Here is a 72,089-nt window from a genome sequence, read left to right as displayed (position 1 = left end):
TCGCGGATTCACCGAACAGAAGCGCGCAATTATCAAACTTATGTTCTAACAATCTCTGCCACCGTTATCGTGCAGTAAAAATTTATCACCCCTCAAATTTTGCGTAAAAATATCTGGTAATATCAGGCTTTCGTGTGAATCGGGATTCGGCAACTGAGGAATAATTTTTGCTCGAGATCGCTGTACCGTCCAAGCAAGGGCAGAAGTAGACGGAAGTTCGGCAGCCGCACCGACAGATACATTCGAAGTAACAGCAGCAACGACGGCACTCGTACTCTCATCCGACTGTATAGCTTGTTTCTTCATTTTTTTGATAGTTTTTCGCGCTTCACTTTTGCCGCCTCAGCGGCATGATTATGCTCCGTTTTATCTAATATTTTTCCTATAATATATCAAAATAGCTTTTGCAATCATAATACCACTACAAACAGCACAAAAAACACAATAAAATGTCACGTACCGGACTGTTCGCGAAATAGCTGATTAATCCCGACGATGGGAGCGGGATGAGAAGGACGCGCGTGGAAGGTGTTCACTAATTATTCACTTTATTTCTTGTGTAACTCAGACCACAGTCTGAGCCGTCTTTAATATGAGAAGAGATATATACAGTTTGACCTGAGAGTGGTGGGCAGTCTTTCGAATTTCACTAGGTTAGGTTAGGTGAAAGGATGTGGTCATCTAGTGATCATTCACTCGGAGACCTGAGGTCCATTGTGATACCCTATTTTTTAACCCTTGACCCGTCTTTATCACCTCGCGCTGAAACACTTCCAGTTCCGTGCGAAGCTCATTATATTGTCAATGCTCATCTCTGCTGCGTCTTCCGGTCCATCCAGAAATTCTTGTTCCATTGTCTGGAGGCGTCGGTTTCCTAGGGCTGGACACCAGCACATCAGATGCTCAATTGTTTCTTCTTCCTCGTTGCATTCTCTGCAGTAGCTGTCATCTGTGATTTTCCATTTCTGGAGGTTCACTCCGACCGCACAGTTTCCTGTGACAACTCCTGCTGCTATGCGAACCAGGTTCTTCTTGTGTTTCAATAGTTGCCCAGTCCTGTTGTTATCTATCTTGGGCCAGAGATTTCGGGCTATCCCGCAATCATTCCGGTTTTGCCAAATCTCTTTATGTTTCTCCAGTATAATTTCCTCTATGGCATCTTTCAGTGAACTGATCGGTGGTAGTGGGGAGTCTATTACCTCCGCACCGTTCCCTCCCGCCCCCAGCTTTGCCAGTCTGTCCGCATCTATGTTCCCTTCCACATTTTTGTGACCGGGAACCCAGCGCAGACCGACCTTGCCGCCGCGGAGCCAGGACAGTGCTTCTTGGCAACTCACTACCTTTGATCTCACTGTTTTTGATGCAATACTTCTGAGCGCAGCTTGACTGTCAGAGTAGATTGTGACATCCCTTACTGGTTTGTCACTCACCCAGATTAGCTTGGCTGCTTCCCTTATTGCACAGATTTCTGCCTGTATGGCGTGGCAACCATTCTTTAGTCTGTATGACTTCTGGATGTTGAGCGCCTCAGAGTAGATTCCAATGCCTGCACCCGTTTTGGTTATGGAGGCATCGGTGTAGACCGATGTCTCATGTTTATTTATTACCGAGTTATCCTCCCATTCTTCCTTAGAGGGAATGCGTATGTTAACACACCCCTCGAAGTTATGTTTGGCAACTAAGTAGTCCGTTGGACTATTCAGGTTTAGTCCTTTGTTACTGTTTAGTTTTCCGATCTCTTCCAGTATTCTTGAATGTCCGTAGTTGATCGGCTTCCAGAGATTTGACTCCCTGAGCCTTACGGCTCCTTTTGCTGCTTGGCCTTTAACGTACAACTCAAGTGGTTGTAGGTTCAGGATTGCCTCCAATGCAGCTTGTGCTGTATTATTCCTCACTCCTGTGATACCCAGCGCTGCAAGCCTTTGTACCTTGGTGAGGCTCTTTTTGTTTACCTCCTTGTTCATGGCTTCCCACCAGACTAATGCTCCGTATGTAATGATCGGTCTTATTACCGCAGTGTACATCCAATGTAAGATTTGCGGCATCAGGCCCCATTTCCTTCCAAACATTTTCCTACATGCATAGTAGGCAATCATTTCTTTCCTCATCCTTTCCTCCACGTTCCTTTTCCATGAGAGTTTGGAGTCTAGGATAATTCCGAGGTATTTAATTTCCTTTGAAAGTGTAAGTGCCCTCCCCTCCAGCTTTGGTGGTGTGAAATTGGGTATTTTATACTTTCTTGTGAATAGGATGAGCTCGGTCTTGCTCGGGTTTACCCCTAGGCCATTCTCTCCTGCCCACTTTGATAGTTCTTTTAGCGCAGATTCCATAATCTCACTGATTGTAGACAAGTATTTGCCTGTGATCAGTATGACTACGTCATCTGCATATGCTATCATTTTGATCCCTTTCTCTTTAAAGGTTGTTAGGATCTTGTTTATCACGATCAACCACAATAGCGGTGATATCACTCCTCCTTGCGGTGTGCCTCTTGTTGCCTTCTTGCTAGTAGAGCTGTTGCCTATTTCCGAGGTAATAACTCTGCTTTTCAGCATCCTTATCACCCACTCCGTGACCATATGCTCTACCCCTAGTGTTTCTAAAGCCTCTTTTATAGATTCAGTTTTGACGTTATTGAAAGCCCCCTCTATGTCCAGGAATGCAGCCTGTTGTGTGGCGTTTCATATTAACGCGCCACTGCGCGGCATGCCAGCCTCGGACATGCATCTGCGAGGAGCCTCGGATTGGCTCATGCGAATAGGTCTTACGAAAGGAGACCACGTGACTGCGCGGGCGCTTGCGTGCGCCTTTCTTCATGCCTGGAAGCCATTCCTGGTTCAGCTCTGTACTAGTTAGCACGCGGTCATACTTGGGAGAATAAATACTTTTATTATACTGTAGTATAGTGTATTTACTACTACGCCCACGCGGCACTGTGTTCCACCCCAAGAACACAACAAATTGGCGACAAGGATCAAGATTTCCGCACCGAGGAGGGCGGTTAAGTGTTGTGCAAGTAAAAAAGCACGTTGCGCGTTTGTGGCCGCCATTAGGCCTCAACGCAACAAGTAGTGACCGTGTTTCAACTGCAAGTAAGCAGATTACATAACTTTCGGGTTCTTGCCACACAGTCAGTGGCGAGATTACTCAATTCTGAATGGCCAATACCGCCTGCAATACTTCGAATATCGAGGCTTTCAATCCTCAAAATGGTCCATGGACGGAATGGCGGGAAAGACTGGAAGCGGCGATACAGATATACAACGTATCGGCTGAATACCAAACGGCGTATCTATTGCATCATTTAGGCGCCAGTGCTTACAGTGTCCTTAAATATGAAGTCATGCCTCAGAAACCAAGTGAGATGACTTACAAAAACCTAACAGAAACGTTAGAGAAATTCTACGAGCCGAAACCTCTCGAAATCGCTGAGAATTTCAAGCTCGCGAGCCGGAAACAGCAAGAGGGCGAATCCATTTTGGAATACGCTACAGCATTGAAGAAACTTTTGACGAACTGCAAACTGGGTGATCATACAGAAAAAACGCTCAGGAACTACTTCGTGTTCGGGCTCAGAAATAAGCGAACACTCAATCGTCTACTGGAGACACCAGACCTCACGCTGGAGAAGGCGATACAAGTTGCCACGACAGTGGAATTGTCAGAGAAGGGGACTGCGCAATTACAAGGCGAGAAAGCTACCTTGGCCATCAGTACGAGGAAGACATCGGGATTTACAGATAAGTTTAAAAAGCGCGGGAACGCAAATGCGAAAAATAGTGTTGCGAAAAATGGCGCGCGCGGGAAATTAATTACGTGTTATCGTTGCGGCGGCAGCCATTATGCGTCAGCATGTACGCTCGATAGAAACACGAAGTGCCATTCGTGTGGAAAAGCGGGACATTTAAAAAAATTGTGCAAATCGTCTCGTGAAAACAATACTAAGAATATTGAGGTGCTCGCGATCGAACAATTGCGTTTCAGAAAAAAATTCTTTGCTACGTTGAACGTCAATAATAAAGACGTGCGTTTCGAGGTCGATAGTGGATCGACCGTTACTTTAATGTCGTTGACCGACGCGAAAAGGTTATTCAAAGGTGAACGCGTATTTACAACCGATTTGAAACTTATGTCCTACACACGCACGCCTATTCCATTACGCGGTTACATAGAAGTTCGAGTCAAGAACGGTAATCGTATTCGAAAATTACATTTATACATTGTAGAAATAGAAAAAGAACCATTATTAGGTCGCGAGTGGTTATCGCAACTTAATCAGATCGAGGAGTTGAAAAATATTACGGAACAACTTCAGTCGATTGAACAAGTTACAGTTCCCAGCTAACACAATCTGTAATCGCAAACGTTGGCAACAAATTATGTTTGCCGAAAGGCCGCAAATGGGAAACATAATTTGGTATTGTCAATTCTGTTAGCACACTTCCGTCAATATGCAACAATCTTTGTCGGCAAAATATATGACAGAATAGCAGTTAACAGCAAGCAGATACCGAACATATTGACGGCAGATTGATGGCAAATGCTAAGCAGTTTTGCTATTGCAAACAGTGTCAGCAAACATCTCGCAAAAATACAACAATGTATGTTGACGACAGATGGCTCGGATAAGCGAGCAGGTCTGTTGAATGCATTGGCGACAGATTCATGACAAATATCAAGCAACTCTGCTATTACGAAAGTGTCAGCATCTGTCACGCAAGAATGCAACAGCATCTGTTATTCAAAAATGCTAAAATACGCCACAAATTGGCAGTCAACAGCGAGCAGGTTTATCGAACATGTTGACGACAGATTGGCGGCTGAAATGTAAAAAATCTGTCTAAACAACAAATTTGCGACAAAAATAGGAGTTAAAATTAATTTAATTATTTAATATGCATTATTTTGCAATGATGATGAAACTATGATTAATAATATTTAAGATAGAGATCTTTTTTTATATTTAATTATCTCTTATACACTCGAATAATGCAACACGATGACATTTATTATAACATGCGATTGACACACTTGACGGAGAATGGATGGAAGAAACAAAGATAATTTTTACTAAAATATACACTGAGGAGAACTTGTATTTATAGGTTTACAAACGTATTAGCATTTTATATATATATATATATATATATATATATATATATATTAATGACAATACGCAACTACAAACACTGTTAAACGAATTTAATAGTATTACAAGTCCGTCCATTGCGAAAATTACAGATATACAAGCAAGATTAAATGTTAAGCGAAATACAAATCCGGTATTCCATAAGCCGCGGCCCGTGCCTTTTCGTTTACGCAACCAGATTGAAGAAGAGCTTGAGACACTTACACAAAATGGGATTCTCGAGAAGGTGGACTTCTCCGAATGGGCCACACCCATCGTTCCAGTTATCAAAAAGAATGGAGCAATTCGCGTTTGCGGGGACTACAGTGTCACGCTTAACCCCAATTTAAATATAGATTCGCACCCTTTACCTACACCAGACGAGCTTCTCACGCAGATGGCGGAAGGAAAAGTTTTTTCTAAAATTGACCTTTTACAGGCCTACTTGCAACTCGAGGTTAGACAGCAGGATCGCGAACTGCTTACCTTGAATACACATAAGGGTCTTTACAGACCAACGCGTTTGATGTACGGAGTCGCGTCCGCTCCAGCCATATGGCAACGCATTATTGAAAATATTCTTAAAGATATTCCGGGAGTCGTCGTATTTTTAGACGATATTAGAGTCTCAGGTAAAGACGTACAAGACCATTTAAGTAAATTGCGCCAGGTTTTTACACGATTACAGAGATACAATATACGAATTAATGTAAAGAAAAGCGAATTTCTTACGGATCAAATCCAGTATTGCGGCTACGTAATAGACAAAAACGGTATTAATAAAGCTCCGGATAAAACAGATGCAATTTCCAACATGCCCCAACCTACAAATCTAACTGAACTTAGAAGCTTCTTGGGCATGATACGTTACTACGATAGGTTCGTTCCAAATCTAAGTGCTATTTTGCAACCGTTGAACAATCTTTTACAAAAGAACGTTAAATTCTATTGGTCGAAAGACTGTGAGAAAAGTTTCCAGGCAGCAAAACGAGCATTTACAAGCCCGAAATGCTTAGCTCATTTTGATCCCAGACTGCCTATAACTTTAGCCACCGACGCAAGTCCTTACGGAATAGGAGCAGTACTCTCGCATATTTATCCAGACGGTTCGGAAAGAGCCATTCAATACGCGTCTCAAACGCTTTCGAAAACTCAACGTTCATATTCGCAAATCGATAAAGAAGCGTTGGCAATAATTTTCGGTGTTAGGAAATTCCATCAGTACCTACAGGGTACGGAATTTACTCTTATTACAGACCATCGTCCACTTACACAGATATTTTCGCCGACAAAGGGTTTACCAATTTACACTGCTATGTGTATGCAGCACTACGCGTTAATATTACAAGGGGATTTCGTTATAAGATTAAATATAGGAAATCGGAATTACATTCAAATGCGGATTGCTTATCGAGACTTCCGATACCACGAAATACAGATGAAGTAGAGTGTGAAGCTGTGGACGAGTTTCAAGAAGCTACTTTCGATACGCTACCTATTACAGCGGCACAAGTTGCTGCAGCTACAAGAGAGGATAAAGAATTATCTAACTTGCTAAAATTCTTAATAACAGGCTTTAATTCTAACGCGAATTCTAAAAGTAATAAATATTACACGGTTCCTTACGAAGAATTTTCTTTATTACACGGTGTTATTTTTCGAGGGCACAGAGTTGTCATTCCGGTCGGGTTACAGAAAAAGATACTTTACGAATTGCACCTAGGTCATTTTGGCACAGTCAAAATGAAGCATCTCGCGAGAGGATACGTCTGGTGAAACAAGATTGACAATGACATAGAGAAATTAACGCAGAATTGTCATGAATGTAATTCGCACAGGAATAATCCACCTAAAGTTTCAAATCACGTATGGGAACCAGCCCAATTACCATTTGAAAGGGTACACGTTGATTTTGCAGGTCCATTTTTAGGACACAATTTTTTCATTCTGGTCGATGCGTACACAAAATGGCCGGAAATTTATATTGTCAAGGACATTACAGCGAAAACTACTATTGATGTATGCAGACAAATATTTTACACGTACGGGTTACCGAAATACATTGTATCCGATAACGGCACTGCGTTTACGTCGAAAGAATTTAGGAACTTTTTAGATTTACACGGTATCATTTCAAAATACACCGCACCGCATCACCCTGCGACAAATGGACAAGCCGAGCGCTATGTCCAGATTTTTAAAAATTCTTTGAAAAAGATGCAATCTACACATGCGAATGTGCATATCAATTTACAAAAATTACTCTTCTAGTACCGGAATACTCCTCACACTGCAACGGGAATAGCCCCAGCAGAGTTATTATTTTCGAAGAAAATACGTACTAAATTTGATTTGCTACGTCCGTCAAGTACAAAACATACAATTTAGTATGAACGTCCTTTTAAATTCACGATGGGAAAGAGAGTCAGTTGTCGCAATTACGTTGATAAAATTAAATGGCTGTTCGGTACGATAATTGAACAGTTAGGCGACTTACATTTTAAAATACGTTTAGACGACGGTCGTGTCTGGAAAAGGCACATCAATCAAATGCGTCCGATAGGCGACGATACGCCAAAGAGTAGTGTTGAAGATTCCTGTGATTTTTACGATACTAATCCGCCGAATGATTGTGATAACGCGAACAATAATACTAGTAGTACAAGCGGAAATGCGAGCGAAGGGACAATTGTAAATGCGAGTCCGTCCCAAGTGTCTACTTTGACTAATAGTTCTAGTCAAACGTTAGTCAATGCAAGCGGCAATACTACTCCTACATCGCCAAGTCCTTCCTACTCTACTCTTACAGCTCCTGGAAACGATTCCTCAATTTTCTCTACGCCTCAGGGATCCTGGTGTGCTTCTACTCCTAAACCGTCTTCTTCCACCAGCCTTCCTGGAACTTCAGGAGCGAAAGAAACAACACCCCAGAAAAAGGGAGCGTCACGTCCGCAACGACAAATTCGCACTCCAAAGTATTTACAAGATTATGAGACTAGTAAGTCTCGAATTTCTAAGTGAGGGGAGTGTTGTGTGGCGTTTCATATTAACGCGCCACTGCGCGGCATGCCAGCCTCGGACATGCATCTGCGAGGAGCCTCGGATTGGCTCATGCGAATAGGTCTTACAAAAGGAGACCACGTGACTGCGCGGGCGCTTGCGTGCGCCTTTCTTCATGCCTGGAAGCCATTCCTGGTTTAGCTCTGTACTAGTTAGCACGCGGTCATACTTGAGAGAATAAATACTTTTATTATACTGTACCCAGTGTATTTACTACTACGCCCACGCGGCACTGTGTTCCACCCCAAGAACACAACACAGCCAAAGTGTATTCCTTGTCTTTGAGGGATTTTTCAATTGTTCCGACAACCACGTGTAGTGCGCTTTCGACCGATTTGCCTCTTAGATAGGCATGTTGCATTTTGCACAGATTTTCTATGTTTGTGGTCTCTTTTATATGCATGTCTATCAGTCTCTTTAGTGTTTTCAACAGAAATGATGATAAAGTAATAGGCCTAAAATCTTTTGGCGTAGTGTGACTCGGTTTACCAGCCTTAGTTATAAACGCCACGCTTACCTCTCTCCATCTTCTCGGTATGTAGCCTAATGTAAGACATTCCACGAAGATTCTCTTTAGCATCCCAATAATGCTGTTCAAAGATTTTTGTAGCATAATGGGTAGTATCCCATCCGGACCCGCAGATTTGTATCGGCCAAAGGAATGCACCGCCCATAATACTCTCTCCTCTGTGACGATCATCTCCGCCCTCGTTTCTCTCTCCGCAGGGGTCATCAAATCCTCCCGCCTGTGGGAATCATCCTTTCTTACGTCATTGTAATCAATGTTCCCGCACCCAGGAAAGTGGGTGTTCATAAGAAGTTCCAGGGTCTCGTTGTTGGACTCAGTCCACGAGCCATCCGGTTTCATGATGTTACTTGGGATCGCTGGATCCTTTGATAACACCTTTCTGAACCTTGCGGCTTTGCTAGTATTCATAAGGGATTCACTGAACTCCTTGAACGATTCCCACTTTGCTTCTTTTATCTTATACTTAAACTCATTAAAGCTGGTCTTATATATATATCCCAGCTCTCTTTTGTCTTATCCCTTTTTGCATTGTTGTAGAGCTTCCTTGTTTCCGTCCTTAGTTGCCTAAGCTCCCCATTCCACCAGGGTTTGGTGGCCTTGTGTGAGCGGCTAACAGGGCAGGATTTTTTGAAAGCCCTTATTAATGCAACTTCTAGTTCATTAACTAAAGCTTCTATTCCCTCGATAGATGGGTACTTTAACATTTGGAACTCTGGTCCCCAATCCCCGTACCCCTCCACGAGTTTGCTAAACATTTCCCAGTTCGTTCTTTTGGGGTTCCTAAAGGGCTTGCTAGTTGGGGCCGTGCGGTTTATTCTAAATAAAATTCTCCTATGATCCGAGAAGGAACGTTTTAAAGAGACCCTCCAGTCCTCAACTATTAACCTCTCCTCGTCTGTGGTCAAGGTCAGATCTATCACCTCTTCCCTAACCTTGTTCACAAACGTCGGCATATTGCCTCTATTGCAAACGGTCAGGTTATTTGTAAGAATAAAATCCATTATTGACTCACCTCTCTCATTTATATCCTTGCTTCCCCATTGGATGTGATGTCCATTGGCATCGCATCCTATCACCAGTTGTCTTCCTTGCTTCCTGGCTCCCAGTACCAGGTTTTGAACGGCCTCTGGTAGTGGTTCAGCCTCATCGTATGGCATGTATGCAGAAGCCAGAAGAAGCTTCATGTTCCCCTGGCTCTCGCAGGTTGCCACGGTCAGGTCATTTGTGCTATATTGTGTTAGTAGTGTGAGTTTTAGGGATCTCTTTGCCACTATACACGCTCTTTTTTTACCTGCAGTCTGAGAATGTAGCAGGGTATACTCCTTGGTCCTTAGTCCTCGAACCCTGTCCTTTGCAAGCCAGGGCTCTTGGACCAGGGCTACATCCACATTCTCTTCAGTCATGAACAGCATCAAATCCTCCGTGGCCGCCTCGCAGTGATTCAGATTAATTTGAACCACCCGAAGCCCTGGCCGTCGCGCTGCTCTTGTCATTTGGAAGCCTCGCTTTCAGCGTACCCAAGCCGAATTTGATGCTTCCTTTTGACTTCCTAAAAGAGTCCATAGACTCGTCATCAATCGTGAAGACGAAATCCTTTCCCTTGCCATTTTGACTCTTAGCCGATGAGATAATCCTCCAGCTTTGAGTCTTCAGGCCTTTATTTTGCTTGCCCAAAATCTTCACCACGGTATCGTCTCTTTCCGGAACCGGAGGTGGGATCCATAGTGAGATTTTCTTCCTCAGCGGTAGTTGTGACATCTGGATGACCTCGAGTTGGGCCCCCTGCCAGAGTTCGCCGCGTGACTTTCTGTTGCTGCATCCAACAACCTTGACGCCCTTCTGCCAATCGGCCCCGTCGAAGTCGACCTCTTCGCAACTATCACCATCCAGCTCGGCTATGGCCAGCAGAACCCTCGTTTCCACCTCCATCCACCTTTCGGCCGTCATCCTGCCATCCGGATCAGAACGATCTATGATGGCAATCCGACAATCCTCGGGCGAATCGAAGCTTATCGAAGGCTTGACACTTTTTGCTTCGCTTTCCTCTCCGTCGCCCGATCGCACCCTCTTTACCGTTTTCCTTTCGGAAGGTGGCAAATTGGGTTTGTCCGGCTTTGGAGATTCCACCGTAGCGTTGGCCATCTGTATCTTTCTTGCCGGCTTAGTCCTTGCTACCTCTCTTTCTTCGGTGATTGTCTCCAATTTTTGTTGCTGTTGTTCGGCTTCAAATTTGGAGACCTTTTTCTTGTTTAGTTTGATGAGGTCCCTGTCCCTGGTGGTCAGTTCCTCATCTTTCTTGTTACTCATCTTTTTCAGAAATGACAGGGCATTTCTGTAGGCTTTCCTAGCCTTTTGAGCTGCCGTCGTCTCTTTCTTTTTGGATCTTGCTTTCTCTTGGCAAGCTATGTCGGCTTCTGAGTCAAGAAGATCCTTCTCGACGTCGGAGTCCATACAGTCAACACTGCCACCTTTAAGCGATTGCTCGTCATCGGTCGCCCTGTCGATCTGTACTTTCTCCAGCCGAGAAGAGATGCTCCTCGGACTCGCCCCGCCTGCAAAAATAGCAATCTCCATTTTTCAACTTGATGCTTGTAGAGTGGTTCCGACAGCCAAGTGTTCCACTGTCGGCTCCGAATCGAGTAATATTGAGCCCCCCCCAGAATCCGATCGGAGCTCAGCCACTTCCAAGGAAGTGGAAGGATTCCCCATTTCTGGGTTACCTCCTGGGGTATATCTATTTATATCATTCTCTTCCATTGTGGTTTCGGGTTTTTTGATTCCCTTGTCCGCGATCGCTTATTCCGCTCAGAGACAAGTCTCTGATTGTTATTCACGACTGTCCAGAGAGACCTCCCTGGACGTTCCACTATCCGCAACCTGTGGACGCGCCCGGTAGCATGGGAAAACTGCCCTTCACTTTTTTAAAAGTGTCCCGGGTCGAATTTCACTAAGCATAAGAAGTCTTTGTATAAGAAGTCTTTGTATATCGTTCGTGAGTGGGCGAGGCAGTTATATTAATTGCCCTCCTCGTGATGAGTAGCCCGTGAGCTTTGGGACACGTGGCGGTCGGCACTCGCGCACATGTGAGCCTGAGTCGTCGTGTTGATGTATCCTGAGTAGAGCTGGATGTGCGGTCGCTTTACATGTTAATGCAGTATCTCAGCAGCTGTAATCACTGCGGTGGGCACTTCAATGTGTATAATCACAATCAAGATGCACAGAGCACACATCGTGCGTCAGATCACTACGCGGCCATTTGCACAATTGCCTCGATTGCGAGAAAGACGTTGGCGGGCGAGAGCTACCGCGGTAATGCGGAGTCGATCTCCGATCGATGCTGCCATCTGAACGGGAGTAGATAAGCTAGGCCGGTTCTGGACCACATACCGAGGGCGAGGGGGGGGTGAGGGGCAGGGGGGAACCGCGGGCGGGGGGGGACCGCGGGCGGGGGGAGGGGAAACCGCGTTCTGGGCGAAGCGGGGGGAGGGGAGAGGGGGAACCGCGTTCTTGGGCGCCGCGGGGGAGGGGAAGGGGGAACCGCGCTTTTTCACGCGCCGCGGGGAAGGGGGAGGGGGAACTGCGTTCTTGGGCGCCGCGGGGCGAGGGGTCCGCGTATTCCAGCGCCGCGGGGCGAGGGGTCCGCGTTTTCCGGCGCCGCGGGGCGACCGCGTTTTCGCCGCGGAGCGGGGCGAGGGGGTCCGCGTTTCGCCACGCCGCGGAGTCCGCGTGACGTCACACGCTCCCGCTCACGTTGTCTCTCCATCGTAGATGTTTCCCCCGTCCCCCGGTTGCGCGCGTCTTCTCGTTCGCGAGGTCTCTCTCGCTCCCGTTCGCGTTATCTCTCCCTCGCACGTTCTCGCTCGCTCCCGGCCCCCGTTCGCGCGCGTCTTTTCATTCGCGCGGTCTCTCTTTCCCCCGTTCGCGTTCTCGTTCAGAAATTATACAAAAACTACAAATAGAAAAATTGCTTACCACCGCTTGATTTCAACCTAAAACCCCCGGCTCTTGAGTCACCTTCCGCACTGTGTGTGACACAACATTGATTGTCTTTTTATTGTTACACTTATTGTTACACTTATTGTTACACTTATTGTTAATCTCCTAGCAGTATAGGTTTCTTAATTTTAGATAATATACACTTAAAATATTTCTCCAGACACTTCCAATTCTTCATCGTTTGCTTCAACTTCCATATCATGTTCTTCAAACTGCAATTCTTCGAAATCCATTTTTTACTTTAATGATGAAACCGCGGTGTTGCACTAACGCGTCTAAATCAATTAGACGTTATATTCTCTACCGTCTTCTCGACCGTCTTCTATTCTTTTCCAATATATTTGATAATAGAGAAACATCCAGTTCGATTGGCGATCGACGATTCCGATTTCGCGACGGATGCTTCCCAAAAAAAATCTACAAACACATATATATGCGGCCTCTCTCTTCGCTTCATACAATATCTCTTTTAAACATTTCATGATCATCAAAATCCTGCCACATTAGTATTTTACGACATTCATAAAATTCGAGAAACTTCCGATGCGATCGGAGATCGGCGATTCCGATTTCCCGACGGATCTGATATCTCGTTACATCGACGGTCCGCGGATCCCCATTCCTCACGAACGGATCGTTGATTTTCACGATCGGTTTCCCTTCAGGATAGAACACTGGTTTGCAGAGTTTTGCGTACTTGCTCATATCGGTGGGTTTTGATATACAGCTTAAGATGGCGAACCAATTGTTGTATAAACCGCACTATCAAGTACGCCAACCGACTCTTACTTTTAGTTCTCGACTACTGAGCGTACATTCATATTCATCCTTCTACATCTCACAATTGTCACATCGTTTTTTATCATATCTAATTTCATCTCAGCATCCATACAATTGCACCTTCCGAAAAATCTGCGATGTGCAGTTTTGCACGTGTGCAATGATGTCACCGCGAGACACGTATGTTCTCGAAAACGATATCGCGCTATTGACTTTTGATGATTTGATCTGTAAAACTGTTATTGAACCGCGATCAAACAGCTATCAAATAGGTATTGAACCGCTATGAAACGGCTATCAAACAGGTATTGAACAGCTATCAAATAACTAAAACAGCTCTTGAACCGTTATCAAACTTTTTTTAAACAACTAAAAACAGCTTTTAAACAGCTATCAAACAACTAAAACAATTATCAGTATAACAGCGATCAGTATAACAGCGATTTGTATAACTGCGATCTGTATAACTGCGATCTGTATAACTGCGATCTGTATAACTGCTATTGAACCGCTATCAAACTTCTTTTAAACAACTAAAAACAGCTTTTAAACAGCTATCAAACAATTAAAACAGTTATCTGTATAACAGCGATCTGTATAACTGCTATTGAACCGCTATCAAACTTCTTTTAAACAACTAAAAACAGCTTTTAAACAGCTATCAAACAAAACAGTTATCTATATAACAACGATCTGTATAACTGCGATCTGTAGTACTGCTATGGAACCGTTATCAAACTTCTTTTAAACAACTAAAAACAGCTCTTGAACAGTTAAAACATCTATATTATACTACAAAGTATGTGGGAAAAGAAAATAAAACGTTTATATATACATATATAGTTTATTTAAAAAAAAAATCATAATTTTTTCTGGTGTCGCGACCACCAGTTAAATGTTTTTAATACAATACATTTTGTAATGCGCAATTCTTAACATGTTTTCCGCATCTTACAGTATTAGTAACATCTAGATTATTTAAAGATTCGATATTTTCGTAATCTGCATCCAAAGTCTCAATTTTTAGATGTCTTCTCGCTTTATTCTCAAGCAGATCCACCAGCCATTCTCGTTTCTGGCATCCCTTGACGTACACAAGAGTCGACGTCTCGTCGCCCCCTCCAAGTACGGCCGATGTAATTAGATGTTTCGCCATGCTGTAGGACACGTTTCCGTCCTCCCATCGTAGTCCATGGTAATTCACAATCAACCAGGAAGCGCATGATCTGTCGGATTTCATGAGGAGACTCCATGGCATGGGACATGTGAAAATGTAATGTGCCAAAACGGTCCCGTTTCTCAGAACCGCCACCTCTTTTACGACAAATTTCATCTCGACGGTAAATCCTTGCAGATCGATAAACGTCGGTACAATCATGTCGAAACGATGGAGCAATCTGTATCTTATCGCGGTACATCAGTGTCTCTTATATTGCAATATCTGCTGATATTGCAATTTACATGATTTTGAGCACTACGTTCGACAACGGACAGTATTCGATTACGCGATCGTGCAAGATGAGACAATAGGCGATAGTATTTGCCGGTACATTTTCTTTGCAGTCAAATTCTATTCGCACATCCACAGTGGCGCTCTTGACAGATTCGTTTTGTCGCGAGCAATCAATGACTACAAAAGGTCCTTTTGTCAGGAATGTAACCACGGTGCAAAGCATATCGAAGCAGTCTTATCAGTAATAAGCTTTACGAAAACGCGCACACATATTGAAAAGGACGGCGTATTGATTTTTGCCAAAATCCAGATTTATGTCATCGTACGGATAAAATTCAGAATTTATATAAAGTTTTACGTTAAACGTTTCACATTAAGTTAAACGTTTAATGATCGCGCGATGAGTGCGGCACGCGCATTCTTATCGAGAGTAACCGCTCTATAATTTTAAACCGCTGACGGTGGACAAGGGAACGGTAGACAGAAAAGATAATTTTAGATACAGTGATATGCATTTAGTATACATTTATTTCTCATGTAATGCATCGTGTATAATATTATTTGCAGCATACGCCAACAGTTCACACAATCAATAATTGAATTCTTATCATAAAATTCACGCAAGATTCTAACTGCATTACATTTATCGGTAATACAATTTTGGCGTAAAATTGTTATAAATTGTTTAAATTTTTCACTTACGCCATGAACATTTTGGCATAGTTGAAAATACACATTTTTAACGCAATGTTCTAGTTCGAACAGGAAGAGTACGGTTGACGGTTTCATGTACAAGCTGGTGCCGCACGACGTCAATTTTACAATATTTGCGTCACGTATTTTAACGAGTTCCAAACCTCGAAACGCTAGCGATGATGGTGCCGGCGACTGCACGAGTCGCTGAATACCTACACGTTTTTCGATGAATGTCACCTACATTGCATGAGGCAGAATTATCCGATTGCCTCGGTTATCGCCAATAAGTATATCCACAGAGGACATAGGTCCAGCGTTGATTCCAACATCCAAAAATTTATATGCGGTCGATGTCAAGGCAAATCTCTTTCCCAAAATACGAGGCGTGTAGCGGGATTTATCAAAACTGAAAAAATACAATTATGTTTATAAAAGTTTTTTTTTTGCACAAGTATATACGAAAATTAGCGGTACTTACTCATTGTGCTGTTTCTCGCACGTGACTCGATCACACGCTGAACAATATCGTGTGCAATGTTGAACATGATTGTGCATGCATGTATATACCCGATATCAAGTATTTGTATAATGCTGTATGAAACCAATAAATATAATTGAGTATGTTGTTAAATATGGGTTTGGAAGTGGATCTTCGATCTTAACGGACAAATAATCCATTTTACAAATGTTATTGTACACCCGAGACACCCTTGCACGGAGCATCTTTTCTGTCACGTTTGATATTACGTTTGTAACGTGGGTTGTATTTTCTATATATATTGACATTTCTTTTCAAAGTCAATTACGTAAAGCATGCCACAGATCAAAAGTTCGCATTGCGCGTCCCCTAATTTGTAAATAGTCTCCAGATCATTGCTTGTCCTCGGATTATATTTCCACCAACCATTTCGACCTTCGTAAAACCATTGGTACTCTTCCTCGGGATGTTCCGACTCTTTCTGAGGCTCCTCCACTTCCACCAGCTGTGGTCTCTCGAGAAAATCCGGTGGGATCTCTTGACGACACATCGGACATTGCTTGCTCTGATTAGCGACACCCGTTACGCACAGATAGCAGTATATACTTTTTTACTATACTTTTTTCCAATCGATGTACCGACGCGTAGACTTTCAAATCACAGAATGTAATTTTGACTCGCTTCATTCTTTCGTATATACTTTTTCTATCGCCTTTTCCTCTCATTCCAACTAGAGCATCGCGTATCGTTTCTTTTGTTTTAGTGCATGGTGTGCATACACTGCAAATTTTGCAATTTTGCATAAGTCAATGGAGCGATATTGTTTTCAAGAACATGTCGCGACATGTCTCGCGATGATTTCATCGAACACGTGCAAAACTGCAAATTTTGCAAATAGCGCCGATGTATGGCTGCTGCACTTATACAGATCAAATCACCGAAAGTCAATGGTATGATATCGTCTTCATGAACATACGTGTCTCGCAATGATTTCATCGAACACGTGCAAAACTGCAAATCGTACATTTTTCGATAAAAAATGTACGATGCATCATTAGTAAAATATAAAATGACGAATTTGGGGGATACGCTCAGTAGTCGAGAATTGGAAGTCGTGAGTACAACAAATTGTGTTAGAAAAAAGATCGTGTAATAACATGTGTTTTGTAGAAATACCGCGAGAAATTAAATTGAAGAGAACGGTGATAAACGTGCAATCAATAGACAATGCATGTTTCGCATGGTCAGTGGTGGCTGCTCTGCATCCAGCCCAAAGAAATGCAGAACAGGAATCGTCGTATCCACATTACACGTCGGTGCTAAATCTTACGGACATTGAGTTTCCAATGACGTTGAATCAAATTAAAAATTTTGAAAATCACAACGACATCTCTATCAACGTGTTTAGCATCGAGAAAAAAACATGGAACTTGCAATCCTGCCAATACGGGTTACTGATCGAAAGATGGACAGATATGTAAATCTGCTGTACGTGCATGACGATAACGTGGGACATTTTGCATGGATTAAAAACCTATCCCGCCTCGTGAGCTCGCAAATCAACAGGCACCGTGGTCGAAAATACTATTGCGATCGGTGAGTATACATCCTAATAAATAATAAAAATAATTTTTACCTAAAAGATATATAAAAAATTGCATTATTTACAGATGATTGCACTATTTCTACACGAGCGAGAAATTTGAAGCCCACACCGTCGACTGTCGGGAGATGAACGACTGCGCGATCAAGTTACCGAGCGATAACGACAAATGGTTGGCCTTTAAGAATCACAGCAGGCGTGCATAAGATCCAAACAACACAAAATGTACACCTTGTCCGAAACGAAAATAGCTCTAAGTCCGTACAACAATAAGCAATACATTATACCCGGTTCTACCGAGACGCCGCCATGGGGGCATTATAAAATGCCATCGTAAATATATATCGTAATTACATTTTGATATGTATGAAAATAAATGACTCATTTTTGTATGTATAATATGTTTTTATACTGTAATAAATTTTTACAATACATCATTCTTGTGTATCCATGAATTGTGTGAATTATCAAATCCTAACCACTTTACATAAACCTCATTCCCTCTTTTGCGCAAAACTTTTTCAACGTGATACACGTCGGGATTAGCAACGCGATGTAACTCGTATTCGTAGAAGCCGCCGGCAACGGGTTTTTCGCAGGAATCTTCCAACAGATACGTCACAGGATTAGTTTTCCGCACTTTGACGATTCTAAACACCTCCGTGGTCCAATTCGGCGTGTATCCTTTTTCGAAGATTGTCACGTTTGTGTTGTAAAATTCTTTCCCCTTGTCAGTCTGCAGACTTTTCGGACATCTGCCGCCGTCTCGCAGGAGCGTGTAATTCTTCCACCAGCCGCCGTTTCTCAGCTGATTGCTTCTTACCAGCCATGACGATGACGCGCAACTGACGCAGATATCAGATGTACGTTCTTATCTATTCGCGATGATTCGCAATTACATCTTGAATCATCTTTTGAAGTTCGTTTAGGGTAATTTGCATATTATTCTGGAATACAGCAATTTTTCTCTCCATTTCATCCTGTCGATCTTCCAAAATTTGCACGCTCTGCTGCACGTAGCGTTTGTTGGCTGCATCGCCATCATCTACGGGTGGCGCTATCCGTTGAATCTTGCGCGATTTCGCGTCAAAGTCGGTGGCGACCATGCAAAGAGCGTTATCTCGCACGTAATTTCTGATTAATCCTCTCCATTGATAGTACGGTTCCGCACCGGCCCTTCCGAGCGATATACCAAACTTGTTGATCGGCATTTCGATGTTGATTGAATGACTCGCTGTCGCGCCACTTAATTTATAATAAGTCCGGCCTCGCGAAGTTCCTCGATAATCGACAGAATTTCGTTATCGTGACCGGTGTGACCCGCTAGGCGCGAAGCTTCGAGCAATCGGAGACGATCTACAAGCTCGTTGGGATCGTCCCAATGAACATAGTCGATCTTGTTGTCGTTTAATGTCATGGCGCGCGGTATACCTTTTCCGGCTTTTTTACCCGAAATCGACTGAGCAATTATATGGTCGATCTTGTTGCCTGTCATGGCACGCGGTATACCTTTTCCAGCTTTTTTATCTGAAATCAACGGCCCGATTATATGTGTGTACTTGTATCCCCCATTGCCTTTTATTTGAGCGTGAGCATCATAATTGCGTTTATGAATACTCGTCATCAACAGAATGCTCTTGTACGTTTGCATATCGTTCTCCGTGTAGATATCGTCATCGGGATATTTCTTAAAGATTAATTCGAAAAGACCGCGTGTGCCATTGTATCGTATGCCGTAGATAATTATGTTGTCCGCATGGTTCACGTCAAAACGTTTATTACCGAGCATCATTCCATCCTTGGTGAATTTAACACCGTACGCGATGTCCATACCGTTTTCTTCATCGCCGCTCAGAACTGCCTCGATGTACTTTTGGCTCAATGGACCCAATTGATCTCGCAACGTTTCTTGACCCTCAGATGTTTGCAACTGCTGTCGAACGGACATCACGAGTGGGTCATTCGTGGTTTCAAAAACATTTTCGTTTGCGAGCACTGTGTGTTGTACGGAAGACGCAGAGGTTATCGGTGGTTCATTCAATGAACCTTTCGATCGTTTCGGTTTACGCGGTTGTAAAGTTTTTGTTATTTTGCTCAAATTAGATGGCACTTTTATCGATCGTTTTAACGTAACCGGAGTTGAAGCCATTACAGAGTCGTTAAACGAGACGTTTGGTCGTTGTCGTTTGAGCTTCGGTTCTTCGTCTTCCCACGCCGTTTCATTCTCAATCTTTGACACGTCAGATTTTTTGTCAGCTACGGTGTTTTCGACAATCTGCCTTAGAGGTTCGATGACGGGCTTAAAGTGTCTCTCCAACGCAATATCTTCTTCCATTTTACCAGTTTTCAAAGCGTGATATTTTTTGCGAATCGAATTGCTCGTTTTCGCAATATCTTTCACGATCCTCTCGCGCTCTCTAATCTTCTCGCTGCTGTCCATGTTGCGCTAACGTTGTTCAATCGACGCGTCGACAACAACTAACCACGTTTTGGTATCGCAAAATCGTTAAATCCTTTTCTGTATCAACCATTCGAAATCGCGCTGTCCTTGTCTATCACCACAAATCCGTACTTTTGTTGCCAACACGTATGACACAATTTACTGAAATAATCGTAAGACATATCTGTGTTTACGTGATTGCTGTATATGTGTTTCAGATTGGTACCATCCTGTTTAAACAGAATCAATAAATTTGCGTTGTCGCGTATAAGATGCTTCGGTATCTTCGCATACGTCTGACAAAGATAGAAAGAGTCAATGTCCGCGTGCCGGCCTATTGCAAAGTATTCTCTTATCGTATCCTGCTTGTCGCATGCCACGTCATCAAAGATAAAAATAGAATTCGGGAGCGCCTCGCTCGGCGGAATGACATCACTGTTATTCGAGAACGTAAAGTAGCCAATCTCTTCTATCGGTGTTAGTATATTCTCCAAATATTGATATTTCGGTTGTTGCAACGATTTCGAATATACATACACGTTCTCGAAACGTACACCGTACGGACTTTCCAGCAAGCTTATCAAAACGTTTGTCTTGCCGCAATTCGACGGACCGCAGATGATACCGCGTATAGAAATCGGTAGCATGCCTCCATGTTTGCGTACCTCTTTTGTTAACGGCATCCTATCGTCAAAGTTTGTCATTTTGATCGTCCGCGATTGTCGTACGAACCGCATTTTACCTCCCCTCCACAACGAATGAATAATAATATCGAGAAAGCTGGCTTATTTATAGAGACGCGTAGAGCTGAGATGCTCAGTCGTTAAAATGTTTTTGCTCGTGTCGGATAACAGCGATATTTACGATTTAACCGCCGAGCAGTTAAAGTATATACCAAAGGTCATTCTACTGCGACAGTTTTATAATCACATAGATTATTTGTGGGATAAGCTTCCCGAACATATCAAGACAGATTCGGAGGTTCAGCAATATCGGCGCTGTTTAATACATTATAATTTGCCGTGTCAGCAAACGCACATGGACGGTCCGCCGCCGTTGATAAAAAACTGCGGCGAATGCCGCCGAAGATAGGTCGAGGTCTGCTGAATCGCTCGATAAACGCGCTTCCGATCGAATTACATATCTCCGGCTATCAATTTTGCGGACCGGGAACTTGCTTAGAAACACTATTGGCAAGAGGTGATCGGGGTATCAATCCATTGGACGCGGCGTGTCGCGAGCACGACATAGCCTACTCGTGGCAGACAATATACTCGCTGCGGAAGCGCGAAAACGTGTCATCGCGAACGATTCGACTCTCGGAGAGAGAGCTGCGGTTACAGCCGTCTGGGCGGCCATGAAGGCTAAAACGAAACTCGGTATGGGTTTGAAAACGAAGAAAAAGATGAAGACCAAGCGAATACTTCCGGTAGCGAAACGCGGCGGTATCCTACCGATCTTGACGTTATTAGGGGTTCTCGGCTCGTTGGTCGGCGGAGCGGCAGGAGTCGCAAAGGCCGTGAATGACAACAAAGCCGCGCGACGTCAGCTGGAAGAGATGCAACGTCACAATCGCGCCATGGAAGGTCACGGACTTTATCTCGCTCCGTACAAACGCGGACGGGGAGTCTCAAGAAAAAAAAACGTCGAAGGGACGCTAAAAATTCCCAAGGGTGTAACTACCAATGTGCAATTGCAACAATTGGCAAAACGTATGCGCATTCCATATTTTAGAGGTGTTTTCATGCGCGACTCGTTACCGATCGGCGGCATACGTCGAAACGAGAGCGGTATCGTGAATTTGGATAATACTGATAGACCAGGTACTCACTGGGTGGCGTATGCAAAGAAGGGAGATCGTGCCATATATTTCGACAGTTTTGGCAATCTTCGACCACCGAGAGAATTGGCGCAGTATCTAGAGAACAATGTAATAGAGTACAATCGCACGCCTTATCAGCGATACGATCAGAGCAATTGCGGACAACTGTGTCTGCGTTTTCTACAGTCGGTTGACAATCAGTTTAAAGACCGGCGTTACGCTGTTTAATCTCAGTATTCATTCAAACATGTCACTGACATTTACGCTCACCGGCAAGAACAGCATCCTCGCGGTAAGCTACTTTCCCGCCGTGAATTTGAGCGATGGCGATTACGAGCTCGGTCTAACAGATTTTGAAACATATCACACGATACCGAATGTAAATTCGTCGAACAATAAATTCTACTATGACGACGACGACAAGGAGATTACCATTCCCGAAGGATCGTACAAACTGCGTGATATAGACATGTATCTGAAACGCGCTCTTTTATGGGACCCATCCAATAATGTCTCGACAAACGAAGATGACCCACACCCATTGATTATTATTCATGCTAATAGCAATACGATGAAGAGCGAGATCAAGTGCGCTTATCGGATAAATTTCAGAAAACCGAACAACATTGGATCGCTGCTAAGATTTTCAGCGAATCGCGTGCTGGAATCGCGACAATGGCACGAATCGGATGTTCCGCTAAATATCATCAACGTAAACATCATTCGCATAGAGTGTAACGTGACAGCGGGTGCGTACAGCAACGACAAGTACGTGCACACGATACACGAGTTTTCACCGAGCGTGCCACCAGGATATAAGATATCGGAAACGCCGGCACAGATCATTTACCTTCCGATCATCGTACGGAGCATTTCGGACTTGACGCTTCGCGTCGTGGATCAGGACGGTCGATTGATTGATTTTCGCGGAAAAGAGATCACCGTTAGACTGCATGTACGAAGACGACAGCGATAACGTGAGATGCTCGTACTGAACGAAGCTGAGCAGGTGCGACAGACGAGAAACAAAAAGACAATGCGATTGCCAAAGAAGAAACTCACTGCGTCGAACCTTGAATTTTTGAAATCATTGGGTTTCGTCGTACGAAATGGCTAATATCTTAAACATTGGAGGTGAACCGATCTTTGACGACAGCGTAGTCAAGATTGAGACACACACGTTAGGGCCGCTCGTCGAGGACGACGTAGCAAAACATAGCCAAGTACTGCCGGCGTACTCGGCCCCCAAAAGGGAGTTAACTTCCCGTTTAAAAGGACGTTAGGTAGAGTTAAGTAAGCGGTCGACAGCAAGCGCGAGGCGTTCGCCGTCGTAGGCAATCGTAGGAAGGTCCGACTTGTATCGCGACGATAAATCCGAAAGGGAAAGACGAGGCGGTAGATGACTGCTCCCGAGTACGAGTTCCGAGGTCTGACAAGGCGTGGGGATGGGACAGAATTTCGTAGACTAAAAGTAGTTGTTAGTTCTTAATTTTTCTTTGCGTTATGACGTCTTATTTTGTGTTCGTTCCACTGTGCCGAGGCCTGAGCTGGAGATCTCGATCGCGGAGCGCTCTTAGGCTAACCCCGGAGGGCGAGTGGCTGAGCGGGGCAACCGCGCCCGGTATGCTTCCTCTTAGGGTGGGGTGTTGTGACGTTGCGGCCCGCCGCTTCGTGGCAGCGCCCCGCCGCCGTCACAAGGCGCGGAAATTTGCGCCCAGGGACGAGCCAGAGGGGCGACGACGAGATCTCCAGAGGCCAAAAAGTCGATATCGTTTCCGCGTTTTGACTATTCTTTTATTTTCATGTGTAATTATAATGCGCGCGGCGCCTCACCCACACCACGGCGAATCTTCGAGGGAGTACCAATAACGAAAGGGGGGACCAAGGACCGAGGAGGGGTGGCGAGAGCGGAAACTACAGGGATCACGGGCGGCGAGAGCAACACGTCAGGCGTGCGGCGAAAGGGGCAGCGATGGACAAGGCCGCCGATAGCGGGGCCCCAGGTACCGGGGAAAACCCGGCCTCAGCAATCTGCCTCCACGGAATACCGGCCCGCGGGGTGACTGATGACCGCCCCGAAGGCAACCGGAGGCACACCGGCCAGAACAAAGTCCAGTCCGCTGCCCAGGGACAAATTGAAGAAGTCGCTACGAGTTGCGCGCCCCCGATGGATCCACCTTACGACGATCCTGCGTTAGAATATCGCGCGAACTTGCAAGCTCGCTCTCGATTGGTTGGCACGCCCCTACGGAAGGGGGTGCCGCATCGATTCCGTTATCGAGCGAATCTAGCGAGACACTCTCTGGTCGTCCGTCGGCGAGTGCAAACGTTTTCTTTAAAAGCTACGCGATAGCCGCCCCGAGTCGGGAAAATCTGTTGCGCTGCGGCGATCCTCCATACGAGGTGACGGCAAGGAGCCCTACGAGGAGACATCACACCGGTGAGGTTGCCCGCAGTAATTAATCGCGAAATGTAACGCCACGACGCCGCCCTCCGGTGCATGCTCTCGTCCGGGATAACGTTGTAATATCGCGATGCGTGCGGTCCCTTGAGACCGCGTATCGAATGGCGATCGACAGCGAGAGCGAAGGGCCTCGGGATGGTCTCGTGGCCGCGGAATTGAGATAAAGACGCGATTGCGAGCCCCTGGAGATCGCGATAGGCGTTAATGAGTCGATATCGCGAGTATATTGCGTTGTCCTCGCGACCTTGGTGTATGGCCGCATACGGGCCGGTAGTTCGTCAATTGCGGACCGTTTCTTCGCGTCGGGAAATTCTGGTGTTCGAGCGTCGGTGTTAGCGTATCGATCGGTGTTCGGATCTCGTTATTACGGGTTGATAATTGTGCTCTCGCGTTGAGAAACTTTGCGTCCGGTATTACTTGCGTTGCGTCCTATACTCGCGTTAAGAAATTACCGGCGTTCACACGCTTCGTGCGTTTAGATGTTAATTGCGTAGTTCTTCCTGGCGTTCCGTGGATATTAGATACGCACTTCGAGTCAACGGTAGTGTGGCCTTCTCCACACTTGGCGCCCAACATTATTAGCGATATCGCGACTTGCTTGGTTAAATGACTCGGCGCCTCCCCGTTGCGCCCGAGCCGAATATCTCGCGTTAAGTTAAGATACCATTGCGACAGAGTTTTCGTACGGTCCCGGACGTGGTTTCCACGCAATCCAAGCGTGACGTACCATTATTTCGCGACATTTTGTGTTGAACCTCACTCTCGTGAGTGATATTAAGCGTCTTATTATTATTCATATTATTCATATCATATTATTAATTGTTTGAGAATAGAACCTTCAGCGGGTTTATTAGAGACCCAATTAATACTCCGTGGGTGTCTCGCGTCCGCAGTAATATTAGTTCTGTTAAATGAATCTCGACACCCCGCCACCGGCTATTCTTGATTTATTTATCGAATTTATCTTGTGTTTGATCGAAGCCGGATGGATAAACGTTGTTATTTTCTCGACAACCAGTACTCAATAAATGTTATATTCTTTGTTATCTGACTGAGTATGCAATTAACGTGTCACCCCGCCGAGTATCGCGCCGCCCTTCATTAACCCCGCCCGTGATTAGGTCAAGCTAGCCGATTCCACGCACCTCCACACTTCGTCTTGCGTCTCGTTTAGGTTTTCGCGATTTCGTGGACGCGAAGGTACGCGTCTAACATTCGGAACATTTCGTGGAGTATCGGAGGTGCGAGGAAATCACTGGAGAGGCCAACCATCCCGCTCTCCTAAGTCCTTTTGATCCGGCTCACGTCCCGGAGCAGTCCGGGAGTGCAAAAAGTCGTGACAACAGATAACAGTTTTAGTTGTTTGATAGCTGTTTAAAAGCTGTTTTTAGTTGTTTAAAAGAAGTTTGATAGCGGTTCAATAGCAGTTATACAGATCGCAGTTATACAGATCGCAGTTATACAGATCGCTGTTATACTGATCGCTGTTATACTGATAATTGTTTTAGTTGTTTGATAGCTGTTTAAAAGCTGTTTTTAGTTGTTTAAAAAAAGTTTGATAGCGGTTCAAGAGCTGTTTTAGTTGTTTGATAGCTGTTCAATACCTGTTTGATAGCTGTTTCATAGCGGTTTAATACCTGTTTGATAGCTGTTTGATCGCGGTTCAATAACAGTTTTACAGATCAAATCATCGAAAGTCATTGGCGCGATATCGTTTTTGAGAACATATGTTTTTTGCGGTGACATCATTGCACACGTGCAAAATTGCACATCGCAGATTTTTCGGAAGGCGCAATTGTATGGATGCTGAGATGAAATTAGATATGATAAACAAACGATGTGACAATTGTGAGATGTAGAAGGATGAATTTGAAGGTACGCTCAGTAGTCGAGGACTGGAAGTAAGAGTCGGTTGGCATACTTGATAGTGTTCTTACGTGTTTGTCTTGTCGAAAAATTTCAAGTGTCGCGACTGTTTGCACTGTTTGCACTGTGTGATTTTAACAGTAGCATCGTGTATTGCGCCTTTTGAGGCATACAACGTTCTGTAAAAATGGATTTCGAAGAATTACAGTTTGAAGGATATGAAATGGAAGTTGAAGCAAACGTTGAAGAAATGGAAGTGAATGACGAGGAAGAAATAGAAGTTGATGACGAGGAAGAAATAGAAGTTGATGATGAAGCATTATTGTCGGACGATTCGTGTTATAATAGTGAATTGGCTGATGAGGATATTCCGGACGAAATTTTCAGAGTGTTAAATCAAGCAGAAGTGAATATGTTACACCCTCTGAAAAAGATGTGTTGCATATACTCTTATTTTACTCCAGGACATGTGAAGCTTTGTGCGTCATGCATTGTCAGAATACGCGGATTGTTCTCGATGTTATCCGCTGTTCGCAGACATGACACATGTCTGTATATCCTTATAGATGGTCTCTTTTGTTTATCTTGTAGAGACCCATTATATCTGATTTCACCATGTAATCTGTGTCCCATGTGTGTTTTTGTGTAAATTTTAACTGTGTAAATAGCCTGTGTAAATAGCCTGCAGTATTTTAATGTATACATATTATTGTGTAAATTAAGAGACAATGGCCTGAATTCTGAAGGTGACTGACTCAAGAGTTAGGGATTTCTGGTTCAAATCCTGCCGTGGTAAGCAAATTTTCTATGTATAATATAAATTTATTTAACGCGATCGTGAACGAGAAGACGCGCGCGAACGGGGGCCGGGAGCGAGCGCGCGAGGGAGAGATAACGCGAGCGGGAGCGTGTGACGTCACGCGGATTCCGCGGCGCGGCGAAACGCAGACCCCCTCGCCACGCTCCGCGGCGAAAACGCGGTCGCCCCGCGGCGCAGGAAAACGCGGACCCCTCGCCCCGCTCCGCGGCGAAAACGCGGTCGCCCCGCGGCGCGGCGAAACGCGGACCCCCTCGCCCCGCGGCGCCGAAAAAACGCGGACCCCCTCGCCACGCGGCGCCGGAAAACGCGGACCGCCTCGCCCCGCGGTGCCAGAAAACACGGCGCTTGAAAAACGCGGTTCTCCCCTCCCCCTCCCCTCGCGGCGCCCATGAACGCAGTTTCCCCCCCCCCACTCCGCGGCGCCCAAGAACGCGGTTCTCCCTCCCCCACCCCGCGGTTCCCCCCCCCGCCCGCGGTTCCCCCCAGCCCCTCACCACCCCTCGCCCTTGGTATGTGGTCCAGAACCGGCCTACCTTACCTACTGAGGAATGGGGATCCGCGGACCGTCGATGTAACGAGATATCAGATCCGTCGGGAAATCGGAATCGCCGATCTCCGATCGCATCGGAAGTTTCTCAAATTTTATGAATGTCGTAAAATACTAATGTGGCAGGATTTTGATGATCATGAAATGTTTAAAAGAGACATTGTATGAAGCGAAGAGAGAGGCCGCATATATATGTGTTTGTAGATTTTTTTTGGGAAGCATCCGTCGCGAAATCGGAATCGTCGATCGCCAATCGAACTGGATGTTTCTCTATTATCAAATATATTGGAAAAGAATAGAAGACGGTCGAGAAGACGGTAGAGAATATAACGTCTAATTGATTTAGACGCGTTAGTGCAACACCGCGGTTTCATCATTAAAGTAAAAAATGGATTTCGAAGAATTGCAGTTTGAAGAACATGATATGGAAGTTGAAGCAAACGATGAAGAATTGGAAGTGTCTGGAGAAATATTTTAAGTGTATATTATCTAAAATTAAGAAACCTATACTGCTAGGAGATTAACAATAAGTGTAACAATAAGTGTAACAATAAGTGTAACAATAAAAAGACAATCAATGTTGTGTCACACACAGTGCGGAAGGTGACTCAAGAGCCGGGGGTTTTAGGTTGAAATCAAGCGGTGGTAAGCAATTTTTCTATTTGTAGTTTTTGTATAATTTCTGAACGAGAACGCGAACGGGGGAAAGAGAGACCGCGCGAATAAAAAGACGCGCGCGAACGGGGGCCGGGAGCGAGCGAGAACGTGCGAGGGAGAGATAACGCGAACGGAAGCGAGAGAGACCTCGCGAACGAGAAGACGCGCGCAACCGGGGGACGGGGGAAACATCTACGATGGAGAGACAACGTGAGCGGGAGCGTGTGACGTCACGCGGACTCCGCGGCGTGGCGAAACGCGGACCCCCTCGCCCCGCTCCGCGGCGAAAACGCGGTCGCCCCGCGGCGCCGGAAAACGCGGACCCCTCGCCCCGCGGCGCTGGAATACGCGGACCCCTCGCCCCGCGGCGCCCAAGAACGCAGTTCCTCCTCCCCCTTCCCCGCGGCGCGTGAAAAAGCGCGGTTCCCTTTTCCCCTCCCCCGCGGCGCCCAAGAACGCGGTTCCCCCTCTCCCCTCCCCCCGCTTCGCCCAGAACGCGGTTTCCCCTCCCCCCGCCCGCGGTCCCCCCCCGCCCATGGTTCCCCCCTGCCCCTTACCCCCCCTCGCCCTCGGTATGTGGTCCAGAACCGGCCTAGCTTATCTACTAACGGGCGGCGCAACGGTGACGGAATCTCGAACACGGACCGTGTCTTTGAGCTCGTATGATTTCGCCCACGGCAATTACAGTTTTTATATTCTACGCAACGCCACGATAACGTTCGATGTAGTTTCACGAACGATGGAATACACAAAACCATTGTGTACGAGAAGAGAACTTCCCTTTTGACTTGTTACAAATTTCAGAGGCATAATTACAGCCGGACTGCTCTGACACACGATTGAATGCTTACTAATAAACAGCCAGAACATATCACAACACTTCGCAGCGCGACGCCAATACACGATGGAATATAATCCACTACAAGACTACGTGAAACCGAGCGTGACACAATATCCCTGTACAATCAATGGTAAACATAAAACTTTGAAATAAAATGTGTGGATAGCCCAATATTTTATATTTTGTGAGATATTTTGTCGAAAATATTGTGTTAAAGAAATATTTTGACGTGAGATATTTTTCCCGAGTTATTTTGTCGAAGATATTTTGTCGGAGATATTTAGTCGTGCTACCGAAGAAACCGGGGAAAAAAACCTCCGTCATATAAACCCAACAACGTCAAGTCCTCGGCAAATCCCGGAAGTCGACAAATGCCGACCGCTCCCAAGCAACCCACCCCCCCCCAGGGATCCGGGAGCGTCGCCAGAGATGACGCACCGGACCCAAGGAGGAGGGAAGCCCGCCACCGGCCGGCGCCCAACCGCCCCTCACCGAAACGCCGGTAACTCCAACCGCAACACCATCACCACCCATCCCAAAAACAGAAACGCTCGCCGACACTTAACCCTAATTACAAAAATTTTGCTATCGGTTGAACAGGCTCAATCATTATCCGCCAAGTTGTCATCCGGCAGCTGTCGTCTCCTTTCGTCTTCCTCCTTCTTTTAAAGAACCCTCTCGGCGAACGTCGAGAGCGCCCTCTATGCTTCTCTGGAGTCACAAATTTTAGCAACTACCGTCTCCAGCGACAAGTCCTGTCCCAAAACTGCCGTCATCTCTCCTCGCTCCACTCCCCAGAACGGGCACTGAGCCAATGTGTGCTCCGAATCGTCCTCCGGATCTCCGCAGTACCTGCACGTTGGAGTGTCTTCCTTCCCAATCCTAAAGAGGAACGTCTCGAAGCACCCATGACCCGTCAAAAACTGGGTCATTCTGTATGTAAGGAAACCCGTCCTTCTATCCAACCAGCTGTCAAAGTTGGGGGCAACTTCATCGCGAGTCTTCCTACCAGAAAGACCTCGGTCCCGGATATGTTCCGCCCACTCCCGTCGAAGTGTCAGTCGTTCGACCGCGCGTTCCTCCTTCGGCGAGTCCTTAGTGAATGTTCCCAATTCCTTGAGTTCCCTCAAATTCATATACACTCTTCTTAGATAATTTGCGTATAATTGGACTGGCGGGATCTTTGCCAATAGCGTAGCCGCCTCATAAGAGACATTACAACCGTGACAGGGAATAAAATTTTGCAACTTGTGCTGAATTGTGCTAGCCGAGCACAACAAAAAAACGGCTAGAAAAAAATCGAAAGTTGCAGTGGTTAATTATTAATTTTTAACCCCTGCAACTTTTGATTTTTTTCTAGCCGTTTTCTTGTTGTGCTCGACTAGCACAATTCAGTACAAGTCGCAAAATTTCATTCCCTGTTACGGTTCAAAAGTTATAGCGGTTTGAAAATTGTAATTCCTAAAAACTGCTTTCTTTAGATACTTGTGCTGCGTAAACTAACGATTTGCGGACATTTTGTCATTAGGAATCAAAGTTATTGTACTCACCGAGCTGACCGAGCACAACCCAACACAATTTTACAAAATTTAAAAATGTAAAGTTTTTTCTCCCTTATTTTCCCCCTCCCTTAGCTCATTATTTTCAACCCCTACAACTTTCTATGCATCTCCGGCCATTTCTTTGTTGTACTCATCTAGCGAAACTCAGCACAGCTTACAGAAGTTCGGTAAATGCGTTTTAAAAATAATTATTTGTTATTTTGTTTTTGAGATTTAATATCTTGTATCTGCCAAATAAAAAGAGATAACCAAAAAAATTGGGTTTATTTCGGGAAAAGTGCGGGGCTAGTATTGTAACGATGCACCCCCGAACATGCATCGTTCCGGTGCAAACACCTCGCCGAAGCCACCCCGCCGACCACCCGCGGGGTGAAGACCGGGCACAGTGTGCCCATATTTTTAATAAGTAATATTAGGAAGTCCGCGAACGGACTTAACGCGGCAACCGCCTCACCGCGCCGAGCGGTGCCGAAAGTGGCCGAACACCGCCGAGCGCGATCGCCGCGTCGGGACGCCGTAGCCACCGATCGTTCCGCCGCACCGTCCCGGCGCTCGCGATCGCCGTCGCTACCCCCACCACGCCGCGACGCCGCAGCGACGCCGCCGCGACGCGTATATAAGCCCGGCGTCGCTGGCACAGAGCGCGATTCCCGATCACCCGTCTTTCCGACGACACCGATCCTGAATTCCTGCACCAAGCCAGTCCGAACAGAAGGTAGAGCGCCTCTGGCATTCTCTGTCTTCGCCGAGTGTGTCTCGGCAAACGACCAGCTCCTCTCTATTAGCCAGAGCTTCCTGGATTCCTGCACTAAGCCAGTCCGAACGTAAGGTGAAGCGCCTCTGGCATTCTCCGTCTTCGCCGAGTGTGTCTCGGCTAAACGACCAGCTTTGCGCAGTCATCCGAATCACCCGAAGCCTGTCCGGACAAGAGGATAGAGCGCCTCCGGCATTCTCTGTCTTCGCCGAGTGTGTCTCGGCCGACGACCCGCTTCAACCGCGTTACCCACGCTTCGCGATCCATATCGCCGCCGCGCCTCGCGCTATTTTTCCGCGCTCCGGGCCACGCCGCCCGGGAAACCGGCACCACCCGGACCGATACCTACCACCACGCGATCCGGCCCCACGCGACGAACGAAAAGCGCCGGCTCCGCCCCGCACATACCGCGGGCTTTCCCGCGCCACCCGCGGCCGAACCAACGACGCCTCACACGCACGCCCAACCGTCGAAAACCGCGCGGACACACGCGAGCGAACCCCGCCTGAGCGGTACACGCGTGCCGACACCTTGCAAATGTCGCGAGGGTATATTGTGAAATAATAAACGTTACTATTGTCAGTTAACCGAGGCACGACTTCATTTCGCTAACCTCGCCACCCGTCTGCTTTTCCGCACCTCCTTCGAACCCAGACCCGCCGCGAGCTAGATCCGCGCTTCGAAGTCAGGTTGTTTTAGTATAATTTATTTTTTTTTTTTTTTTTTAATTGTTATCAAAGTTATCAATCTCGCATTTGCGGCACAAGTCAGCACAAATGCAGCACAATACGGCACAATAAAAAAAAACTGAAAATTCGAAAAGTGCGGGGCTATCAAAAATTTTGTATTAAAAATTTTATTTGGCAATAAGAGCCGAATTTGATGTACAGTCGAAAACAATTTTTATTATACAAAGTATTGTCATATATTAGTCGCGAAAGTTTCGACCCTTTTTGGAGTCATCCTCAGCGCATCTACATTTAAAATATACTTCGCGTTTAACACGGGTTTAACAACGTTTGCTAAAGACTTGCGATAACAACGAGACCCTCCTTATTCGGCATTCATGTCCGACGTTAACGTTTCCGGCGGTTTACCGCGTTTTCCAGCGCCGCGAAAGTCCGCGTTTCGGGCACCGCGGGGGAGGGGTCGGCCGCGTCGGTCCGCGTCACACGGCGCGCTCCCGCTCGCGTCAGCTCTCTCCCGTTCGCGCGCGTCTTCTCGTTCGCGCGTTCTCTCTCCCGCTCGCATCATCTATCTCCATTCACCTCTTCTTACCTGTCCTCTCTCACTTGCATCATCATATCTCACTTGCCGTCTCCACCATTCGCCTATCTATTCGCGTATTATTTGTCTCCCGCTCGCGGTCATTCCTCTTCGTAGCTCGTATTCATGTCCTCTCTCAACAGTATCTTAATTCTCGAATAATTCTCATTAATTTATTTAAATAAACCTGAGGACAATATCGCAGCGTAATTCTAATGACATGGAATAGGAGAAACGGTAAACGAAAAGGAAAAATAATTTAAATTTTTTACCATATTATATACATTTATTTGTCATGTAGCGCATTATACACAATAATATCTAAAGCGTAGGCCAACAGTTCGCAATCAATAATCGAATTTTCATCATAAAATTCACGCAAGATATGTGCCGCATTACATCTGTCGATGATACATTTCCGCCGTAAAGTTGTTACAAACTGTTTGAATTTTTACTTACGCCGTGAACATTTTGACATAGTTGAAAATACACGTTCTCGACGCAATGTTCTAGTTCGAACAGAAAGAGTACTGTTGACGGTTTCATGTACAAGCTGGTGCCGCATGACGTCAATTTTACAATATCTGCGTCACGTATTTTAACAAGCTCCAGATCGCGAAACGTTAGCGATGATGGTGCCGATGACTGCACAAGTCGCTGTATATCTGCATGTTTTTCGATGAATGTCACCCACGTTGCATGTGGCAGAATTATCCGATTGCCTCGGTTATCGCCAATAAGTATATCCACAGAGGACAAAGGTCCCACGCTGATTCCGACATCCAAAAATTTATACGCTGTTGACGTCAAGGCAAATCTTCTTCCCAAAATACGCGGCGTGTAGCGGGGTTTATCAAATCTGAAAAAATACAATTATATGTTCATAAAAGTTTTTTTGCACAAGTATATATGAAAATTAGCGGTACTTACTCATTGTGCTGTTTCTCACACGTTTCGTCTTGAATCGGAACGTAGTAGTTCGCACCGTGAGTGTTCATCGTATCTGGAGGCTGTTTATTGCAAACTTACTCGAACCGTATCGAACTCTCGACTGCGCTCTAGAATCCTCGTAGACCATTTATACATACCCAAAACTGCAAATTTTGCAAAAATAGCGAAAATGTACGGCTGCTGCATGGTGACCACCACCACAATCCACATATACGTTAAATGTGATATCTTTGTCAAGAACATTCGTGATGAGATCACCTCATCGGGCATCAAATATGATTTTTTTCAAGAGCATACGTGTCTCACGATGATTTCATCGAACACATGCAAAACTGCAAATATTGCAATTTCGGATAAGCCAATGGAGCGTTATTGTTTTTAAAAACATGTCGCGACGTGTCTCGCGATGATTTCATCGAACACGTGCAAAACTGCAAAATTTGCAATTTTGCATAATTCAATGGAGCGTTATTGTTTTGAAGAACATGTCGCGACATGTCTCGCAATGATTTCATCGAACACGTGCAAAACTGCAAATTTTGCAAATAGCGTCGATGTACGGCTGCTGAGATGAAATTAGATACGATAAGCAAACGATGCATCATTAGTAAAATATAAAATGACAGATCTAGAGAATACGCTCAATAGTCGAGAACTGGAAGTCGCGAGTGCAACAAATGGCGTTAGCAAGAGAATCGTGCAATAACATGGAGCAAGAGTTGTTGGAGCAATCCACCCTGTTAAATTCGAGGGAAGACTTCGCCGCGTGGGAGCAACGATGTGACGAGTTTATCGAATCATTGGAAGAACAAAGCCGAATTAAGCGGCCACGAGTATCAATCGATCAGTCATCGATCGGTCTCAAACAGTCATTGGTCGCATGTATCGCAAGACTCGAAGGTTTGAAAGACTGGGTACGTCAACGTTTCGTACATGTGGGTGCGGGATACAGTGCGAGTGAGACAGGACTCAGATGGCGTGAGATAGATCCAGCTTTTGAAAGCCGTATATTGACTGGTGCGGTGATAAATTCCAAACACATCGACCCTCGTCAATTTCTTATAAATGCGAGAAAAATTGTACTCAGTCATGTGCGGAACGTCGTGCAGCGATATGACAATGTAAAAATTAACACAGTGTTTAATGCTGAATTTGTTGCGGGTGACAAACGCGCGAATAAAAGTATATTGCAACGAGAAACTATGAACTCTTTCGCGAGTCCGATCTGCATGAATGGTACAAGAGACACGTCATCGAGCCTATTTTAGCAAAGCTGGAGGAATTCCAGGAACGTGATAGCGGATGGACGTTGTCGCGTATACTCAATTTAATGGTAAACGTGAACAAATATATTCCATTGCACGCGGGTGTTTTGTGGAAATACCGCAAGAAATTAAAATAAAGAATGCGGTAATAAACGTGCAATCAAGAGACAATGCATGTTTCGCATGGTCAGTGATGGCTGCTCTGTATCCAGCCAAGAGACATACAGAACGGGAATCGTCGTACCCTCATTACACGTCGGTGCTAAATCTTGCGGACATTGAGTTTCCAATGACGTTGAATCAAATTAAACGGTTTGAAAATCACAACAACATCTCCATCAACGTGTACAACATCGAGAAAAAAAACAAAAAACTTGCTATCTTGCCAATACGGGTTACTGATCGTAAGATGGACAGACATGTAAATCTCTTGTACGTGCATGACGACAACGTGGGACATTTTGCGTGGATCAAGAACCTATCCCGCCTCGTGAGCTCGCAAATCAACAAGCACAATGGTCGGAAATACTTTTGCGATTGGTAAGTACCTATAGTTCTTTTAATAATATATAGAACATTTTGTGTATAAAAATTTATAATATTTGCGTTTATTTTTGCAGATGTTTGCACTACTTCAGCTCCAACGAAAAATTGGCTGCCCACACCGTCGACTGTCAGGAGATGAATGACTGCGCGATCAAGTTACCGAGCGATAACGACAAGTGGTTGGCCTTTAAAAATCACAACAGGAAGGAACGAGTTCCGTTTGTCGTATACGCCGACCTGGAATGTACCCTGGAGAAGATGGAAGCGGATCCGGAAACGTCCAGGTACACATATCAACATCATCGCGTGTTTAGCATAGGGTACTACGTGCGTTGCTCGTACGACGAGTCGTTATCTATGTATCGGTTTCGTCGCGATAAGGATTGCGTCGCGTGGTTCGCCGAGGAGCTAAGACGTTTAGCTCACGACGTAAAGACTATTTTGTCCACTAATGTACCCATGGTGGATTTTACGCAAGACGAGTGGGAAAAATTTAACAGCGCGACGCACTGTCACGTGTGCGAAAAACCGTTCGAGCCAGACGACGTGCGAGTACGCGATCATTGTCACCTGACCGGTCGATACAGAGGTCCCGCGCATTCGAATTGCAACTTAAATTACAAAGATTCACATTGCATACCCGTAGTTTTTCACAATTTATCGGGCTACGACGCGCATTTTATTATCACAGAAATAGCTACAGCATACGAAGGACGTGTAAACTTACTCCCGATCACAAAAGAAAAATATATTTCGTTTACAAAAAACGTTCAAAGCACCGAAGATAAAGATAAGAAAACGTGCGTCAAATTGCGATTTATTGATTCGTATAAGTTTCTCACCTCTAGTCTCGACAAATTGGCATCTTATCTCAGCAAGGATAAACTGCAAATATTGCAACGCGAATTTTGTGAATTATCCGCAGAAAATTTTGATTTGCTGACACGAAAAGGCATATTTCCATATGAATACATTGACTGCGTCGAAAAATTGGAGGACTCGTGTTTACCACCGCGCGACTCATTTTACAGTTCATTGACAGGTGACACCGTATCCGAGAGCGATTACGCGCACGCCGTCGACGTCTGGCAGCGGTTCTCCATTCGAACGCTCGGTGATTACAGCGATTTATATCTCAAGACCGATGTCTTGCTGTTGGCCGACATCTTTGAAAATTTTCGCGATAGTTGCGTCGCGAGTTATGGACTCGATCCGGCGTATTATTATACTTTACCGGGTTTTACGTGGGATGTTATGTTGAAGCACACGCGTATAAATTTCGAATTGCTCACCGACATTGACATGGTCATATTTATCGAACGCGGTATACGCGGCGGTTTGAGTCAATGTTCAAACAGATACGCACTGGCCAACAACAAGTACATGCAATCGTACGATCCATCGAAACCGTCGTCGTACCTCATGTATTTTGATGTAAATAACTTATACGGCTGGGCAATGTGTCAACCATTGCCATACGCAGATTTTAAATGGGTCGACAACGTAACCGATTTTAATGTTATGGATGTCGCGTTGGATTCCTCGATAGGCTACATACTCGAAGTCGACTTGGAGTATCCGCAACATCTTCACGACGCGCACACTGACCTACCGTTCTGTCCGACGCGCGATAAACCACCCGGCAAGCGGCAGGACAAGCTCCTCGCAACATTATACGATAAGAAACGTTATGTAATACATTATCGCAACCTGCAGCAGTGTACTCGTCACGGTCTCCGTATATCAAAAATTCACCGTATACTGAAATTCGCGCAATCTCCATGGCTTCGCGATTATATAGAACTTAATACGAAATTTAGGACATTGGCCAAGAATGATTTCGAAAAAAATTTATACAAATTGATGAACAATGCAGTGTTTGGCAAAACCATGGAGAATGTGCGCAATCACGTTGACGTGCGCCTCGTGACTCAATGGGAGGGTAGATACGGCGCGGAGGCAATGATTGCAAAACCAAATTTTCATAGCCGAAGCGTCTTTTCGGAGAATTTAGTAGCAATAGAAATGCGAAAACTCGAGGTGAAGTTCGACAAACCAATCTACGTGGGTATGTGCATCCTCGATATATCCAAGACATGTTTGTACGAATTTCATCACGAGTACATGTTACCATTGTATCGCGACAAGTGTAAAGTCACGTACACCGATACTGACAGTCTTATTTATCACATCGAGTGCGACGATGTGTATGATATCATGAAGCGTCGCATTCATTATAGATTTGACACTAGCGATTATGCGATTGATAATACGTACGGTATCCCACTCGTCAATAAAAAAGTTCCGGGCTTAATGAAAGACGAAAATAACGGTGCGATAATGACCGAATTCATCGGGCTTAGAGCAAAGATGTACGCCTTGCGAGTGGACGGTAAGAAAGATACGAAAAAGGTTAAAGGTGTTAAGAGTAACGTCGTAGCCAGGTCCATAACGTTCGACGATTACACGCGGTGTCTGCGCGACGAAATTGAAATGACGCGACAGCAAACCTGCATAAGATCCAAAAAACACGAGGTATACACCGTGTCTGAAACGAAAATAGCTCTAAGTCCGTACGACGATAAGCGATACATTATACCCGGTTCTACCGAAACGCTGCCATGGGAACATTAAAAAACTTATAATAAAAATTTAAAAAAATTTAAAAACAAAAATTTATAAAAAATTTAAAAACAAAAACTTATAATAAAAAATTTAAAAACAAAAACTTAGAAAAAATAAATTTAATTAAAAAAATTAAAAACAAAACAATTTAAATAAAAATTAGAAACAAAAAATTAAACAATAAAAAAATTGTTTAAAAAAAAAAACTCCCGACTGCTGCCTAACTAGGTTAAATTAAATGCAGAAAATAAAAATTAAAAAAATTTAATAACTGCAATTTAAAAAAAGTAAAAACAAAATTTAAAATTGTTAAAAACAAGAACTTATATAAAAAAATTTAAAAACAATAACTTATACAAAAATTTAACCAAAAACAGGTTTATTTGGTAATAAAAATGTATAATACACATATAATAATAAGTATAAAATACAAAATTAAAAACTTCTAAAAATTTAAAATAATATTAATTATAAAATATTTATATATTATATATTTATATAATAATTAACATATATTATTAATACAATTGACACACTACTAGGAAATATTATCTAATAACAAATATGATTGAAAATATATACAAATACTTGATTACTTACTACAATTTATTCTTCTTATTATTATATTAAGCATTACAGATATAATTATTAATTGCATATTTTAAAAGAGCAGTCGGGAGACGCCACGCCAAATTTTATACTTAATATTTCAACATATATTTTTGCTTCTCTTTTTTTGTACGCAGTTAAACAACTTAAATATAGAATTTTCTTTGACATCTAAAACGTGATTGAGAAACACTTGGCGTGGCGTCTCACGACTGCTCTTTTAAAATATGCAATTAATAATTATATCTGTAATGCTTAATATAATAATAAGAAGAATAAATTGTAGTAAGTAATCAAGTATTTGTATATATTTTCAATCATATTTGTTATTAGATAATATTTCCTAATAGTGTGTCAATTGTATTAATAATATATGGTAATTATTATATAAATATATAATATATAAATATTTAATAATTAATATTATTTTAAATTTTTAGAAGTTTTTAATTTTGTATTTTATACTTATTATTATATGTGTATTATATATACATTTTTATTACCAAATAAACCTGTTTTTGGTTAAATTTTTGTATAAGTTATTGTTTTTAAATTTTTTTATATAAGTTCTTGTTTTTAACAATTTTAAATTTTGTTTTTACCTTTTTTAAATTGCAGTTATTAAATTTTTTTCATTTTTATTTTCTGCATTTAATTTAACCTAGTTAGGCAACAGTCGGAAGGTTTTTTTTTAAACAATTTTTTTATTGTTTAATTTTTTGTTTCTAATTTTTATTTAAATTGTTTTGTTTTTAATTTTTTTAATTAAATTTATTTATTCTAAGTTTTTGTTTTTAAATTTTTATATTATAAGTTTGTTTTTAAATTTTTTTATAAATTTTTGTTTTTAAATTTTTTTAAATTTTTATTATTAGTTTTTGTTTTTAATTTTTTTTCTAAGTTTTTAAATTTTTTTTAATTTTTTGTTTTTGTTTTTGGAGTAAATTTGTTTTTGTATAATTTTTTGTTTTTAAATTTTTATATAAATTTTTGTTTTTAATTTTGTTTTTAAATTTTATTTTAAATTTTAGTTATTAAATTTATTTTTTTTATAAGTGTTTTTATTTATTAATTTTTATTTTCTGCATTTAATTTAACCTGGTTAGGCAGCAGTCGAGTCTTTTTTTTTTTAAACAATTTGTTTGTTAATTTGTTTTCTGCCTTTTTATTAAATTTTTTAAGTTTTTAATTTTTAGTTTTTTAAGTTTGTTTTTTACTAATTAATTTTTAGGTTTTTATTTATTTTATATTATTATAATTTTTGTTTACTCATCTTTTTGCTGTTGTTGCGAGATTTTAATTATTTATTTATTATATACTTTTAAAAGCAATACATATATTTCTATGCTATGCAGAAACATATATTTTATAATATACATATAAATAGTTAAAAATATAGATACTATAGGCATAATCTAAATCTTATACACAATAGTATGAGATTAATTATGACTTACGTAATTTTCTCTATCTTTTTAACATTTTTAATGATTTTTATTTATATATACAGGGTGCCCCAGAATTCTTGGTACTTTTCTCACATATAGATAGAGCGAGCCAAACTGAGTCGAAAAGTCATGTACCATTTTGCAATTTTCGCAATAGTTAACGAGTTATTAATGATTAAAAATCGACGTATTAGCCCGCCCTCCGCCAAATCCAAGCGCGCGGCGAGATGCGGCCGCCCTGCGGTCGGCGCGCGGGCAGTTGTTTACTACAAGCGGCGCGTAACGCCGGGCCCCTGTCCTATAAGCGATGATTATGGCATGCCGTTTTACTTTTTAATAGCAAACATTTTTAGTATACAAATAAAAACTAATTCTCCAATTTACAATAAAAAGAAAAATGGTTTAGAAACATTATTATTATGTCTAGGCATAAAAATAATTAATTAAAATTATGTCTAGACATAATTTTAATTCGTCAAAGTAAAATTTAACGAAAATTGGATGGCACACCGTTTTACTTTTCAATAGCATAAATAATATTGTACTCGATATAAAAGTTTCGAAAAATAATTGTCTAAGAAAAATTGCGATTTTTATTAATGAATTAAAATTATGTCTAGACATAATAAAAATTGGACGAATTAAAATTATGTCTACACATAATAAAAATTCGGTATTATTTTTATGTCAAGACATAATTTTAATTTATCTAATTTTTATTATGTCTAGACATAATTTTAATTCGTCCAATTTTTATTATGTCTAGACATAATTTTAATTCATCCAATTAAAATTATGTCATAACATAATAAAAATTGATAAGGCGAGCCGTTTTACTTTTTAATAACATAATAAATATTCCATTCAATACAAAAGATAGAATAATAATTGTCTTAAGAAAAATCGCGATTCTTATTAATGAATTAAAATTATGTCAAGACATAATAAAAATTGGCTGAATTAAAATTATGTGTACACATAATTTTAATTCATTTTTATTATGTCTAGACATAATAAAAATGGGATGAATTAAAATTATGTCTAGACATAATTTTAATTCATGAATAAGAATTGCAATTTTTCTCAGACAATTATTTTTTGAAACGTTTATATCAAGTAAAATATTATTTATGCTACTGAAAAATAAAACGGCGTTTCACAGCGTTTTATAAAGAAATATAGCATTATTCTTATGTTAAGACATAATTATAATGCATTTTTATTATGTCTTAACATAATTAAATCTTTCACTTTGCAAAATTTTGAAAAATTGAATGCAATTTCGTAGGAACACATTGAAGGCGTGCATTATTTAAAATGTACAGAATAAATCGCATTTTTAAATTTTGTAATTTACATGCTTCCACAATTTAAGCGTGTCAATTTTTATTATGACATCAGTTATTTAAATTTAGAAGCATTTTATTTTTGCGTTACATTATGAAAGTAAATCACTTTATAAAACCATTCTTAGTAAAGGAAAAAATTTATTCACCTTATTTTTATAAAAGACTATTTCCGTATTACCCACTTTTCTTATTTAAAGCTTAAGAAGGTTTAGATAAATAGTATTTCTTTAAAATATTATCATGTTGAGTCAATAATGCGGTAAACTAAATTTATGTTTCGACACAATAATTTACCGAATAAAAATTCTGTCCAAATATAAAAATAATTTAGAATTTGTATTACGCATCCTGACATTATTTAATTTACTAAATTAAAATTATGCTCAAATACAACGCACAACGTGTATAAAAATAAAACCAGATTTTTATTATAGCAGGACATAATTTTTAATCCTACAATTATTATTATGTCAAGACATAATTAAAATTCAGAATTAAAATTATGTCAAGGCATAATTTTAATTCAACGAATAAAAATTTTATCTAAATACATAAATGTTTAGATGATCAAACTTTGAATTTTAATTATACCCACATAATTTTAATTCATCCAATTTTTATTAGAAAGAATAAAAATTGTATGAATTAAAATTATGTCTTGACATAATAAAAATTGTATGAATTAAAATTATGTCTAGACATAATAAAAATTGGATGAATTAAAATTATGTCTGACATAAAAATAAATCCGCATTTTTATTATGTGTACACATAATTTTAATTCATACAATTTTTTCATACAATTTTTATTATAATTCCGCATTTTTATTATGTGTACACATAATTTTAATTCATACAATTTTTATTATGTGTACACATAATTTTAATTCATACAATTTTTATTATGTCTAGACATAATAAAAATTGGCTGAATAAAAATTATGTGTACACATAATTTTAATTCATTTTTATTATGTCAAGACATAATTTTAATTCATTTTTATTATGTCAAGACATAATAAAAATGAATTAAAATTATGTCTTGACATAATAAAAATGCGGAATTATTTTTATGTCAGACATAATTTTAATTCATCCAATTTTTATTATGTGTACACATAATTTTAATTCATTTTTATTATGTCTTGACATAATAAAAATGAATTAAAATTATGTCTTGACATAATAAAAATGAATTAAAATTATGTGTACACATAATTTTAATTCAGCCAATTTTTATTATGTCAAGACATAATAAAAATGAATTAAAATTATGTGTACACATAATGAAAATGCGGAATTATTTTTATGTCAGACATAATTTTAATTCATCCAATTTTTATTATGTGTACACATAATTTTAATTCATTTTTATTATGTCTTGACATAATAAAAATGAATTAAAATTATGTCTTGACATAATAAAAATGAATTAAAATTATGTGTACACATAATTTTAATTCAGCCAATTTTTATTATGTCTAGACATAATTTTAATTCTGCCGCTAGGGAATTTTTAAGTCCATTCTTATGAATCAAGCTTGAATTCGATGTCTAGGTATCCCAGGTTGCCGATGACGAGGTCCAGATAGCGCGCTCCGTAGTTTTCGGTGTCTAGGTGTATTGATACCTTGAATTCGATGTCCACGTGTCCCAGGTTGCCGATGACGAGGTCCAGATAGCGCGCTCCGTAGTTTTCGGTGTCTAGGTGTATTGATACCTTGAATTCGATGTCCACGTGTCCCAGGTTGCCGATGACAAGGTCCACATAGTGCGCTCCGTAGTTTTCGGTGTCTACGTGTATTAATACCTTGAATTCGATGTCCACGTGTCCCAGGTTGCCGATGACGAGGTCCAGATAGCGCGCTCCGTAGTTTTCGGTGTCTAGGTGTATTAATACCTTGAATTCGATGTCCACGTGTCCCAGGTTGCCGATGACGAGGTCCAGATAGCGCGCTCTGTAGTTTTCGGTGTCTAGGTGTTAATTCGACATGTTGGCCGGTCGAAATTACGAATTCGTTTTTCCCAAATTTTAGCCAAAATAATTAACAAACCTCATTAAAATTAGACATCAAATTCAACGTATTATTACACTTGGACACCGAAAACTACGGAGCGCACTATGTGGACTTTGTCATCGGCAACCTGTGACACGTGGACATCGAATTCAAGGTATTAATACACGTAGACACCGAAAACTACGGAGCGCACTATGTGGACCTCGTCATCGGCAACCTGGGACACGTGGACATCGAATTCAACGTACGATAACACCTGGATACCGAAAACTATGAAGCGCACTATCTGGACCTCGTCATCGGCAACCTGGGACACGTGGACATCGAATTCAAGGTATCAATACACCTAGACACCGAAAACTACGGAGCGCGCTATCTGGACCTCGTCATCGGCAACCTGGGACACGTGGACATCGAATTCAAGGTATTAATACACCTAGACACCGAAAACTACGGAGCGCGCTATCTGGACCTCGTCATCGACAACCTGGGACACGTGGACATCGAATTCAAGGTATTAATACACGTAGACACCGAAAACTACGGAGCGCACTATGTGGACCTCGTCGTCGGCAACCTGGGACACCTAGACATTAAATTCAACGTACGATTACACCTGGACACCAAAAACTATGGAGCGCGCTATCTGGACCTCGTCATCGACAACCTGGGACACGTGGACATCGAATTCAAGGTATTAATACACGTAGACACCGAAAACTACGGAGCGCGCTATCTGGACCTCGTCATCGGCAACCTGGGACACGTGGACATCGAATTCAAGGTATTAATACACCTAGACACCGAAAACTACGGAGCGCGCTATCTGGACCTCGTCATCGGCAACCTGGGACACGTAGACATCGAATTCAACGTACGATAACACCTGGATACCGAAAACTATGAAGCGCACTATCTGGACCTCGTCATCGGCAACCTGGGATACCTAGACATCGAATTCAACGTACGATAACACCTGGATACCGAAAACTATGAAGCGCACTATCTGGACCTCGTCATCGGCAACCTGGGATACCTAGACATCGAATTCAAGCTTGATTCATAAGAATGGACTTAAAAATTCCCTAGCGGCAGAATTAAAATTATGTCTAGACATAATAAAAATTGGCTGAATTAAAATTATGTGTACACATAATTTTAATTCATTTTTATTATGTCAAGACATAATTTTAATTCATTTTTATTATGTCAAGACATAATAAAAATGAATTAAAATTATGTGTACACATAATAAAAATTGGATGAATTAAAATTATGTCTGACATAAAAATAATTCCGCATTTTTATTATGTGTACACATAATTTTAATTCATTTTTATTATGTCTTGACATAATAAAAATTGGCTGAATTAAAATTATGTGTACACATAATTTTAATTCATTTTTATTATGTCAAGACATAATTTTAATTCATTTTTATTATGTCAAGACATAATAAAAATGAATTAAAATTATGTGTACACATAATAAAAATTGGATGAATTAAAATTATGTCTGACATAAAAATAATTCCGCATTTTTATTATGTCAAGACATAATTTTAATTCATTTTTATTATATGTCTTGACATAATAAAAATGAATTAAAATCATGTCTTGACATAATAAAAATGAATTAAAATTATGTGTACACATAATTTTAATTCAGCCAATTTTTATTATGTCTAGACATAATAAAAATTGTATGAATTAAAATTATGTGTACACATAATAAAAATTGTATGAATTAAAATTATGTGTACACATAATAAAAATGCGGAATTATAATAAAAATTGGCTGAATTAAAATTATGTGTAGACATAATAAAAATTGTATGAATTAAAATTATGTGTACACATAATAAAAATGCGGATTTATTTTTATGTCAGACATAATTTTAATTCATCTAATTTTTATTATGTCTAGACATAATTTTAATTCAAAATTTAAAAGAAATATGTGTTTAAACATCATTTTCATTCGGTGCATTAAAATTATGTCATAACATAATTTTAATTCTCAATTTTTAATTATGTCTAGACATAATAAAAATTAGATGAATTAAAATTATGTCTAGACATAATAAAAATGAATTAAAATTATGTGTACACATAATTTTAATTCATCCAATTTTTATTATGTCTTGACATAATCTTCTTGCAAGACCTTTCATATCATTGCTGTGCATGTGTCGTGTCGATAAAGATCGTCAAGTCTTCTCAGCCAGAGAGTATTCATTATGTACGCATGGCTCTGTATTCCATGTTTTTCAGACCAAATGGTGAGTTTCCTAAGGGATCTTTTTAATATCTCAACATTAATTAAACAAATTTACAGATATGGATCAATTGGTCTATGTTTCTGATACTTTGAATCAGTAAACTCACCATACGGTACGGAGAACGTGTAACTTAACTTCTGTAACTACTGCTGAAGATGGCTCAAAGCTGAGCCGAAACGTACGGATCGATGTAATGTATCAAAACGACGAATAAATCAGTTATTTCTGATATTACGCACTGTGATTTGCGTCTGATCCTCATAGCCTTGACTTCTCCTATCAAAATAATTAGCAAATTGAATTTTTGTTTTAATTTTGTATTCTTAACTGAAGAACTGAATAATTAGAATGTAGAATATTATTTATTTTAAGTAATATTATTAAGAAAACATTTTTTGTAAAGATCATCGTTACTTAAAAGAAGAGAAAACTGAGTAATTGGTTTTCTTAGCACTAAAGTGATATTTTTTACGTGTGCGTATACGGCACGCCATTTTACTATTTAATATTGTTGGCGAAATTCTTGGCCGGGCGTAACGGGCCGAACTCCGGTTCGCCAATTGGAGCAAGGCAGGCCGGGTCGACCCCGACAGGGATCAGGAATGCGGAAAATGATGAGACACTCGATTACTCCTTCGATGATGCACAGCACAATTTTATTTTCGATCTATGCAGTTAGCCGGTGGCCTTTACAATTGGAGGCGCGGCTAGAAGTTGCGCCGGGCGCGTGGTTAACGCGTGTGAATACGCACTGCTTCGAGCGCTCGTGGGGCGCAAAGATGTCACGCGGAGACGCGCACATACGTTAGCGCTCACCTCTCGTTATGCGAGGGCGAAAATGCGGACGCTCAGTGGCGTAAATGTTCGTCGCCACACCGTGATAGCGGAAGCGATTGCGCGCAAACGGCGCGGTTGCGAGTGCCGTCGAACCGTGGCACGATGCACTGGCGGCCTACTAATTGCGGCGCAGACACACGACGGGGCGTAACTCCGCGTGAAGTCGAGTAAAGCTTGACTCAGGACGGAGCAACTCAAGCTGGAGTACCGCACGAGTTCTTCGAGTCGCTTCTACTGAGGACCGGCGTTCTCGCGGGCTAGTTTCCGAAGCATTTGGTGACGCGACAATGAATTTGGCCAATCGGCGCGTTTCGCAGGATCACGGGATCCTCGCGTGTCCGGATCGATCGCGCTACGTGAGAGACCGAGCGGTCAGGGATGACGCGGGGGGAGCGGCGCGAAGTCGCCTCGTTCAGGGGGCGGCTCAGGGATGGCGGTACCGGCATCGATCGCGGTTATTGATTGCGGTGCTTGCAATCCTGAACAAATATCATTATAAAAATTTTATCAAATTAAATCGATACTTAAAGAAAAGAAATTATTATTATGTCTAGACATACTTATAATTTATCGAATTATTATTAAGCTATAATTGAAAATGCAGAATTACAATTATGTCTAGACCAAATATTAATTCTGAATTTATTTTACGTTATGACATAAAAAATTTTTGGGAATTAAAATTATGTACATAATTGTAATTCCCGAATTTTACTTATGTACGCAATTTTAATACTTGAATTTCTATTATGTACAACACAATCGTAATTCTGGAATTACTTTTTTTCTTTTAGTAAGTAACGGGGTTCTTTAAGAAAGAATATTTTCTTGATAATAATCTTAAAATGTATTCATTACAAATTTTAGAAAAAGTCTTTATTATGTACTGGAAAAAAGAATTTATACTCCTTCAAAAAACATTATACTATTTTATCAAAAAAAAGTCAAAATAATAAGCAAATCAAATTTTTGTTTTAATTTTATATTTTTAATTGAATAGTTAAACAATTAGAATTTAGAATATTATTTGTTTTAAGTAAAGAGAGTGATGAGTGTATTTTAAGATTATTATAAAAATGAAATATTCTTTGCGAAGATGCGACCGTTAAAAGAAGGGAAATGGAGTAATTGGTTTTCTTAGCACTGGAATGATATTTTTTGAGCACTTCGAACAGTTCTTGCATTAAAATATTTTTATAAACTGGATTAAACCTACTGGGGACACTACTTAAAAAAAAAATGCGCCATGCTATCTACCGCAAGGTGGTGTGGAAATGATAGCGCTCTATCATTTTCTTGCCACAGAAAAAAAAATTATTTTTTGGCTCGCGATCTTATATCGCGATTGCTATTCATGCACAATTCACGCGCAAAAAATATCATTCCAGTACTAAGAAAACCAATTACTCCATTTCCCTTCTTTTAACGGTCATCTTCGCAAAGAATATTTTATTTTTATAATAATCTTAAAATACACTCATCACTCTCTTTACTTAAAACAAATAATATTCTAAATTCTAATTGTTTAACTATTCAATTAAAAATATAAAATTAAAACAAAAATTTGATTTGCTTATTATTTTGACTTTTCTTTGATAAAATTTTATTATGTTCTTTGAAGGAGTATAAATCCTTTTTTCGAGTACATAATAAAGACTCTTTCTAAAATTTGTACATTTTAAGACTATTATCAAGAAAATATTCTTGCTTAAAAACAACCGTTACTTACTAAAAAAAAAAAAGTAAATTGAGTAATCGCTTTTTTAAGCAGTAGAATTGATATTTTCCTGTGTATGCATGTGCACACATATGTACATACGTACGCACAAAAAAAATTTCTATGTTGTTAGAAAATTTTATTTCTATTTAAAAAAGGCGAGAAACTATCATCGCTTATAGGACAGGGGCCCGGCGTTACGCGCCGCTTGTAGTAAACAACTGCCCGCGCGCCGACCGCGGGGCGGCCGCATCTCGCCGCGCGCTTGGATTTGGCGGAGGGCGGGCTAATACGTCGATTTTTAATCATTAATAACTCGTTAACTATTGCGAAAATTGCAAAATGGTACATGACTTTTCGACTCAGTTTGGCTCGCTCTATCTATATGTGAGAAAAGTACCAAGAATTCTGGGGCACCCTGTATAATAAATTTACAATTATATATAACCATATATATATAGGGTATTAGGTAATAATAAGCGGACCACTTCTCGTGGACAGGAAGAGCGATTTAAACTGAATCAAATTAAACGTCTTTTGTCGTACTGTAAGTTTCTCAATAATTAATGAGAAATTAATTAATAAAGATAAGAGAATTAATCAGTGTGCATCCACACGATTTGCCGAGAAGGAGCAGTTTACGTTATGTGCATAGCGAAATATTATGAAAGAGGAGTGCTTTATAAACAATAATGACAATGAGTTTCACTTATGTATAGTTAATAATTTTTGTTATAAACATTAGCGTTCCTCCCAATGTCTCGTCGCGGCCTAATAGCAACGTAAACATTTGACTGCTCCTTCTCGTCGAATCGCACAAACGCATCTTGATTCGCGTGTCTTTAATGATTATTTTATTATTAATTATTGAAATACTTACAAAACAGTAAGACTTCGATTCAGTTTTACCCGCTCTAGCTGCCCATCACGAGCAGTGATCCGCTTAATTATTACTTGACACCCTGTATGTATACACACATATAAGATACCTGATACCACATGGTATTTCCGAGGAAATGACTCAATAAACAAACTTGTATTAGGCAGTGTATTACTGTTTATCACACTATTTAATATATTTTTATTTAATTTTGTAAAGATTAAACTTGTATAAACAAACTTAACCTCTAACTACCGGCCAAATATGACATGTGAGCAATAGAGCAGCCAGCGCGCGCGATAACATCGTGCACGCCGCGCGATATCCAATGAGCGTGCTGCGATGAATAGAAAAGCTATACGTTCTTCCGAAGTCCATAGAGGCAACTAAAATCTCACTAAAATTCCCCATGTGGATGCATGTCATTGGTTAATCAATTTCCTCTGTAACTCAGTCGATAGCCAATAAGAGAACATATAAATGTAATATATCGTTTTTTCGCTTTTTTATTAACACAACGATTAATGATAATTATACGCTATAAACCCTGCTTGATCAATAAGAAACTTATATACGGAAGCACATATCAAAGTATGTTGTAGTTATCGAGAACTAAGGTAACAAAGATTCGGCCTCCGTGAAACGCATACTCTTTTGTCTTCGCCAACCGAAGGTTGGCAGCAGTCGGGAGAAAAAAAGTGAAAGAAAAGGATACATTATATAAAACCAGAAACTTTTTACTTAGAGATTTGAAATCTCTGAGTACAAGATTTTAAGATAAAACTGTAAACTTGAACTCGTTTATATGACAACGAAAAAAAAAACAGCAATAATAGCAATATCATTGCTCATAACAATAATAAAAAATGTATTTAAATATATTTATTAAAAGAACTAAATTTCTGATGACAATAATTTTTAGAAGGTAATCTTTTCAAAATTAAAGGAACAGAAATGTATATTTCGAATTCCTTCTTACGAATTATTTAAACGTACCTCTACGCTATATATTTGTTGAAATAAGTGGAGGTGTAACTTACCATCTGAATCGATCGAAATATTGAAATTGTGTGCCGATTAGAATACAACTTTTAGAACAATTAGCTATGGTTAACACATGTTTACCACCATGTGGCTCTTTGGAAGATTCTTCAATACGAGGTTTAAGGAGAACAGTCTAACTGTCCTGGGAAATCTCTGAGAACTGACAGGTCTAACGTATCATAATAAGTATGTATCAATATATGTAAACAAGATATCTAACTAGATAGCTAAATGTGTAGGTAAGAACGAGAATACATAACACAGTGTTGACAGTAGTTCTCGTTCTGATCAAAGTACTGCGCGGTATTCTTTTGTTAGTCAGATAAGAGAGAGAGAAAGAGAGAGAGAGAGAGAGAGAGAGAGAGAGAGAGAGAGAGAGAGAGAGATTATGTTAAAATATAAGATGTTTAAATGTTCTATTTTTGCAAATATAGAGGTATCAAAAATGTAAAAACAATGAAAACGTTGAACATAATTATATTTGTAATACAATTTTAAAGTGATTTGGAAATATAATTGAAACTGAAATTTTGTGTGGTTAATGTGGATAGTGAAATCGAAAGTCCATTAAATTTACGACTCTCGACGTTTGTCAATAGTTTGACATTATAGGCTGCGTTTCAAAATTCATTGTACTAAACTGCCAGTACTGAAAATCTATAACACATGTGACGTAAACTATAGATTTTCAGTAATTGCAGTAAATATCGAAATACAGCCATAATATATCGGTGCGATATATCTTTTCTTCATATAAAAATCACAACTTCAGTGCGTAATCAATTGTTTGATTTTTCTTTTAAAAAATACCAATTTTCGTTTTAAGTGTTTGTAAGAACATATCTCTCAGAAAAACGACTACATGGAACGCAGAATTCTCTGCTAGTTTTAACTTATAAAAAAAGGGAAAATATAAATATATTACAGTAATCGAGAGAAATGTATAGATAAAGAGTGAATCTTGTTGATGACAATCGAGAAAAACAAATTTTTTGATATGAAAGTAATATGCATTTAATTGATTATAAATTAATGTGCTTCAATGACAGAATAACTGCTTTGAGGTACAAATTATTTCTAGCAACTCACCTTATACAGCAAAATTATGCTCCTAATTATAAGTTATAAGCAATGCGACAATTACCTGTGCACTAGGGTGTGTCATTTTGGGGCAACTTTTTTTTTCATTTTACGAATAGCATATATACTTTCAGGAAGGTAAAAAAAGATACCTGTTAAAATTTTAGCCCTTAATATTATTATTAACAGGTCGCTCATCGCAATTTTTTATTTTTTAAGTAATTTAAATCGACCTGACTGGCAATATATATAACGTCTTTCCGATATGAACATTAAAAACTATTTAAAATTAAAAATTAAAAACTATTTAATTTAGAAATTACATCAACGGACCAAAATTATGGTCAAAATTAATAATGTCTCGATATTGATCTGAAAAAAGTGCTGTGTGAATCCGACAAACCAAGTTGGCTCACAGTTTTTCAATGTTCATATCGGAAAGACGTTATATATATTGCCAGTCAGGTCGATTTAAATTACTTTAATTGTTATTCTATATACTGGCGAAAAGAAATTTATTATTTTTTATTTTTTATTTAGTAAGATAGAAAAAAATTTTATAACTATCTAACAAACAGTAATACAGCATTGCGCCACATAGATTTTCTGTAGTAAATTTACCGCTCTACAAAAAAGATCTTATCATTTTTTCATAAATTCAACCGTTCAAAAGATATTCAAAGTTAAAGTTTGATAAATTTTATAAAACTTGTTTTTGCTTCTTATGAATTTTGTATCATATCGACTATAAAAAATTATGAAATAATCAATACACATTTTTGTAGAAAATTTAACGATCTACAAAAAAGGTCTCTTGTATTTTTTCCATAAATATAACTATTTATGTAAATATTTATCGTGAGCGGACCTGAAACACATCGCATAGGTTCTGGTTCCCATTCAACATTTGCTTTACATCTCACGTTCGTTCCTTGTCCGGACAGTAGATGTTGATTAGTTTCAGGTCGATAACTGTTTGCACATGACAATGCCCCCTAAGGGCATTAGTGCATACTGTGGCAAATGGCAATAGATGGCATATTAACGTCATAAAACGTAACATGGTTACGACGATGCATTCGATGTTGAAACTCCAACGTGTGAAAACAAGTAAGTTTTGTATAATTTATAGTGCTTTATATTTTTTTTATATCTTTTTTGCGAATTGTATTATTTTGAAAGTAATCTCATTATTTTTTAGATAGCATTTCGTTGGAGCGTCGCGCGGTTCGTATACTAGGCAGACGATACGCATTGACAGCAACAGCTTATAAATATTTGGATATTGGGATCAACGTGGGACCTATGTCCTTTGTGGATATACATATCGGCAATAACCGAGGCAATCGGATAATTCTGCTTCATGCAACGTGGGTGACGTTCATCGAAAGACGTGCGGATATTCAGCAACTCGTGCAGTCACCATCGCATGCAGGACCATCATCGCTAGCGTTTCGAGATCTGGAACTCGTTAAAATACGTGACGCAAATATTGTAAAATTGGCCTCGTGCGACACCAGCTTGTACATGAAACCGTCAACCGTACTCTTCTTGTTCGAACTAGAACATTGCGTCGAGAATGTGTATTTTCAACTATGCCAAAATGTTCATGGCGTAAGTAAAAATTTAAACAATTTGTAATCATTTTACGTCAAAATTGTATCACCGATAAATGTAATGCAGTTAGAATCTTGCGTGAATTTTATGATAAGAATTCAATTATTGATTGTGAACTGTTGGCGTATGCTGCAGATAATATTGTACACGATGCATTACATGAGAAATAAATGTATATATATATATATTAAAATGCATATCACTGTATCTAAAATTATCTTTCCTTCTCCCAATTATTTATTATAATGAAAAGAAACGCGAGCGAGAGACTGCGCGCGAGAGAGAGAACGCGAACGAGAGAGACGATTCTTTTCGAGAGAGACTGCGCGCGAGAGAGAACGCAAACGTGGGACGGAAGCGAGAGAGACCGCGCGCGAGAGAGAACGCGAACGAGAGGACGGTCCTTTTCGAGAGAGACTGCGCGCGAGAGAGAACGCGAACGTGGGACGGGAGCGAGAGAGAACGCGCGCGAGAGAGCACGCAAACGAGAAGACGGTCCTTTTTCGAGAGGAAGACGAAGAAAAGAAGGAAAAAAATAAATAACGCGCAACGTCATAATCGAATGGCGCCGCATAGAACGTGATCCAGTGAACCTGTGACCCACATGTTCACAAAAAGAAAAAAAAGACCTCAATAAATTGCTCTAAAAACACATGTCTGAAGAGACTCCCAGGCCAACTTTTTTTTCCGGCGTTTTTCATTGTTTCTCTTTTTTAACCCCGTATATTTCTGACAGAAGAAATAAAGAGAAGAGACCGCGACGGTTAAGTCATAAAATTTTTGGTCGAGTACCTACGTCGTCGGGCCATCGACGCTCGCTTTTGAAGTGTGAAATGACATCTGTTTATAAATACTATCCCCCCTGAGATCCTCGCCTAGAACTCTTATTGATATCACTACTCACGACGGAAAAAAAGTGGCATTCTGACTGCAGTCGCAGAGCAGTGCACGCGTTAGACGAGTCCGTATTTTTTGTGATTTTTAAAATTATTTTGTGATGCCTCCGTACGATCTTCCTCTGTATAACGCGAAATACGTAAAAATCAGTGAAATTTTAAACGATTCTAATTTTAACGATTTTGATTTCGACGACTTTGCGGGTGATCAGGAGGAGAGGCCCGCTGCTCTCCCGCGTCTCCCGCGTTTCCCGCGTATCCCGCGGACGCTCGGTGTTGGACGCGGCCGGCTTTTCCCCCGCGGGCGGCCTGTGCTAAACGTTAGTATCGCGGAATTTTTTAATTCCGATATTGATATTGACAATTTAGAGGATAGTGATAGTAGTGATAGTGATAGTGAAATTGAAGAAGAGAGGTCCGCTGCTCCCCCGCGTCAGCCACCCGCGCCCCCGCTCCCAACAGCTCAGGTGGGCACGCCACCCGGGATTTCACGCGGGCGAGCGCTGAGGAACGCTCTCGGCCTCCCGGCTCTCGGACGCGGGCGGGCGCAATCTTACGCCGATTCCCTCGCGCAGGGTCGCGCGTATCGTCCAACACCCGAGGACGAGAGATTGGCGGACGAGCTGGTGTTCGACGTGGTTGAAATTGTGCACATCGCGGGTTCTCCTCTTCCTCCCGTCAACCGCCCTGGCCGCCAAAATCCACGGGAGGCACTAGCGGCAGCATTGAGACGGATGTCGGTGGGCCGCGGCCATGGAGCCTCCCCTCGTCGAGATTAAGGTATTTTTTTTCTTTTTTTTTACCTAAAAAATTGAAAATGTAAGAGCGAGAGAGAGACCGCGCGCGAGGAAAAGATAACGCGAACGGGGGGATGGGAGCGAGAGAGACAGCGGCTCTTCCTAGAAAAAAACATGGAAGAGGACTCCGCAACGGTTAAATCGTCATCGGTGTGATCATTGCGGAGTCAAGTGTCTAACTCGCTGTTTTATTTATATTCGCCAATAAAAATTCCAGCAGCCGAACGGCGCTTTTGTAATACCCCCGCGCTGATAAAGTGACGACACCCCCCCCCTCCTCCCCCCTCGGCGGTAACCCTTGTCAATACGATATGTTTATTAATATTTAATAAACATGTCCCGACACGCTCGCCGACCCCCCCCGGTCCCCCTCACCATCGAGTCGTCCTCCCCCCTCCCCCTTCCTCCTCACCAACGAGTGGCTCCCCCCTCGCTCCCCCTCGCCCTCGAGCCCTCCCCCCCGCCCCGCTCCCCCCTCGGAGCTCCGGGGCAGGTCTCTACTTTCGCGATACCGCAAAAGCGGTCAGTCGTTGCCGATACGTTGTCGAAGGTGAAACAACGTTAGCGTTACAGAGAAAGATCGACACTCTGCTTTGTTTTTTTCCCCCCACGATGGCTGCGATCGACGGGAGCGAGACGATTCGTGAGCGCGAGAAGATCGTAAAAGATATTGCGAAAACGAGTAATTCGATTCACAAAAAACTTCGTGCTTTGAAGACCGATAAGATCGAGAAGGACATTGAGTTGGACACGCACTTTAAACCCCTCATCGGGCCGCTGAAAAAGATCGTCGACAACTCGAGCTTGACCGCGGTGAAAAAAGAGGAGCCGACGGAAAGCGACGCTGACGCGAAAATCCGGGGAGGAGGAGAAGGATGCTACACCGAAAAGAAAAAAGAAACAATTAGACTCCTGGTCGGATCTGTCATCGACACCGTGTAAATCTGATCAATCGAAACGACCGATAACCTCTACACCGATAACCTCTACACCGACGCGAATCATGCAACATACAAGTCCCGAATTTCTTGAAATCGCGAATGTTTTCGAAACCACGGACGACTCGGTCAGGACGACCGTGCATAATTGATTGCAAACGTCGGAGGGTCGAAAATGGTTTATAGAATCGTTGGAAGATCACTTGGGTCCACTGAGCCGAATTTACATCGCAGAGGTTTTGGGCGCCTGTCTAACAATAGACATAGCGTACGGCGTTTATCTCGGTAATAATAAATTGATGCTCGGTAATAAAAGTTTTGACGTGGACAAAGCGGATAACATTTATATCGACGGCGTACGATACGCCGGCACACCCGGTATTTACGAGTTGATCTTCAAGAAAATACCCGATGACACAATTTACACGGAGGACGATAAGCAAAAGTACAGGAGCATACTAGTAGCTAAAGAATATATACTTTTGGCCTCAGGTACAAATCCGGGGGTCGGGGGGGCGCGTTCCCCGCGGGGGGAACGCCATAAGAGATGGGCGAGGGGGGTCCGGGAGGAGCAGCTGGTGGGGGGGGGCGAGAAGTGGGGGAAATTTACTTCTGTACTCGGGTACTCTGGAGGAGGTCGGGGAAAGGGGGGTACCGCGTTACCGACGGTGCGCGAGGAGGGAGCGTCGTCGATCGCGCCGAGGCGCGTACTGTCGCGTCGCCCGCTTTTCTCTGTCCTAACGGGCCGGACGTGGTTTTCCGGCCCCCCCCGTTTCCCAAACGGCAAAAATCGCGAGTCGTCCTCCCGCGAGGGGGAGCGTCGATCCCGCTCGAAAATCAAACGTATTTTCTTTTTTTGAAAGAAGAGCGAACGTGTTCAAGGTCGTTCTATTTTTTAGACGTGTCGCGTGGGGCGGAGGGTGAGCGTGTGAAAACACGTTCGAACGTGTTCAAGGTCGTTGTTTTCGCGGGATCTCGATTACCTTTCTTTGTTCTTCATCGTTTCGGTTCGAAGGTTGTTTCAATCCGTCTCTTTGCGCATCGCGGATGACGCAATCGCGGTGATCGTGTGGTAAGCGGAGTCGGGGATCGCATCGAGATATGTTAGGTACAGATCTGGAAGGAGGGGAAAAGAAAGTGAGAGAACACGCAGATGAGATTTCCGCGCGAGCGGTACTTATTTATTGCGACAAAATAAAAAATACATATGTCAATGTGTGTTTACATTTTTGTGTGTATATATTATATATTTTGTAAATATGCGTCGTGACATTAGGATTTGAAACAGAGCGCAGCGATCTCACAGTCGACGATGTTGCTGGGATCGAAAAATTCACTCTTCCGTATCGCATGCTTGACCGAAGTTCCCGTCTTACACGCGTTGTGGGTTATCTCCCGATAGCGCGAATATTTCGCGTCCACCTCCTCGGTTGCAGCGCCCAACGCTGAGACAACACAATCGACGCAAAATTGTAAATCGTATAGCGAGTGCACGGTGGTGATCGACATCACCAGACGAGCCGCGTTGGGTAGCTCCATACGCAAGATCGATAGGTTGTTTATCAATCCGAATCGCAGCGTCAGGTCTCCGATCGATATCGGCGAGGGGGAGCGGGTTCCGGGCTCGACGAGGTTGGATCGCAGACTCTCCAATACGTCGCGTTTGCGCTCGATCAGTCCTTTCCACATATCGAGCGTCAGACAGATCTCCTTGCCTTGCTTGTCTCCCAGGGCGATATCCACGTACGAAGGCGATGGTATACCGTACCGCAGCGACTTAATCGTGACACCAATGGTTAAGTATTTGTAGCCAGTCGTCGTCAGCGGATAACGCGTCGTCAGGATGCGCACCGGAGCCACGACGATGATTTCGCAAATAACGTCGTTGGGGGGTGAGAGCTGGGAACGCGACGTCCGACGATGATAATTATGATCATGATGACGATCGTCCGTCGATTCTATCCTTCGTCTTTTACCGTTTTCGTTCACCTCCGAATCCGTCTCGGGCGCGCGAGGAGAAAGATCCCTCGGCGCGGGTCGATCGGTCAGCGTCGAGAACATTTCGCACTACGCGCTATGTCGTTTGTTTTCCAATTTTTTTCCCGACGCGTCGTATTCGGCTGACGATGCGATACTGATGCTTTGGGTGCGACATATCGCGGTATAAGTACAAAAGTTTCGTGACGTTAAATCGTTGACGCGCACGAATCGATCGAGAAGATCGCGCAATTGTTTCAACAAATCGTCCTTAGGGCAGACGATATTCAGTATCCGCAGATCGAATTTTCCAGCCGCCGTGACGGTCTTCGTACATTCGTTGAATCTGTAGTACTGCGTCCGAGTGGTGAAATACAGATTGCCGTCGATGTATCGGAAGATCGACGTCACGCCGATCGGTATTCCGGGAGGGGGCGCCTCGAGAGGCGTAAATCTGACAACTCTGTGATGGTGACATTCGTTTATCTCGCCCACCGAGTCGCCGTTGAACAGCACGAAGAAACGTCCTCTGTGGGTGTTCACCGCTCCGTTGATCTTTGTCTTTACGGGAAATCCGAGTTCCTGCAGGGTTTTTGGCCAATTTGGCCGCAGAGTAAGTTCCGGATATTGAACCAAGTACACCAAATTATCCGCGAACACCACGACATCGCCGGACGGCGATTGATAGGCGGCGGTCACGCGCGTGTAATTGTCGTGAAAAAAGCTCATGTGATTCGACAGGGCCAGAGGTCCGTTGTACGTCCTACCGTCCAGAGCGAACGACCAAACGTAATGCCTGTACGAGATGAACATTCGATTTTCCACGATCAATATTGCGTTCACGCGATCAAGGGCGCACAGATCCGGCGACGGCGGTGGCGGCGGTGGCGGCGGTGGCGCCGGCGTCTGCGGGGGATCGTTTGCCAATTTCTCGCCGTACAAATGTTGAATGTCGACGATGTCGTATCTGTCGAGCTTGACCGGGTACTGCTTGTCGGGCGTGAACGCAAACATCACCGAAGCCCTGCGCTTGTTGTGCAGCAATCCGAGAGTGACCGATTTCGTGCGTCAGCGTGTAATGAAGGGAGAACTTATCCGAGGGATTCCTACTGACGAAAATGTGCCACAGCTCGTCTCCGTCGACGTGCACTTCGGAGACGAAACCCGGCTTCTCGTCCATCGGGAGAGACGCGTGGGCGAGCACGCCGCCGGGGCCGTCGAATTTGTCCGTGCAATTTGGGCCGTTCACCTCGACGTTCATGTTACCGTGATGCAGGCGTCGCCAAAATATCACAATGTCAGGATTCAATCTGGAGCGTTCGAACGTCAATGCCGAATGCTGCGACCACACGTCGAACGCGGCCTGCGCCATGTTCAACTCGCTCTCGGTGGCTAGGTAAAAATCCCACGTCAGGTGCGTCTTCGGCCATTTCGATAGACTCGCTCTCGTTCCGTGCCTGAGGATATCTCGGAAACCGCATCGCGATTTACCCATCATCTCCAGCGTTTTGTCGTTGAGCGTTCCATCGCCGGGCAGATCGTAGTACTTCTGAAAATCTTCGATGGCTCTGCGAAGAACGTCGTATCGTCTCTGAGCCGGAACCGCGTCCACATCTTTGGTCAGGTATCCGTATTTCTGCAGATAATCGAACGCGAGCTCGTAATTTTCCTCGGTGACATTGACGCATCTCACGGTGATGAGACACGCGGTCAACGCGATTACGCGCGCGAGCCACATCGTCGAGAGCGAGAGAGAGACGGTGTAATCGCGATGACGGCGCGTTGCGGTTTGAGCGCGATCGCGACGAGCGGACCGGACGCGCGATGTTTTTTCGCGAGGACGCTCGTTGTCGATAGCGCGGACAGGTGGCGGCGGGGGTCCCGGGTGGGAAGAAAATGCGTCAAATCCGGCGGACGAGTCGGTTTGACGAAACGCGTGTTTTTCCTCGATGCAAAAATCCTATCTTTATCGTAGATTACTCGCACCGCAATGTCCTCCTTTTGTCGATGCGCTATCTGGGGCCCAATTCTGTACACGTTTACCGATGGTCGTCGGTGTCGTTAATAGCGTCGAGCGACACGTATCGATAAAAGCTATTCTGTACGCGTCCTAACGACGAACGCGTTTCGACGACCGTCGGTCATGCGTCGGTCATGACCGACAATGTCGTTTATGACCGACAACTTTTATCGAGGTACCCCGGGTAGGACGAAAACGTTCTACCGACAACTTTTGAACCGTCTGATTGGTCAGCGAAAGAAGTAATAGTTTATAGGTTATCAAGAAAAGTGTCTCGCCTCGTGTCAAGTGTAATAGTTTATAGGTTATCAAGAAAAGTGTCTCGCCTCGTGTCAAGTGTATGTATGTACATACGCGCTAGAGACGTAAGGATACACGGTATGTACACATATATTATTATTTTTAATTGGGGATCACAAATCTGAAAATAATATAACAAATTTTATTTACAACATAAAAATGGAACAAATTATATTATATTAATGTACACATATATCAATTATTTTACAACAGTATTTTGTGCACGATTGTTACAATTATCTAATATATATTTTTTTTTATGTCTTGCAGCACCAGGTATTTATACTGCAGTTTGCCTAACGAAGGGCGTGCTGAAAGGCCAGCGAATACCAACAAAAATTGTCAAGAGAAACGATAGTGTCTCGTGCCAAGTGCTCGCACTACAGACGTAAGGATACACGGTATGTACACAATAACAGTATTTTCCGACATTGTGATATCTTGGCGACGCCTGCATCACGGTAACATGAACGTCGAGGTGAACGGCCCAAATTGCACGAACAAATTCGACGGCCCCGGCGGCGTGCTCGCCCACGCGTCTCTCCCGATGGACGAGAGGCCGGGTTTATTCTCCGAGGTGCACGTCGACGGAGACGAGCAGTGGCACATTTTTGTCAGTAGGAATCCCTCGGATAAGTTCTCCCTTCATTACACGCTGACGCACGAGATCGGTCACTCTCTCGGATTGCTGCACAACAAGCGCAGGACTTCGGTGATGTTCGCGTTCACGCCCGACAAGCAGTACCCGGTCAAGCTCGACAGATACGACATCGTCGACATTCAACATTTGTACGGCGAGAAATTGGCGAACGATCCCCCGCAGACGCCGGCGCCACCGCCGTAGAGCAAAAGACACCTCTTGCTGAAAACTCTTCAAGCCAAAAGGATCGATAGGCCGTGCTTTCGCAGTCTCTATGCGTACTGAACATCGAGATCAAGCCAGCTTTTGCCCTTTTGCTCTACGCGAGGTTCCTCGCCGGATCTGTGCGCCCTTGATCGCGTGAACGCGATATTGATCGTGGAAAATCCAATGTTCATCTCGTACAGGCATTACGTTTGGTCGTTTGCTCTGGACGGCAGGACGTACAACGGACCTCTGGCCCTGTCGAATCACATGAGCTTTCTTCACGACAATTACACGCGCGTGACCGCCGCCTATCAATCGCCGTCCGGCGATGTCGTGGTGTTCGTGGATAATTTGGTGTACTTGGTTCAATATCCGGAACTTACTCTGCGGCCAAATTGGCCGAAGACCCTGCAGGAACTCGGATTTCCCGCAAAGACGAAGATCAACGAAGCGGTGAACACCCACAGAGGACGTTCCTTCGTGCTGTTCAACGGCGACTCGGTGGGCGAGATAAACGAATGTGACCATCACAGAGTTGTCAGATTTACGCCTCTCGAGGCGACGTTTCCCGGAATACCGATCGGCGTGACGTCGATCTTTCGATACATCGACGGCAATCTGTACTTCACCACTCGGACGCAGTACTACAGATTCAACAAATTTACGAAGACCGTCACGGCGGCTGGAAAATTCGATCTGCGGATACTGAATATCGTCTGCCCTAAGGACGATTTGTTGAAACAGTTGCGCGATCTTCTCGATCGATTCATGCGCGTCAGCGATTTAACGTCACCGACGGGCGATTCGGACGACGACGACGAGGACGGCGTTCGGCTTTTCGACCAAAGGGGGTAGGGAAACCGCGCTGATCCCCGCACTACACCACACCACACCATGCAGCCGCACACATCAATGACAGGGACCACGAAGAAGGAGGCGAAGGGGCCCGGATTGGACGGGAGCGATAGGGCGTTTCAAACGCAGAATTCGGGAATGGGCGGTCGCCCGATATGGCGTTTCAGGGTTCGAAGCCATGCGCGGCGAGCCGAGAGACCGTGGCCGCGGAGCAGCCGGGCCCACGAAACCAACTCCCGTCGAGATCGGTTGGCCGGGTAACAAAATGGCGGACCGTCCGGGAACTCGCACTAGGTGCGTCATCCACGGGAATTGGTCACCCCCGACGTCTAGGGGCACGTCGCCGAGCCCACGAAACCAACTCCTGTCGAGATTGGTCGGCCGGGTAACAAAATGGCGGACCGTCCGGGAACTCGCACTAGGTGCGTCATCCACGGGAGTCGGACACTCCCGACGTCTAGGGGCACGTCGCCGAGCCGACGAAACCAACTCCCGTCGAGATCGGTCGGCCGGGTAACAAAATGGCGGACCGCCCGGGAACTCGCACTAGGTGCGTCATCCACGGCAATTGGTCATTCCCGACGTCTAGGGGCACGTTGCCGAGCCCACGAAACCAACTCCGTCGAGATCGGTCGGCCGGGTAACAAAATGGCGGACCGTCCGGGAACTCGCACTAGGTGCGTCATCCACGGGAATTGGTCATTCCCGACGTTTAGGGGCACGTCGCCGAGCCCACGAAACCAACTCCCGTCGAGATCGGTCGGCCGGGTAACAAAATGGCGGACCGTCCGGGAACTCGCACTAGGTGCGTCATCCACGGGAATCGGACACTCCCGACGTCTAGGGGCGCGTCGCAGAGGCCACGGAACCAAGGCCCGTCGAAATCCGTCAACCGGGTAGCAAAATGGCGGACCGTCCGGGAACTCGCACCAGGTGCGTCATCTGCGAGAAAAGGACGTCCACGATTGTCGAGGACGTCCGCATGAGCGTCCGAATCCGATCGCCGGCGAAATCCGACGATCGGGGACAAAGTTAGAAAACCGTCCGCCATCTCGCGACCTGGACATCGGCTGCGGGGAGAAACCGCGGGAGGCGTGATACCAGGTCCGGAATAAGCCCCGAGGGGGGTCGGCCTCGTCGGCGAGCCTGGTGCTCTGCACCCGGGCGTCTTCTTCAGGGAAGTCGTCCGGACGGAGATATTAGAGGGAGTAATAAACCTGGCGCACGGGTTGGCGTCGACGGCCGAGCGAGAGTAAAAAATTTGGAAAACGACTACCCTGTTGCCAGGACGGAGCGACCGCGCGAACGCAATAAGCATGGAAATTTCCACGGGGATCGGCGCGATCGGCGTAAACACCCGCGTGGAAAATTACCGGCGGCCGACGCGTAGACAACGGCGAGAGAAAGCGGGAGATACGCCCGAGTGGGGGTATACGGTAGCCCGAGCGAGACGAGCAACTCGAGGCAGTCTCTCGGGGATGTTCGTGCGTATAACACGTAATAAGATTCGCTCCGTGTCGTCGCGCTAAGTCACCGCGATCGTCATACGAGTTCGAGAATTACGGCTCGCCAACATTCGTAACAACCGGGAACGCCCGCGGAACGCGTTAATTGTCGTCTTTACATTGACGAACGGCCTTTTTAGACCGAAATAACTTCGTGCGTCGTAGAGAAACGGGGCGTGTGTGCCCGCGTATACGAGCGTCCGACATTTTTTGTGACTTCAACTTCTGTGAACAACCAACACTGAAAATCAATAATATTGAATAAATTAAACAATATTTTCATAAAAAATATCGAGAATTTATTAAATTGGACTTACCTTCTGACGGCCTGATCCATTGTCGTCGATCACTCGAAGTCCTTCGTTGATCCTGGATTCCGGTGGCAGCGACGATCCTGATCGATGACGGCGATGATCCAGCGGTGGCGGGAACCTTAGTCTAATTGATTGTTCGAGATATCGTTCGATACTTACCTTCTCGGTGGTTCAAAGGTCAAACCGAGTGGCGACCGTTGATTTCAAGGGACACGTAGCGTTGATTCGTGCCTCCAATAGTACCGTCCGGTTACAACCACACCACACGTCGCGCGATATAAGTGGGGAACTTTCGTACTTGTACCACGATATGTCGCATCTAAAGCATCAGTATCGCATCGTCAGCCGAATACGACGCGTCGGGAAAAATTGGAAAACAAACGACATAGCGCGTAGTGCGAAATGTTCTCGACGCTGACCGATCGACCCGCGCCGAAAGATCTCTCTCCTTGCGCGCCCGAGACGGATTTGGAGGTGAACGAAAACGGCAAGAGACGAAGGATAGAATCGACAGACGATCGTCATTATGATCATAATTATCATCGTCGGACGTCGCGTTCCCAGCTCTCACCCCCCAACGACGTTTTTCGCGAAATCATCGTCGTGGCTCCGGTGCGCATCCTGACGACGCGTTATCCGCTGACGACGACTGGCTACAAATACTTAACCATTGGTGTCACGATTAAGTCGCTGCGGTACGGTGTACCATCGCCTTCGTACGTGGATATCGCCCTGGGAGACAAGCAAGGCAAGGAGATCTGTCTGACGCTCGATATGTGGAAAGGACTGATCGAGCGCAAACGCGACGTATTGGAGAGTCTGCGATCCAACCTCGTCGAGCCCGGAACCCGCTCCCCCTCGCAAATATCGATCGGAGACCTGACGCTGCGATTCGGATCAATAAACAACCTATCGATCTTGCGTATGGAGCTACCCAACGCGGCTCGTCTGGTGATGTCAATCACCACCGTGCACTCGCTGTACGATTTACAATTTTGCGTCGATTGTGTCGTCTCAGCGCTGAGCGCTGCAACCGAAGAGGTGGACGCGAAATATTCGCGCTATCGGGAGATAGCCCACAACGCGTGTAAGACGGGAACTTCGGTCAAGCATGCGATACGGAAGAGTGAATTTTTCGATTCCAGCAACATCGTTGACTGTGAGATCGCTGCGCTCTGTTTCAAATCCTAATGTCACGACGCTTATTTACAAAATATATAATATATACACAAAAAAATGTAAACACACATCGACATATGTATTTTTAATTTTGTCGCAATAAATAAGTACCCCTCGCGCGGAAATCTCATCTGCGTGTTCCCTTTTTTTCTTTTCCCCTCCTTCCAGATCTGTACCTAACATATCTCGATGCGATCCCCGACTCCGCTTACCACACGATCCCCGCGATTGGGTCATCCGCGATGCGTAAAGAGACGAATTGAAACAACCTTCGAACCGAAACGATGAAGAACAAAGAAAAGTAATCGAGATCCCGCGAAAAGAACGACCTTGAACACGTTCGAACGTGTTTTCACACGCTCACACTCCGCCCCACGCGACACGTCTAAAAAATAGAACGACCTTGAACACGTTCGCTCCTCTTTCGAAAAAAAAGAACCGCTCGCCGCGTCGTTCGAGAAAAACAAAAGGAGGATGTGACGACAGCGACCTTGAACGAGTTCGGACGCGCGATAAAAAATTATTCGCGAAACGTACGGTTCGGGTGAACGAAGAGAGCGGTATCGTCTCTCTCTGTCTCTCTCGATACAACAAGGCTGGTCGGAAAACCGCGTCCGGCCCGTTGAGACGAAGAAGCGCGCGATCGACGCTCCCCCTCGCGGGAGGACGACTCACGATTTTCGCCGTCGGGGGGGCCGGAAAACCACGTCCGGCCCGTTAGGACAGAGAAAAGCGGGCGACGCGACAGTACGCGTCTCGCCGCGATCGACGACGCTTCCTCCTCGCGCACCGTCGATAACGCGGTACCCCCCCTTCCCCCGACCCCCTCCAGAGTACCCGGGGCCAGAAGTGACCCCCACTCCTCGTCCCCCCACCAGCTGCTTCTCCCGGACCCCCCTCGCCCATCTCTTATGGCGTTCCCCCCGCGGGGAACGCGCCCCCCCCCGACCCATCGAACTTCTACCTGGGGTAGAAGTATATATACTCTAGCTACTTTCATATATTTTCTCGACGCAATTAAATGCTATTCTTAGTATATTTTTCTGCCGCAACACCCTTTTTTTTACTATATATAAGAACTCGAGACTAGACTTGGGCGTAGTCTATCCACACTTTTCGAGTGAACTCAAGACGATGGAGAAACTTAACGAGTTAAAAAACGCGTGTGATGTATTACATAATCACATCACAACCCTGACGAGGGAGGTTGAGGATTATTGCGACACGCTGCGGCAGTTGCAGCAGCGCTTGAAGAGCTTAATGGAAAAGGTGCCTCCCTGTCTGGAACTCATCGTTCGCGTGGACGATGACGCCGTAATGCGCGAAAAAACGTGAGTATCGCTTTCAAACGTGAAATTATTTCTTATAATGTAATCAAACGATAAATTTTATATTTATGTATTTTTATATTTATTATTCATATTTATATTTATTTATATTTATTAATTGTATTTTTTTGCGTAGGGCCATTATGGTTTTGTTGGCGATAAAATCTCGCCAGCAGATCAGATTGTTCGTGACAAAATTTCGTGGGATGCATAGGGACATCGCGCGGCTGGACTCGCACGAAGAGGCGGGTCGTTGCAAGAGAGACGACGACGACGACAACAAGGGGGGATCGTTCGAACTCGAATAGCCAAGAAACAGTGATACACATCAACGACGATGTCCCCGTATGTTGGGCCACCCAATGTCAAAAAAGGTGAAATACGATATATTGAAAAAATTATTCAAACAACGAAAGTTTATGTACAATATGCTATATATAATATTGTATTATAAATAAATATTAACCGTAAAAATAAATGTTTTAACGATATCGCGTTTTCTTCACCGCTCCCTTCCGCATACTCAATCTGACGCTTGGTATTATTGCTCGCTCGCGTTCCTAATCGCACCTCGCGCTGGAGCATCTCGGCGTTCCCGTTCGTTACGGATGTGGTATGCGAAAAGAGAATGTATACGTATATAAATACGGAGGTGGTATGCTAAAAGAAGAACACCGTTTGTCATAGATTTTACGTTGATCTTTATTCGATAAAATATAGATAGAAGAATATATATATATATGATACAATATAAAGTAAAAAATAAACGATTAAACACAATATGTACGAAATAAAAAAAAACGAGCAAAGCAAGAAGATAAAACAATTAATACATTAAAAATGAAAGTATATTAAACCAGTAATATATAACGTTTTTTACACAAATTTATAAAGTATTTAAATTCGCGGAGTCAATGCTGGCGAAACATTCGTGTCGCTCGATCCACCAATCGCGCAACTTCATCACGTTCTCCATGGCGCAGCACCGTTGGTGACGCCGGCAGCGAAACGCGCGATCGGCGCGAAGAGACTCCAACCGATCGACGTTCTCGTACTCGACGTCGCCGAGAATCTCCTGCAGCCATCTTTTCTTCTCCAGACCTTTCACGTAGATTCGCGCGTTGGGCGTCTCCTCCGTCTCGCGCAACTCGTCCAGGTTGTCGCGCACCGCGCGTCGAACGATCGTCTTCGCCTGGCGATAGTCCGTGTCGCCGTCTTTCCAACGAAGGCCGTGATGGTTCGCAATCAGCCAACTGGCCCTCGCTTTCTCGGAGCTCGTCAACAGATTCCAACTCATCGGTGCGCGAAACACGTGATGCGCGAGCACGCGCGTCTCGCTTCGCAGCACGGCCACCTCCTTCGCGACTAATCTGTCGCCCACCGTGAATCCTTGCAGGTCGACGAAGATCGTCGTCGTCGTTGCCGCTGTTGCCATTGCGTCGGCGCGCGTTGGAAAAAAATTAAAGAACAGACGTTCGTTTAAGTTGCTCGTTCCTAACAGAGTCTGAAAAACGATGGAAAGAGCCCGCGAATTTATATATTTTTCGTTTCCGGGATAAAAACACGCCCACAATCACATTTTTTCGTTTCCTGGATGAGGTTACCTCGCAATCGCATTCTCAGTTTCCCGGGATTTTCCGTTAGATAATTTTGCGCACCACGTTGGTCAGCGGACTGTACTCGATGACGCGATCGTGAACGATGAGACAAAAAGCTGTGGTTTTCGGCGGAACGTTTTCCTTGTTTTCGAACTCGATGCGCACGTCCACGGTAGAGCTCTTCACCGATTCGTTTTGACGGGAACAATTGATCACCGCGAGCGGAGCTACCCGCGCGAATTCGCGCGGAGAGAAGAGCGCGTTGTCGCGACCGTTCCCGTAGTACGCTCCTCGAAATTTCGCGTACATCTCGTACAGCACGGCGAACTTGTCGCTCTCGAAATCCACGTTCACATCGTCATAGGGATAGAATTCCGAGTTGAGATACAGTTTCACGTTGGCAAACGCGCAATGATCGAACCTCGAGGCGTCGCCCGCGAATTCGTTTTGCCGTCCGGTCTGTAGCGCGAATATGACGTATCGCGGCTTCTCCAATTGCGGCGCGGCTTTCACAGCCCACGAATGCTTGGTCGTGCTTTGCAGCAGGGGAAATTTATACAGATCCCAAGAGCAAAAGCCCGCGCTCAGAAATCGTCCGCTCTCCAACGTTCGCAACGATAATTTAGTCACGTCGTTCAGCGCCACGTGAGGCATACGCCATTGCACTTTCAACAACTTAATTTTAGGATCCTTGGCAGGATCTCTCGGCACGGTCTTCTTCGGATCTACGACGCAGTTGTGGTCGCTACGAGAGCGTATCAAGATAAGTTCGTGTCGCGCGTTTATCACCACGCGTCTGTAGTCCTCGCAGAAACCCAAAAGAATATTCAAAGGTACGCAAAAGTTGAATTGATGCGACGCGTTGTTCAGATTCGATTCGCTCGTCGGATAACTCCATCCAGCGTTCTGCAGTTTTCTGGCTCGTTCGACGGTCAGCGACACGTAGTTCTTTATCGTGCTGGTTATGCCGACGTTTCTACACCGGTCGAACTCCACGCCGTCAAGCTCGTATCGAATTTCGTCAAACATAAACGCGACGCAGTTATTGACTAATTTCGCGTATTGTTCCTCATTTGTCGCGCCGTCGTCGTTGAGTCGTCCCTCGACGTACAGGAAACTGTCGCACGGCAGGATACAGATCCAGCTGCTGTATGGGTATTCGTATTTCGTCGTTGTGTCCGAACGTCGTGTTGACGTACGGGTTATATGTGTGAGTCTTGATTCCGACGATGCGCTCGTCGAAGATCGGCTCACCGCCGATACTCTGGATGTCGGCCATAATTTTTCCTCTCGAGGTAGAAAACGGCTCGACGGTGACGCGTTCCTCACGGCGAGACCCAGCGATCGTAGGAACCTAACGTTGGCGTCGCTGAGAACGGCTCTCCTTCCTCCCCCGCCTGTTCTTTTCCCCGCGCTATCGATCTCGTCGTACAACGGGCTAGCTCGCTCGTTCGCACAATTCGCGCTAGATCCGTTCAGAACGAGCATCCCTCCTCTCGCTCTCTTTTCGGGGACACACACACACACACACACACACACACACACACACACACACACACACACACACACACACACACACACACACACGCACACACGCGCGCGCGCGCGCTGACTGTGACGACGAGGTACGTGCAGTCTGATCGTTATCTCCTCGCCGCGAAAGTCGATCAAGCGATCTTTCTGATCCACGACTCGCACCGTGATATCGGTAACGTTTCGCGCGACGATCGGAAGGTAAATGATCTGCGTCGGGTTTCCGACAGTTTATAGCCCGGTGGAACTTTCGGCGCGAATTCGTGTATCGCGTGCAACGAGCGTCCGTTGCTGTACGCTCCCGCGGTGATGCTGCACTCGATGCGAATTATGTTCACGCTCATGACGTCGACGGGTCCGTCGGAAACGTACCATTTTTTCGGTTTTAAAATACGAAACCCAAGAGAGAACCGATGTTGTTCGGTTTTGTAAAATTCACTCGGTAGGCGCACTTTATCTCGCTCCTCATGGTATTCTTGTTGGAGCAAAGAGCGAGTACTCTGTCGCCACCGTCGTCGTTCTCGTACACGTCATAACCGTCACCGTCGTCGTTTTCGTTCTCGTATACGCTATGAACTTCGTCGTCGTCGTCGTCTTCGTCCTTCTCCGTTCGGTTTGTTTCTGTCACCCGTCCGGCGTCGTCGGTCCTCGGTTTTTCTCCTTTTTCTTTAATTTTTTCCCTCTCGCGACGTTCGCGATAGAGAAGAGCGGCGCGCAGATATCTGCTTACAGCTCGCAGCTCGTACAATCCTTCCGGAACGACGATTCTCCGGTCGTCCTCGCCGAAGTAGAAGCGATTGTTCGCGGACGTAACGTTCGGTATCGAATTGTACGTCTCAAAAGTCGCCAAACCCAGCTCGTAATCGCCGTCGTTCAGATCCAAAGCGGGAAAGTGACTCGCCGTGAAAACGCTGCTGGTCCCGGTCAACGTAAGAGTCAGCGACATCGCGGGAGAACGTCGATCTTCCGCCGCTCCCCCAATCGATCTTGCGGATAAATTGCAGGCACAGCTGCCCGCAGATTTTCTGATCGAACGTTTGGAACGCGCAACGATAGTAGGTAAGCTACGGGCGTTCCACTCCGGGGATCTGAGGGGGGTGAGGGGCGGGGGGGAACCGCGGGCGGGGGGGAACTGCGGGGGGGGGTACCACGTCTTCGGCCGCCGCGGGGTGAGGGGGGGTACCGCGTCTTCGGGCGCCGCGGGAGGGGGGGTACCGCGTCTTTGGGCGCCGCGGGTGAGGGGGGGTACCGCGTTTTCGGGCGCCGCGGGGTGAGGTGGGTACCGCGTTTTCGAGCGCCGCGGGGTGAGGGGAGGGGGTACCGCGTTTTCCGGCGTGGCGGGGCGGGCGGACCGCATTTTCCGGCGGTTTACCGCGTTTTCCAGCGCCGCGAGAGTCCGCGTTTCGGGCACCGCGGGGGAGGGGTCGGCCGGGTTGGTCCGCGTCACACGGCGCGCTCCCGCTCGCGTCAGCTCTCCCCCGTTCGCGCGCGTCTTTTCGTTCGCGCGTTCTCTCTCCCGCCCGCATCAACTATCTCCATTCACTTCTTCTTACCTCTATTCTCTCACTTGCATCATCATATCTCACTTGCCGTCTCCACCATTCGCCTATCTATTCGCGTATTATTTGTCTCCCGCTCGCGGTCATTCCTCTTCGTAGCTCGTATTCATGTCCTCTCTCAACAGTATCTTAATTCTCGAATAATTCTCATTAATTTATTTAAATAAACCTGAGGACAATATCGCAGTTTAATTCTAATGACATGGAATAGAAAAAACGGTAAACGAAAAGAAAAAATAATTTAAATTTTTTACCATATTATATACATTTATTTGTCATGTAGCGCATTATACACAATAGTATCTAAAGCGTAGGCCAACAGTTCGCAATCAATAATCGAATTTTCATCATAAACTTCACGCAAGATATTTGCCGCATTACATCTGTCGATGATACATTTCCGCCGTAAAATAGTTACAAATAAAACAACTAAAACATCTTTAAAAACAACTAAAACATCTTTAAAAACAACTAAAACATCTTTAAAACAACTAACAAACAACTAAAACATCTTTAAAAACAACTATCAAACAACTAAAACATCTTTAAAAACAACTAAAACAACTATCAAACAACTAAAACATCGTTAAAAACAACTATCAAACAACTAAAACATCTTTAAAAACAACTATCAAACAACTAAAACAACTAACAAACAACTAAAACATCTTTAAAACAACTAAAACATCTTTAAAAACAACTAACAAACAACTAAAACATCTTTAAAACAACTATCAAACAACTAAAGCATTTTTAAAACAACTATCAAACAACTAAAACATCTTTAAAAACAACTATCAAACAACTAAAACATCGTTAAAAACAACTATCAAACAACTAAAACATCTTTAAAACAATTATCATGCACTTAAAACATCTATATTATACTACAAAGTATGTGGGAAAAGAAAATAAAACGTTTATATATACATATATAGTTTATTTCAAAAAAATCATATTTTTTCTGGTGTCGCGACCACCAGTTAAATATTTTTAATACATTTTGTAATCATATCTCACTTGCCGTCTCCACCATTCGCCTATCTATTCGCGTATTATTTGTCTCCCGCTCGCGGTCATTCCTCTTCGTAGCTCGTATTCATGTCCTCTCTCAACAGTATCTTAATTCTCGAATAATTCTCATTAATTTTTTTAAATAAACCTGAGGACAATATCGCAGTTATTCTAAGACATGGAATAGAAAAACGGTAAACGAAAAAGAAAAAATAAATTTTAAATTTTTTAAAATATTATATAAATTATTTGTCATGTAGCGCATTATTACACAATAGTATCTAAAAGCGTAGGCAAAAAGTTCGCAACAAATCGAATTTTTTCAAAAACTTCACCAAATATTTGCCCAACTCTTCAAAACCCCCTTTAAATTTAAAAAAAAAAATAAAAAACTTTTAAA

At 43.5% G+C, this 72,089-nt stretch overlaps 9 protein-coding genes and 1 pseudogene across 10 annotated transcripts; 4 read left to right on the top strand and 6 right to left on the bottom strand.

Annotated features, from left to right (window-relative positions):
• Nucleotides 1–752: 752 nt before the first annotated feature.
• On the bottom strand, nt 753–2,579 carry LOC143898197 (uncharacterized). Its single transcript, XM_077407494.1, has one exon. The coding sequence runs from the start codon at nt 2,577–2,579 to the stop codon at nt 753–755; it is 1,827 nt and encodes a 608-aa protein (XP_077263620.1).
• Nucleotides 2,580–3,157: 578 nt separating this feature from the next.
• Nucleotides 3,158–4,345, top strand: LOC143898196 (uncharacterized). Its single transcript, XM_077407493.1, has one exon. It carries the CDS (start codon nt 3,158–3,160, stop codon nt 4,343–4,345), a length of 1,188 nt encoding a protein of 395 aa, XP_077263619.1.
• Nucleotides 4,346–9,169: 4,824 nt separating this feature from the next.
• LOC143898195 (uncharacterized) lies at nt 9,170–10,120 on the bottom strand. Its single transcript, XM_077407491.1, has one exon. The coding sequence runs from the start codon at nt 10,118–10,120 to the stop codon at nt 9,170–9,172; it is 951 nt and encodes a 316-aa protein (XP_077263617.1).
• LOC143898188 (uncharacterized) lies at nt 9,805–11,601 on the bottom strand. The gene is made up of 2 exons (XM_077407483.1): nt 10,009–11,601; nt 9,805–9,944 (listed from the first exon to the last, which is right to left on the bottom strand). Exon 1 carries the CDS (start codon nt 11,289–11,291, stop codon nt 10,164–10,166), a length of 1,128 nt encoding a protein of 375 aa, XP_077263609.1. The 5' UTR covers nt 11,292–11,601; the 3' UTR covers nt 9,805–9,944; nt 10,009–10,163.
• Nucleotides 11,602–33,047: 21,446 nt separating this feature from the next.
• LOC143898190 (uncharacterized) lies at nt 33,048–37,076 on the bottom strand (annotated as a pseudogene). The gene is made up of 3 exons (XR_013257137.1): nt 36,944–37,076; nt 33,693–33,856; nt 33,048–33,621 (listed from the first exon to the last, which is right to left on the bottom strand). The product of XR_013257137.1 is annotated as an uncharacterized LOC143898190 (transcript).
• On the top strand, nt 33,863–36,793 carry LOC143898194 (uncharacterized; the record flags this gene model as incomplete). Its single annotated transcript, XM_077407490.1, has 1 exon — nt 33,863–36,793. A coding segment is annotated over exon 1 (1,134 nt), but the record flags the coding sequence as incomplete, so codon positions are not given.
• On the top strand, nt 36,797–38,503 carry LOC143898189 (uncharacterized). The gene has a single exon (XM_077407485.1). It carries the CDS (start codon nt 36,827–36,829, stop codon nt 38,156–38,158), a length of 1,332 nt encoding a protein of 443 aa, XP_077263611.1. The 5' UTR covers nt 36,797–36,826; the 3' UTR covers nt 38,159–38,503.
• A 19,224-nt stretch (nt 38,504–57,727) lies between these two features.
• On the bottom strand, nt 57,728–59,375 carry LOC143898193 (stromelysin-2-like). Its single transcript, XM_077407489.1, has 2 exons — nt 58,752–59,375; nt 57,728–58,666 (listed from the first exon to the last, which is right to left on the bottom strand). Exons 1-2 carry the CDS (start codon nt 59,373–59,375, stop codon nt 57,728–57,730), a joined length of 1,563 nt encoding a protein of 520 aa, XP_077263615.1.
• Nucleotides 59,376–60,423: 1,048 nt separating this feature from the next.
• LOC143898192 (matrix metalloproteinase-26-like) lies at nt 60,424–60,801 on the top strand. The gene has a single exon (XM_077407488.1). The coding sequence runs from the start codon at nt 60,424–60,426 to the stop codon at nt 60,799–60,801; it is 378 nt and encodes a 125-aa protein (XP_077263614.1).
• A 6,824-nt stretch (nt 60,802–67,625) lies between these two features.
• On the bottom strand, nt 67,626–69,071 carry LOC143898191 (uncharacterized). The gene has a single exon (XM_077407487.1). It carries the CDS (start codon nt 69,069–69,071, stop codon nt 67,626–67,628), a length of 1,446 nt encoding a protein of 481 aa, XP_077263613.1.
• Nucleotides 69,072–72,089: the final 3,018 nt, after the last annotated feature.

This window comes from Temnothorax americanus, unplaced genomic scaffold (assembly GCF_048541705.1).
Source record: "Temnothorax americanus isolate GAGA-0224 unplaced genomic scaffold, ASM4854170v1 Scaffold220, whole genome shotgun sequence".
Classification (NCBI taxonomy): Eukaryota; Metazoa; Arthropoda; class Insecta; order Hymenoptera; family Formicidae; genus Temnothorax; species Temnothorax americanus.
This window is presented reverse-complemented; position numbering and strand designations above follow the sequence as displayed.

Excerpts from the sequence above, each read along its gene's own strand:
- LOC143898197 (XM_077407494.1), bottom strand. The coding sequence starts at position 2,579 with ATGGTCACGGAGTGGGTGATAAGGATGCTGAAAAGCAGAGTTATTACC.
- LOC143898196 (XM_077407493.1), top strand. The coding sequence starts at position 3,158 with ATGGCCAATACCGCCTGCAATACTTCGAATATCGAGGCTTTCAATCCT.
- LOC143898195 (XM_077407491.1), bottom strand. The coding sequence starts at position 10,120 with ATGACTGAAGAGAATGTGGATGTAGCCCTGGTCCAAGAGCCCTGGCTT.
- LOC143898188 (XM_077407483.1), bottom strand. The coding sequence starts at position 11,291 with ATGGAGATTGCTATTTTTGCAGGCGGGGCGAGTCCGAGGAGCATCTCT.
- LOC143898189 (XM_077407485.1), top strand. The coding sequence starts at position 36,827 with ATGGTCATATTTATCGAACGCGGTATACGCGGCGGTTTGAGTCAATGT.
- LOC143898193 (XM_077407489.1), bottom strand. The coding sequence starts at position 59,375 with ATGTGGCTCGCGCGCGTAATCGCGTTGACCGCGTGTCTCATCACCGTG. Across the intron at positions 58,667-58,751 it reads ACGAGCTGTGGCACATTTTC|CGCAGGGCTTCGGTGATGTT; the intron begins GTCAGTAGGAAT and ends CTGCACAACAAG.
- LOC143898192 (XM_077407488.1), top strand. The coding sequence starts at position 60,424 with ATGAACGTCGAGGTGAACGGCCCAAATTGCACGAACAAATTCGACGGC.
- LOC143898191 (XM_077407487.1), bottom strand. The coding sequence starts at position 69,071 with ATGCTCGTTCTGAACGGATCTAGCGCGAATTGTGCGAACGAGCGAGCT.